The sequence below is a fragment of the Lygodium microphyllum genome, chromosome 7 (assembly GCF_053477565.2).
Source record: "Lygodium microphyllum isolate KBCC chromosome 7, Lygodium_microphyllum_v1.1.10, whole genome shotgun sequence".
Classification (NCBI taxonomy): Eukaryota; Viridiplantae; Streptophyta; class Polypodiopsida; order Schizaeales; family Lygodiaceae; genus Lygodium; species Lygodium microphyllum.
Window position 1 is genome coordinate 111,572,205 of NC_141141.1, and position 72,089 is coordinate 111,644,293.

The following is a 72,089-nucleotide window of genomic DNA, read 5'->3' on the forward strand; positions in this document are numbered from 1 at the left end:
CAAACTCCTAGTTTTTTAGTACTCTATTGGTTGTTTCCTGGTTGGATATTTTCTCTTAGACTATGGCTTCTTTAATCTACTTTGGAAACATGATAGTTCTGTAACTTCCAAATATATTTGTTTTTGACCCATACGTCAATTTTCCCTTTTCTAAATGTTAGTACAATTGTTTGTGTGCGTGCGTGCGTGCGTGCGTGCGTGCGTGTGTGTGTGTGTGTGTGTGTGTGTGTGTGTGTGTGTGTGTGTGTGTGTGTGTGTGTTGGAACTTGAGGGAAAGCTATCACAAAAAGTGGCCACAACCAATAAGAAGATTGAATAGGAAATTAAGGAAATAACAATCGCAGTCCAATAAGAAGGAAATCAAAACAAGAAAGAAGGTAGATCAGCAAGTACAAAATGAAATTGAAACAAGGAAGGAGTAAAATCAACAAGGTATAGAAGTAGCACTTTTCCAATAGTTAATGCAGCTTGATCCCAACCTTGGGACATCAACTTGTAAAACCGGGTTCACATTTCCCTTTTCTATTTTCATCTTCTACATGGTGCATCCATATTATTTATAAGTGTGCGCACATCTATAATTATGTGGGTTTATAATCAAGAGAGGCAAAGATGATTTGTTTTAGACCTAACAACACCAATTGGGGCAACATAATATTATTGCAAAATATGTGAAGCTTGGTTTAGCGAGTTACATCCACAAGCCTTTACTCTACTCTAGTTTGTATTGAATTTTCTTTACCAATTTTCTTCGCTTAGGGGTGAGAAAAAAGTTGACACACACTTTAAGGCCTCCCATTGCACATGTGGATTTCATTTGTCTATTACTATTTTAGTGATACAATAAGATTTTGAATGGACAAAGCTAACAAAAGATCATTACTTGACATGTTCAAGTATTGATTCAACTATATTCTAAATTTTTATTCAATTTTCTTTTATTAAGCATAATGCCTTCCATAGTGCATGTTTTAAAGAATCTAAAAGATGGTATTACAAGATCCATGCATTCACAAATACAAAACTAGCCAAGAAAGATCAAGGATAAAGGCATCGTTAGAGGATTCATGCATCCGCAAACATGGAAGTAGCTCAAAAAGCCCAAGATAAGGTGAAAAGGGAAAATTCAAGTCCTTATGTAGACTCAACATATATACTCTTCTTAACATCAATCCAAGGGTCTACTTGAGTATTTAAACGATTGAAAGAAGGGTCCCCAAGGCACAAATGTGAGTTCAAAGTCCAAGTAGTGTGAGTTATAATACTCATCATTGATTCTATACATGCACAAAATAACAAATGGCATTTCTTCTTATTTCTCAACCACCATCATCTTGAGCCACCACATCATGCACATCCTACACATGAAATAATATTTGTTGTGTTTCCTAAGCCATAAAAGCATAGAGAGGACATGGAACACAAACTACAAGATGGAGTAAATATGGAAGCCCTTCTTGCCCCTTACCTAATGTATGACATGTTACACCCCATCATACCAACTAGATAGAGCTAGTGATAGAATACCAACTGGACAAAGCTAATGATAGATTACTCATTACTCATCATGGTTGTAACCTTATATAGCATTCTAGGATATGTTCAACTAGACTTGGTTGCCTTCTTGTATAATGTGGAGTGAGATTGTTGTTGCATATTGATTTCTGATATGGCAATTCTAGCCTCTACTAAATGCTTCTCTAAGACACCTATTCATAAACAACCTAACTCTCACCATTCGCATCCCAAAGAAGGGAACAATATCAATATTCCACTTATCAATTCATGCTTTTACAAGTTAGAATACGCTTGGCTACTAGTTTACATGCACAAAAAAACAAGTAGCATTTCTTGTCTCAATCACCAGCTTTTGCTATTAAATCATGCACATCCTTCACATCAAAAGATTCTTTATTAAGCAATCGACAAAGCCATAAAAGCATGGAGGAGATGGAACAGACAACATGGAGTAAATGTGATAGCACTTCTTGCCTCTTTTGTAAGGTATGATATTACACCCCATCATACCAAGCGGCCAGAACTAGTGATATATTATTCATTACTCATCATGCTTGTTACCTTAAATAACATTAGAGGATATGTTCAACTAAAATTTATTGTGTTTTACATTATGTTGGGGGAAAATTGTTGTTGCATATTGATGTCACATACCAATTTTGGCCTCTCACAGATGCGCTCGCTCTCTCTCTCTCTCTCTCTCTCTCTCTCTCTCTCTCTCTCTCTCTCTCTCTCTCTCTCTCTCTCTCTCTCTGCATGGTGAATATTTACAAAGCAGCTCTAGTTCAAAATCCTATAAGACAGCCATGTTTAAGACATCTATTCATAAGCACCATCACTGTTGGCATCCCGAAGGTAGTATTATTACTATTCCACTCATCAATTCATGCTTATCTACCTTCGGTCCTTGCTCTACAAAGTTGTAAGACCATGAGCAAAACCCTCAGAAGGGTATTACCATCATCAAGACGTCAACTAAAATCGGTCTATGCACTTTGGATATAGAATCTATCCAATTTGTATTAAACATGTAGTTATTTGTAGTTAGTCGATACTAGCTGCATGTGAAAAGGTTTAGCTGTGTTCATGTTCTTAAATGATGGCATTTCTCCTACTAGAGTACTTGATTTGGTGCACATTGGCGGAACAAGCTTATTTGTTGAATATAGTCTGAAAGCTCGGCCTTTCAGCACCAATTCGGGCAGCCTATGACGTCAATTCAACATCCATGGTATTGTCATTAACTGGCCAGGTCTATTTAATGAGTCCCCAAAACTTGGCCTGTGCATTTTGATTTTATCTTTTATAAAAAAAACTTGAAAAGGCCCAGTCCCAAAAAAGCTGAATTTTCAGAAACTCTGTTAATCCCTGTTGGAGTTGTAACAATGTTACAAAGCATACTTCAATTTACGTAACAAATCTTAACCTGACCAGTTAAAATTTAACTGTCAGCTGGCCTAAACTATCCGCTCCAGTTCTCTGGCATAACCTAGAGTTTGATTGATCAATTGTAAGGAAGGTATTTCCTTGCACACTGTATCTTTCGCTTTTTGGAAGTACACACAGCCATTGCGGACCTCCCACTCCAGTTGATCCTGCATCACAAAAATATCAGACATCAAAAATCAACTTCAAGGAAAAATACTAGCTGTTTTCATGGGCTGAGCATATCAGTTTTGTTTTGACAATCTTACTATTCAACCACAACTGGCAAGCAAGGCCAAGTCTGCAAGTGCACATGCCTTGATTTCAAAAGAGCCATAGAAGTTAGGTATTAACTCTGGTAAATAAGCACTCTAGCACCAGAGAGAGGATTTTTCAGATGGTTCTGTTCCCATGACACTGATAATTCTAATTGGGCTAGGTTGCAACTTTGGATTATTAAGCCCTAATCGCGTGATTAGGAAATCTTCATGACATTTCACATAATTTTGAATTGACGAACAGCTTCAAGATTCACAAAGATTGTGAAAATAAATAATGTAGGATAAATTATTTGAGATTCTGACAGCACCTCTATAAAAGGCTGTGAGCGGACATGTGGATGATTCCGTGGCACCTTTCCTGGGGGAGATCACCAGTTTGGGACTAGCCACAAGGAGTGTGTGTTCCTTTTGGCAACGCACACCAGCCAGAATTGTCTAATGGGACTAGCTACAAGAAGTGATCCACTTTTGACAAGGAGCCTTTGTTAGCCAACTACACATTAAGTAGACTACCAAGACCCTGAAGCTGAGTGCCTTGCATTATCCACCAGAGATTCACTGGGACCTATTTATTTTAGGTAAGGAGCACCAATTCAACAGTGGTGTACAAGATGTTGAATGGGAGGATTGTCTCTCACTAACTTGCATGATTTAACTGGTAGATCTTGCATGCTGTTTTAAGTCATGATTGATCAATTGTGATGTGCAGATCATAAGTATTTATCATTAGACTCATTTTTCATACGATATCTGTAGGCCATCACATGGGCTCTACGGCAATGCCCTCATATCCATGACTCAGGATCCCTAGGCATGTAAACCGTCATTAAACATAGTGATTGCCCCTAGTGTCCTAGACACTAACTCACACTAGGGTCAAGGTTTATTATAATGGTTAAGCCATTTAGGGTTACGTCTTACTATAAAAAGACACTTTGTGCATCCCTAGTATATAAGGGTGGCATTATTCATTTTAGTCTCCTTAAGCATGGTATTCTCTTTCAATCATTAATACACTCATTTTGTGATTGAGTATTGTGCATCATTTAATTCTCACATTATCTTTCATTCTTTATCAATTAATCATGCAATTACTCCACACCACACCACATAAGCCAACATCTACTTTGATTTTGCAGAAAATTATACTATTTTCTAAAGACCGGGCATAAGTTGTACACCTATCCACTTAGATTTTAGATGCCTTTTCTAGGTTTGCTGCTATGATAGTTTTCCAATTCTTAGAACCTCACGATAACAATGCATTATTAGTTGCCAGTTTTGTTAGCAGTCACGTTTGTCATGCCTTGTCATGGGAGCCTCAATGACGAGGACCTTAATAGCTCTGACCCGTATGTCACTTGTTTCGACAGAGGAGGTAGCTCATTCTAGAGCACTCAGTTTATTGCCTTTCACTCCATTTTCTTCTCCATTTGGGATTTTGTGTGCATTTCTCGAGCAGTTTCTACATACATCAGTTTGCCTCACCTGTCAAGCATTGTCCACCCCTTTCAAGATTTTTCTCAAAATTGGTAGCATTTTTACCAGCATTAAATCCTACTCCGCCATATTTTGGCCCCAGATTTCAGGTCAGCCAGATTTGGGGGCATTGGGCTATTTATAGCCTTCCCCACTCAGTTGGCAAATTAATCATTCATTTCATCTTCCTCCTTATTGGTAGGTGCACACTCCGACTCCGTCATCTTCATCTGTTTCCGGTGCTACTGTGATCATCAGCCTGATTTGGTGCCCTCACTAATGCTATGGGCTGCATGCAAGCACTAATCTGTCCTGTATTCAGAACTCTTTCCTTGTTCAAAGCAGATTTCTTTCTTCTTTTCTTGCAATCTCTCTCTGTTACTTTGTCTCTGTGTTTGTGTTCCTTCTTCTGTTGCGCTCGTTCACATTGTATCAAAGCCTAAGAGAGAGACAAAGCTGATTTCTCACGGAGGGGAACACCCTAGACTGCCAAGCGGCCTTGCCACATCAGCAACGTTTTGCTGAAAAACAACCCTTTCTTCTTGGGACCCTCTACATTGACTTCCTTGTGATCCCATAGCCATTTCCTCTTGGTTTGGGGTTGTCTACAGCCAAAACACAAATTTCTTGTGGGTGTTATGCAAGATTTTGAAGATGTCTTACAACCAATTTTGTGGCTTTGATGATACAGATGAGGAGCCTTCTCAACACTCCTCTGAACGGTGGCCAAATTATCACATGGAATTTGGATCATGACGCACGAAGGTCACCTAGCCCGTTTGTTCGGGAACCCACACCTCCCCGTTCTCTCCATGTCTCACAAAAGACCCGTGCTGCTAGCCTACATACGCCAACATTGCACCCTCTATGCAAGGGCCTATACTCCCTTCTTTACCCAAAGAGGACCAGCTTGATGGTTCAAACTACTCGCTTTGGTCATGTAAGATGGAGTGTATCCTTGATACCTTCGATCTTTGGGAGTTTGTTACCCACCCTTTTCCCTGTCCGATGGAGGATCCCACTGTCGGATCATCAATGGATCGTGTGACCTTATGGGATCAGCTCAACTCTAGAACCTTTTCTCTTTAAGGGCTTACAAGATTCTATCCTAGTGCATGTGTGCGGGTTGCAGAAAGAAATGGAAGTGTGAACAAAGCTTGCTTCTTTGTACCATCACAAGACCTTTGCCCACCGGATTACTCTCAAGAAGAAATTATGGATGCTCGTTGTTGATTATTCTTCTTCCATGAAGGATCATATTAACAGGTTGGAGGATATGAGGGATGAGCTTGTGTCCCTTGGCACAATGATCTCTTCAAAGGATATGGCTATGATTCTTTTGACTCAATTGCAACCTTCTTACATTGAGGACATGTGAGAAGCTTCTATGGGAGCAGCTTGCCCCGCTTGATTTGGAGCATGACGAGCACCCCAAAGAGGTTGCCAGTGGATCCAACTCCACCAAAGCTTTTGTTGCTGCAAGTTCGAGAGAGGGGAAGAAAAAGAAAGAGAAGTCAAATGCTAAATGAGAGGAGCATTCTTAAATGCCTATATTGTGGGAAGGGGACTCATCCAAATGAGAAATGTTGAAAGAAGTACCCTCACCTTCGTCCGAAAGCAAGGGATGAAGCTAAGCATTCGAGCCTTCTACCTTTATCCATGAGTCTGTGTTCCTTCATATTGTTGAGTTGGAGGAGCCTTCTTCAATGGTTGCCTTGTATATTGAGAGGCGTTGGCAAGTTGATAGTGGAGCTTCTAGTCACACGACTCCACGAGGTGATTTGTTGCCGAATATATATCCTTCAGAGGATTCAATCATTGTTAGTAACACTATATCGATGCCTATTTGTGGTGTTGGCACTACACCTTTGTTTCCCGACCGCGCTTCACACTCCCTTTCACAGGCCCTTTATGTTCCGGACTTGGGCTTTCCACTCCTCTCAATTTATGGCCTTACTAGACTTGGTACCCAAGTTATCTTCACCAAACAAGCCATTTGTATTGAGGATTCTTCTACAAGGGCTACTGTGGCCACAAGTTGGCATTAGAGCGGGCTTCACGAGCTCCATTCCCCTTCTCTTATGCATGGTCCTTCAAGGCAGTTGTCTATTGCTACACTCGTTCCCGCTTGTGCACCATCTATTTCACATGTTGCTTCCCATCCCTCCCCCCCCCCTCCTCCAATGGTTTCCTTGTACTCCCCATCCCTTTTAGAGGGGGATGATCCTAATGATGTGGGTGTGGATTCTCTAGCTCTTAGTGTTTCAGAGGGGGTTTCCCAAGATCATGAGAAGCTTCTTCATTTGCAGTCTACATCAACATTGGCATTCCTCTTACCACCATAGGATCCATTTCTGCCTTGATCTTCCGTCACATCCAGGATCTAAAAGGGGATGTTCGCAATCATGTTTGTCATGCCTTGTCATCTCCTTCCTATGGGCCTCAGTCCGAGTCAAACAACGACTTTAGGAGCTCTGACCTGTCTATCACTTGTTTAGACGGAGGAGGTAGCTCATTCTAGAGCACTCAATTTATTGCCTTTCAGTGCATTTTCTCCTCCAGTCGGGATTTTGTGTGTATTTCCTGGGCAATTTCTGCATACATCAATCTGCCTCACTTATCGAGCATTGTCTATCCTTTCCGGAATTTTTTTGAGCATTTCTAGCTTTTTTACTAGCATAAAATGCTGGTCAACCATATTTTGGCCCCAAATTTCAGATTGGCCAGATTTGGGTATATTTGGCTATTATAGCCTTCCCCACTCAATTGGCAAATTATTTATTTATTTCATCTTCCTCTTCCTTGGCACGTGCACACTCCGACTCCGTCATCTTCATCCATCTCTAGTGTGCCGTCATCATCAACCTGATCTGGTGCCCTCACTCACATTGTGGGCTGTGTGCGGAAACATGATCCGTCTGCCTTCTATATTCAAAATTCTTTCCTTGTTCGATGCAGATTTCTTTCTTCTTTTCTTGCAGTCTCTCTCTATTCCTTGTCTCTATGTTTCTGTTCCTTCTTCCATTGCACACTCTCACAAGTTTAACCACTCTCAAACTTTGGAAATTTAGTTTTTGGTCTATTTCTCTCTTTTTCTTCATCCATTCATTGTTTTGGGAGTTCTGGGAAGCCATAGCCGACCAGCATCTTGCAAATTCTCAGCCACCTCTAGAGCTGTGTTCTCTCTTCCAGCCAGTGCCTCTTGAAAGCGAGAGTTTTCTTCCATCTTGGCAGTTCAACCATGAAGTTGTCCACAACTGAGAGCATCTCTATTGTGAAGAAAGAGAGCTACACTGATAAACAATCAAATTTGATCCGATCAAATGGAAGCCCTCAGCTTCCTTTACCACGCATCCATTTCTCAATCATTTCCCTCAACTATGAGGCAGCCAGCTGTAGTTTGAAGATGGGCTGAGATCGTTGGGACAGCCACCGGTGTGTTTTCCTCTCAAGGGATGCCATTGATCTTAGCCTTTGGAAGACTCCAACTAACAAGCCGCCTGTGGAAACATAGCCAATGCGCCAACAAATATCAAGAAGGTCTCAATCCAACTCTAGATTAACCAAAAACTCATTGAGCAACTTCAACCTACTAAGCCCTAAAAATTACAGCAACAATTTATGTTACACTTATCACGTTCCTCCATAGTTGTAGTGTGACCACTCCCTTATCCACAGGCACTTTTTACCTTCCAATTGGAGACGAGTTTTTCCCCATGTGAACACCCATCAATGGGTGTGGTACTTAGTACCTTAGGGATTGTACTTTCATGATTATTCTCACATAGTCGATGTGACATTCCAGCATTCTTCTCGCTTGTTGTTTACTTGTTCATTGTGACTCTATGTGTGTGTGCACATGCATGCATGCACGTGTTGTTGAATCCTAACCTAACAATGGTATCAAAGCCATACATCTTCCCAGTTGCCGTCACTCAGCTCGTAAGCTATCATCACCATTGCTGCCATTGAGCCGTTCTCAACCACTCTCCTACCTAACGGTTACTGCTCTAGCCTGTCTGGCAGCACACTTCACACCAATCACTCCCGTCAAATCTGTTGTCTAATGCCCGAGGCATCTGCACATTTGTCCTGACCTGTGGCCAACCTTGCACCTGCAGCCGACAGTTTGCTGCGACAGCCTGCATCAGCTTGTTGAGAGTCATCTCCTGCCACATCAGCAGTGCCACGTGGCAGTTTTTCCACGTGGCAGCAATCGGACTGTCTGACTGACCTGGTTATTTCAGGTATTTTTCAGGCATTCTTTTCAGCCTTCTTAAGGCTGAGTTTCCAGCAGACTTCCACACTTGTATTTGACAGATTTCAGCCTGCTAGTGACAGAGACAGCACTCGGGACTGACAGAGATCGAGGTCCTCAAGGCAGAGACATACGCAAGTATTCTCTCTGCACCCGTGTATAATTCTACATCCTTGTACAGCATTCTTCACTGCAGATTTTCTGTGTTTCACTCTCTCTCTCTCTCTCTCTCTCTCTCTCTCTTTGTCACGGTCATTCGCTTCCGCATTGCTTCACTCTGACATGGTATCAGAGCATTGACGGACTGACCTAGGGTGGACCTATCTGAAGAGGAGTTTTCAGCACGACACAAGGCTGTGTTTTCAGCGTTCAAGTGCGAGCAGGTGGGCTGTGCATCAGAACAAGGCTGAGTCAAGTGTGAGTGTGCGAGAAAAGAGAAGATTTGCTGAAGTTGCTGCTGTTTTTTTGCTGTTAGAGAAGGAAGAAGCCTATGTTTTTAGACTTCAAGTGCAGATTTTACCTTTTCATCGCCTCCGACGGCTAAAGAAGGTTTGAGACGTGGAGACAAGAGCCCTAGAAGGATGTGTTTTCACATCCAGAGGGGGTTTCTTTTGCGTTTGTGCAGGCATTACAAGTGAAGATGTCTACAGAGACTGAAGTGGAGTTCCACACGATCATGGACCGAAAGGTGCCCATCTTACCGGCTCTTCCATCAAGTCAAAAGCTCGATGGCGACAATTATTGCATCTAGCATGTGATGATGTTGGCCATATTGGAGTTCTACGATTTGGCAGAGCTTGTGATGGAGGAGATCAACCGGCCCTCGGTGAGAGATGAGTCCAAACTCTCTTCAAGTGCTTGTGCGGAGTTGACCAAGGCCCAATCTCATTGGGATAAGCTAAATGCCAAGATTCGTTCTTTTCTTTTTCTGTCTTGTACAACAGCCGTGATAGTCCATATAGAGCACTTGACGGTGGCTCAGGAGATATGGCTGGAGCTTGACCAAATGCACAACCTGATGATCCTTACGAAGAGGGTTTCTTTCGAGGTGCAGATGTGGACCCTATCCATGAATAAGTCTTCTTCGCTTCGGAAACACATCAACAAGCTTCAACAGCTTTAGATGCAGGTTCAAAATGCAAGAAAGCCCATTTCCTCCGAAGACATAGCGATCACTTTATTGTTCCTATTGCCGCCACGATTCAGTACTTTTTATTCCGCTCTTATTGCTTCAGGGCGGAAGTAGACTCTCCATTGGGAAGAGTTAGTTCCTATAGTCTTGGACCAAGAGGAACAGTTGAAGGGACAAAATGCGTCCAAATTAGAGGCATTGATTGGTCAAGCCTCTCAGAAAAAGGATAAGGACCAAAAGAAGGAGGACAACAAATCCAAGACGGATAAAGAGAAAGAATCAAAAATGCCATATTTGTGGTAAGACCGGTCATTGGAAGAAGAATTGCCCCTACAAGGACAAGAAGGACACCAAGAAGAAGGACACGAAGGATTCTGGAGTGGTGGCTGCACCCTCGTCAGCTACTTTTCTTCACTTAGCGGTCATTGAGGACTCTACACCGAAGACTTTTGATGCTACAATGACAGCTCCCCAAGCTCGAGAGTGAATCGTGGACAGTGGTGCCTCACGACACATGACTCCTTCGACAGTTGGTGTTGCCCATTTGCGACCCTTGCGTGGGCAAATTCTCATACGAGACAGCTCTTTTGTGTCTATTCTTGCACGGGTTGAGATGCACCTAATTCCAAATAGAAATTGTGGTACCCACACTTCCAAGGTGTTGCAAGTGCTAGGTTTAGGGTATCATTTGCTTTTAGTACATAAGATTTGATCTCTTGGTCTCTTGTTGGAGTTTGACAGTGATGTTGTTAGTGTTCTTGATCGTGGATCAAGGAAGGTTCTCTCTTCAGGGTATGAGGAGAATGGCATCTACAAATTGAAGTCTTCTTCCGCTCTTACCTCTCTTCTTCTTACCTCTCTAGCACAGTCCGAGCTATGGGATGCTCGGTTTGGCCACCTAAACTATGAGTATCTTCGGAAGGCGTCGCGAGGATCGCTTGTTCGAGGTTTGCTAGACAGTGGTGAGCCAACAGCCATGTGTCTCCTACATTCGTGGGAAGCAATATAGAGATGTGATTCCCAACAAAGCTTCGAGGCAGTCTACTTCACCTATGGAGCTTATATCTACGGATCTTTGTGGCCTGATAAGGAATGAGTCGTTGAAGGGGAGCTTGTACTTCATGTTGATCATAGATGACTATAGCAAGATGACATGGGCCTACTTCTTGACACTAAAGTCAGAGGCCTTCTCCCACTTCAAGGATTGGCTTCTCTTCGAGGAGAACCGATCGGGCCCAAGATTGAAGACATTGCGATCAGACAAGGATGGTGAATTTGTTTCTAATTAGTTTGCTCAGTTTTGTACAGATAAAGGCATTCACCAGGAGTTTGCTAATACCAACACTCCTCAAGAGAATGGAATTTTGGAGCGGAAGAACCGAAGAGTGATCGAGATGACACGCACCATGATGAAGCACCGACAAACACCTTAGTTTCTATGGGCCAAGGCAGTGGCTACGACAGTCCACATCCTGAATCAATCCCCCACTTTGGCCGTTCACAAGATGACACCTTTTGAGACTTGCTTTGGGACTAAGCCCGATATCTCTTATTTCAAGATCTTTGGGTGTGACGCCTATGTGCACATCCCGAAGACACAACCTGACGAATTTGAGGCGGCTTCTTGATGATAGGTCTTTGTTGGCTACAGCTCCCAATCCCAAGGTTATCGCTTGTATAATCCCGTAATACGAAATGTCTACATGAGCCGAGATGTGCAGTTTGTGGAAGTTCCAACCACAGAGGGGGGTGCGAAGCACCCCGTACTTGGAGATCCAAGGGAAAGTTGGCCTCCCAAGACAGTTCCTTTGGAACCAAAGCCTCTTGATGGAGATTCTTCTTCAGATTTTGAATATTCTCTTCCACCAACTACCCCAATGGAGAATCCACCGGTAGATGTACCCAAGTTTTCAATAGATGGGAAGTGCCAAGGAGAGATCCGGCCTTCTCCTCATTGGTCTTGTGATACTCTCTATGCTTCAAGGATCGAGGGGGTCCTTGAGGAGTGGCAACCGTAGGATGGACCTCAGAGGTCACGGAGGCACCAAGCACATTCTACGGAGCTTGTTTGCTCTAACTATTGTTTGATGTCACATGTTATGCATGATAGAGAGCCTACATCAGTGAATGAGGCTTTACAGTCTGATCCTTGGCAAAAGGCGATGGAAACCGAGTTGGAGGCTATTGAGCGGAATGGAACTTGGTTTCTTGTGCCTCGTCCCTCTCATAAAAAGGTGATTGGTGTCAAATGAATCTTCAAGACCAAGTACCATAGTGATGGCTCGTTGGACAAGCACAAGGCTCACCTTGTTGCTAAAGGTTTTGCACAGTGTCCAAGTGTTGACTTCCATGATACTTTTGCCCCTACAGCTTGCATGGCAACTATTCGTGTTGTTCTTGCCTTGGCTGGTCATAACAGATGGCCTGTTTTTCAATTGGATGTGAACTCGATCTTCTTCAATGGTGATTTGAAGCAGGAGATCTATGTAGAGCAACCTCCTGGTTTTGGTTCCTCAGATGGAAAGATTTACATATTAAAAGAAGGCCTTGTATAGCCTGAAGCAAGCTCCGCGTACTTGGAACGAGAAGATTGATTCATTTCTCCAAGCCAAGTTGGGATATTGGCGCTCTAGGGCCAATCCGCCACTTTATGTGCACACTTCCGAGGGTGGTCGTGTGTTGTTTGTTTTGTATGTTGATGACTTGATACCCAGAAGGTCGAGGAGACGAAGGCAGCCCTACACCAGAAGTTCGAGATGACAAATTTAGGAGACTTCCATTTCTTTTTGGGCGATGAGATTTATCAGTCTCAGAGGGGGATTTCCATCTCTCAGCAGAGATATGTACATGAGCTCTTGGTGACTTTTGAGATGAAGGATTGTTGGCCCATTTCTACTCCTATGGATCCAAACTGGAAGGCCACTTCACACGCAGATTCTCCTTTGGCAAATGCTACTCGCTACCATCAACTGATTGGATCATTGATTTGGCTCCTCAACACGGTTTGATCTATGTTTTGTTATAGGTCTCTTGGCTAGGTTTATGAGTGCACCTCAACAGGTGCATTGGCAAGCTGCTCAGAGAATACTTCGGTTTCTGAGGGGGGCCTTCAATCTTGGGCTTTTCTATCCAACAGATACAGGTGCTTTTGATCTTGTTCTTGCAAGTTAAAGTGATTCAGATTGGGCTGGCGATGTGGATAAAAGGCAATCTACTACAAGTTATTGTTTTACCCTGGGTGTTGGTACTATCTCTTGGAGTAGCAAGAGGCAGCCCACGGTAGCCCTATCTTCGACTGAGGCAGAGTATGGAGTTGCGTCTTCTACCACATGTGAGACTGTGTGGCTTCGACGGTTGTTGGAGGAGCTTGGCTTCCCCCAAACTCGTCCCACTATCTTGCGGTGCGACAATGAGAGTTGCATTGCCTTGGCACGGAATCTCATATTCCATGCTCAGATGAAGCACATAGAGATCCAGTATCACTTCATCAAGAAGAAGCTTCTGGATGCGACCATTGTTGTGGAGTATTGTAAGATTGAAGACAATCTTGCAGAACTGTTTACGAAGGCACTTCCCCAGGCTTTACTTCATCGACATTCCAAATCCCTCAGTCTGCTACCTTGCCCAAGATTTGAGAGGGGGTGTTGAGAGTCATCTCCTACAATGTCAACAGTGCCACGTGGCAGCAATCGGACTATCCGGCTCCAGTCGGCTACATTGCAGACAACCTCGTTATTTCGGGTATTTTTGAGGCATTCTTTTCAGCCTTTTAGGCTGAGTTTCCACCAAACTTCCACACTTGTATTTGACAGATTTCAGCCTCCTAGTGACGGAGACAACACTCAGGGCTGACAGAAATTAAGGTCCTCAAGGCAAAGACATACGCAGATATTCTCTCTGCACCCATGTATAATTCTGCATCCTTATACAACATTCATCACTGCAAACTTTCTGCGTTTCATTGTCTCTTCCTCTCTCTCTCTCTCTCTGTGTTCACTCTTTGTCACGGTCATTCGCTTTCGCATTGCTTCACTCTAACACAACTGCACCAGGCCAAATTGACGATAGCCTACATCATTTGCACTAGGTCAAAAAGAGAAAGAGGAAAACGTGAATGCTTCCCGCTTCGGCTCCTCGTCGCGGCGGACTGCCTGGTCTAACTAGCCGTGCTTGCCTGGCCGGTCTCCACCTGGCCGAACCCGCCTACCCCATCTCTGCTTGCCGCTTGGCCTGACTGGCCACCCACTTGGCCCATTTCCGCTTGCCATCTAGCCTGACTAGCCGCCCGCACCCATCCCGTTTCTACGCCAACAGTGCCGCCCGACTACCTGCCCGCCAGCGCCTGCCTGCCCGACTACCTACCCACTAGCACCTGCCTGCCTGCACTTGACTTGTTTGAGACCGCCCAACTATACACGCGCTTGTCCCATTACGCTCCACCCTCTGCGTCAACAAGCATTGACCTGCTATGGCAAATTCCCCCTCTGCCTCACGCACAAAAGACCTCCCCAGTCGACCTGCTCTAGTGCCTCCATCCTATGCTGCACATTCATACCACTAGCATTCGTTGCTCCCTCCGTCTACAACAACATTCCCCCTGTAACCAGCCTATCTTCCTCGGATAGGGTGGTAAATCCCTGATTACAACTTAATTACAGCAGCAAACAATAAATGCAAATCTGAAAATACAAATTTACCTACTGATCTTGGACAATGCACACCCAATTGGCCCCAAAATTGGCGCCCCTATCAGTATTTCTTTAGCTTTATTGAAGAAAAAGTTAACTTAAAATGGAATTTTCCCAATCCCTTTCGGTATTTCAACTCCCCTTGCTGTCCAACGTGACCAGCAAGTCTTCAATCTATTTTGCCCCTTAATTCGGGCACTCAATTGGCCTTCACCCACTTCATAAACGATGGCATGCCCCAAATTCAATGGCTGGCTAGTCCTCCACCTGAATTCAGCTGAGATTCACCTTCTTCCTTGTTGAATCCAAGTCATTAGGATTTATGCAAGAGAAATTTGCTATTTCTCGACCTCCAAGGGTCCAAATGTTGAGATCTTCTGAGCAAGGCTGTGAAATGGTTGGGAGATGAGAGGGAAAGCTGTAGAGAGAGAAAATTCAGAGTTTTGTTGCAAAGAATGACTGAAAATCAGTCAAGTGCAGCTTCTGCTCTGCCACAACAGCATGTAGATGCATAGAACTGAAGAAAATCGATCATTTACTGTTGTTGCCCTGCCTCAACAGCCTATAGATGCCGTCTCCTGTTGTTGATTGGTCTTCTTTTTCCCCTGGTTGCCTCAGAAGGTCCTCCAATGGCTACAAATCAGACCAACAGCCTCCCCTCCCTCTCTCTTGCAAGTTGAATTTATAGAAATGCCTCTCTCCAGCCTCTATAGACGTTTTTCAGTCTTGCATGGGCATTTTTGACAAGTGGCAGCCTTCCCAAATGGTTTTTCCAGCATTTTCCATAGTTAGATATTAATTTTCAGTCTTAAAATACTGAAAATTAATCTAATAATTATTTCGGTGCCCTGAAAATAATATAACTAGCCAGTAATTAAATTGGCTAGGTAACTTTCATTCCTGAGTGTCTTTGCGCTAGGGCTGGAGACAAGGTCTCACATCTGAGCATTATTTTTCAAGCCCCTCCACAGTGTTCACCAATGGATGTGATCGAATGGCCCCTCACACAGGCTGCCCGCTTCTACCAATGTACAGAGTCACGCCTCTCAGCCTGGCTGATAGACGCCCTAGTGGTACGGCCCGGAGCATCTATCATCCCCATGGTCCGTCCAAGAGCCACCATGGGGGAATGGAGTTCACCCTCCAAGCCTGCGGCTAAGCGCATTCACATGTCCCATAGCTCTTCCTCTTCATCAGCAACTTCCACACCGAACAGATGCTTGTTCAGCCAATCACAAGTTTCCCCATGAGTCTACACCTAGGATCTTGGAATGTGAACGACCTCCAATACAGTGGGACACGTGGTTCTAGGAAATTAATTGTTTGGCAGGAGCTGCAGCCTGCTCTTGCCGGACGGATCGACATCTTACTTCTTCAAGAGCACAAGCTCACCCTCTCCCAAGCCCATCGGGTAGGGAAGGTACTTCCAAGCAGCTCACACACCTACTAAAAGTACTCCATTAATGGCCACGGCAGGCGTGGAGACATATACACCTCTATTGGCCCGAGCCTCACCGCCAGTGTACGAGACCACGAGACGATTGTGTCAGGGAGGGTCCTATGGATTAGCCTAGATATAGGGAACTCGTGCCTTGGAGTCCTCAATGTTTATGCTCCTACTGAGGTTAGGGCACGCAGCAAGTTCTGGGTAGAGATCGCAACAGGACTTCCGGAGGTGGACTCTTGGATTGTTGAAGACTTCAACAACCTGGAGGCCTTAGAGGACTAGCAAGGCAGAGGCAAAGATTACCAGGGTATGGCAGGGGAGGAGCAGGAGGCATGGGAGGTCTTCCTCCTTGCATTAGGAGCACGTGATGCTTTGCAGAATCCAGCTTTCCATAGGAGGGAGAGGTCTTTGGACTTCTCTTGGGGATATAAGCGGTTGGGCGGAGACTTCTGGAGCAACTGGACAGGTTCTATGTGGGAGAGTGGGGGTGCTCTTGTGGAGGCCAAGTAGGACAGTTGGCTAGTACCACTTTGTCTGATCATTGCCCAGTTCTCCTCACTCTTGATGCTCCCGCTTCAGCCCATGGCACGAAATCCTGTCAGATCCTAGACTCGATCTACAAGAGGGAGGAGGTGAGGAGTCTAATTGAGCAACTCTCAACTAGGGAGTGGACGAAGGGGGACCAGATCGCAGAGAGGGGGTTGCAAAGCCCTTACCAAAGCCGAGCAGGATCTGCCAGGAGATAGCCCTACAGGCCAAGCAACAAAGTTGGGAGGAGGAGAGAGCACTCCGGCAAGACCTAGCAGCCACACAAATACTACTCTAGGAGGCACCAAGGGATCCCCTCTCCACACGCAGCAGGAGGTGCGCGCACGAGCAGCCCTCGCCGGCCTTGAGGACAAGCACTCTAAGTTCTCCTTCCATACCTCGGTAACTTTTTGGGCGCGGAAGGGGATACGATGTGCAAGGAAATTTTTCAGATGCATCAGTCTCGCACCTCAAGAGACCAAATTCGCAACCTCCGTGATCAGTACAGGAGGATTCACTACATAGATGAGGTGTTGGAGATTGCCACTGACTTCTACATACAGCTTTTTCAGCAAGAGGCAATCTCAACCAGAGTACAACGATGCAGACAGCAATTCTGGGATTGCATTCCACCCCTGGTCACTGAGGAGATGGAACGCTCCTTCCTAGACCCCTTCACAGAGAAGGAGCTAGCTGAGGCCTTCAATGCATAGGATGGGCCAAAAATGCGCGGGAGATTATCCTCTTTCTAAAGCCTTCTTCACTACCTATTGGGAGATGGTGAAGGACCCCCTTCTACTGAACTTTCAGGAGATTTTCGGCTCAGGACGGATGCCAGGGAGTTTATCGACAGGTCTTGTTAGTCTCCTCCCCAAAGGGGAAGATCGGTTGGAGCTATCCCAGTGGAAACCAATCCCCTTGTTATCAGTGGCCTGTAAGGCCCTAGCTAAGATGATCGAGAGTCGACTCCACCCCGTGCTTCCAAACATCATTCATGACACCCGGACAGGTTTAGTCCAGGATAGGAGCATCCTAGACAATGTCTTCACTTTTTTCGAGACGGCCGAGTGGGCTCAGCACAATGGTCAAGGATTGGCAGTACTCCTGGACTTCGAGAAGGCCTATGACAGGGTTGACTGGGACTTCTTAGAGGGCACCATGGCAAGGCTGGGTTTTTCCCAAGCATGGATCCATAGGGTTTCGGCACTTTACAGATCGGCCAATAGCAGGGTTCTCATTGGTGGCAAGAGGGGGGAGGAGTTTTGGCTAGAGAGATCTGTTCGGCAAGGCTGCCCTCTTGCCCCATATCTGTTCCTACTCTTTGCAGAGGTGATGTCCTATTTCCTCTGCTCACAAGTGAGCAGGCTACGTGGCCTGCGACTTCTGGTGAGGGAGGAGATTGAGCTGCTGGACTTAGTGTATGCAGATGATACTGCTCTTTATGTAGAGGATGATGAGTTGATGTTGGAGAGAGTGAGACTAGCTCTGGAGGTATTTTACATTGCAGCTAGAGCAAAAATCAACTGGTGAAAGTCGGTTTTCTTACAGATCTGGACTCCAACACGGAGTAGGGTGTCCACCTGAGGTTCAAATGGGTGAGCACGGGACGGACCGTCTGATATCTAGGGTTCCAAGTGGGGCTCCATATCACTCCTGCCCAGCAATTTCTTCCAGTTCTCAACTCTATTAGGCGGAAGTTGACCTACTAGAGCCTTTCTTTAGCGGGCCGAGCCCTGGTGATCAACCAAGTTCTCCTAGCGATGGCTTGGTACATCGCCTCTTGTTGGTGTTTCTCCTTGTCTTGCATGGTTCACCTTTGCCGCCTAGTGCAGAATTTTCTCTGGCCTGTCTAAGATAGTTCCAAGGACTCTGGGCCAAGGTGGCATGTGCAATCATCATCTGGCGTCGGTCTGAGGGAGGGCTTGGGATTATTGACCCAAAGTTCCAAAGCTTGGCCCTTTTGGGCAAGCTAGTGGTCCGTAGTGTCACACCAGGTGAGTAGACCTAGAAGGTCCTTTTGCAAGAGGGTCTCCAAGAGTGCAGACCGAGGCTTGGTGGGGGTTGGAGGCCATCCTTGAGATGGATCTTCAGAACTGCCCAGATTACGCCACCCAGATCTTCCTTCCTTTACAGTTTACTTCAAGTGTGGCAGGGCCTTCGCAAGGCCCTAGTTCAGAGGCCCCCAAGATGCCAAGAGAAGATAGACCACCAATCAGTGGTCTAGAACCCCCAAAATAAGAGATCGAAATGGGATACAGATAGGTGAGCGATCCCACATCCAGTGGGCTGGCCAAGAGACTGGCCCTCCTCGTACTATCAAGACGTGGAGGGAGGTGTACAAGATGGCGGATCAAGAGGTGTTGCAACGGTCATCAGGATGTCAGCGAGGAGCTAAGCTAAGGAGGAGGGAGATTGACTCAGCAATCCCTCAAAGAGTGGCTAGATCCCCCAATCTGAGAGCTAGTGGAGTCTAGGAAGGTGTGCGCTGCTAGATTCTCACCAACAGGTATCCCCTTACAGGTGGTAAGTAGAGTGGGTGGTGCCCCCTACAAGACTTTCTTTACCGTGCAGGATGGGAGGCATCTGGCTCTTGACAGAAGACAGCAAGATGAGGAGATTGTTGTCCTTTCCTGGAGGAGGATTCATGTGGTCGGACTCCAGGGGAAGACCTCGCGATTGGACCCTTATGTGCCTTGGGAGGAGTTTCAAGAGTGGCGCCTTTGGATATGGGAGAGCAGACCACTTGATGAGTTGGAGTGGGATCTTGGAGAGTGGCTATGGCCGGCCACTGCGGTCACTAAGAAGCCTCTGAGGTTCTTGGCACTCCTGGTCACTCACTGTGTTGGTACCCTAGTAGTGTTGTACATTTCATCTCCTGCTTCTCTTTACGGATTCCATTGCTTGTTCATTCTGACTTCTTGCATTCATCTCTCACTATTTATTCAGGCAGTATTTATGATTTGTATTTATAATTGTATTTTTATGCTTCCCTTACATCTGTGCATTCTCACACACACTAGTGTCCAATACCACCACTTCCTTGACAAGTCCACATGCAACCATGCTCTTTCGATCAAATTGCCAAGGACCTGCACTTGGGTCTAACCATGCTCCTTCAAGCTAATCGTCAATGGCCTCAATTAAGTCAACAAGCTTTACTACCAATCAAGTTTGTGTGACGAAAGGTTGTAGAGACCTCGCCAAGAGCACAGATGGATGAACCAAGTCTACCACCCATCAATCGAGAGTGTTGGCACTGAGGAAAGTCCATCACCGATTGAGGTAGTGGTTGATGCCTAGCAACATGGATCCATGCCAACGTATTGATCCCAATCAAATGGGGTACCACATAGTAATAGGCATGACAAAATTACATGACTTGGCATAAAATGATTACTTCATCTCAGCTGCCCAAACAAGGCACCACCCATACTACTTGTCAAGTAGACTTTGCCCAATGTAGCATCATGTTGGCCTCAGAGCAAGCCTGGGAATCATCACCTTCTAGTGTACCCTTTGAGTCACCACCCAAAGCTCTACCCATCACCAAGTGCCTCTTGGGCAAGACTAGGCCTCATCACCTTCACACAGACGCCCCTTTCCACACTGCATGTCATTACCAACATGGCAACTTGCTAGAACTTTCATGACAATTGAGTTGGCCAAAACATCCAACAGCTCTTCTTCCAATCCTATTTTGTGCAAAATCTTGCAGAAAAGAAAAGGGAAAACTCTTTCTTTCTAGTGTGCATGATTTCCTCCACCATGCCTTGTGACAATAGCCATGGAGCATGGGCTTCTCAAGCTACCTTCACACATACCACAAGTGGAAAACTGAAACGAATTTCACACGGCCTTTTAAACTACAACTAGCACAATCTGCACGAGTATTGATGATCAAAAAATTCACCATACTCACCACTTTCTTGTATGCACTCCCCATGCATGCTTGCTTCTCTTGCTAGTAGTGTTCCATACCACCCTATTTGGAAGTCAAATAAGCCCGTCAAGCATGGGCCAGCATGGTCCCATGACCTTCCAATCGTCCATGCAAACATGATTTGGCACAAGCCATAAGGCATAGAGAGAAACATAATGAGATGCACATCAGACTCATATCTTAGCATAGAGCCCAATGGGCTCACTGCCAAGCCTGGGACCAGAAGCATATCAAGCCAAGCTCCCATCACAAGGGCTGGTGTCCCAAACCATCAGCCTAGATGATCCCAATGTGTGGGTGGAGCTAACTATTGTGGAGTCCAAGGGTCCATCATGCATCAGATGTCACACAAACAAGCCCTGGGTCCTAGTTACAGGACCCATTGACTACCCTAGCAGGCTAGGGCGTGTTCACATGTAACACCCATATAACTTATTTTGAACAATCAAAAAGTCCCCAAATTCAAGGACAATATGGCACTTCCAAATATTTTGTGAGCTGACAAATTCTCTCTCTTGACTTGATTTGCACAATCTGTACAGCTATGTATGAATGCTTCAGCAACTTGAGAAGTACAATGCACATGCCAATGCAAAGAGTACTTCATAAATGAAAGAATGGATAAAAATCACTTATATAAGAGACTAATGTCCAACAAGCCTGGTAAAAATAACCATGGAGTGTTTGCATCAAATTAATTTTACAGAACCTGAATTTGAGAGTCAGAGGCACACTGCACACACAAAGACATGAGCTAAAGAGGTGAGAATAACTATCGATTTCAACCTGCCTGCAACACTTAAAGAGGAAGGCGAGTGGAAAAGCAGAAAAAGAAAGTTTCCAGACAGGAATAAAAACTTTAGGACAGTAAAGAACCAAGAATCTGTACACAGATATTGAATTACAAAAGACAAACCTCTGCAACATAGGCCAGGAGTTCTTGATCAGAGGAGAACATCAACATCTTCTTTGCATCAGCAAGAGAGAGAAAGTCGTATGCCTTTTCACTGCACCCAGCTATCTCATCCCTATCGAGAATAAAAGTAAAATTAGGTATACATTGCATACATGCAGACCGGAAATGGCAGAAATAGCTTCTGTAAAAGTGAAGTACATACCGCACAGTTTTTGCTAGAAGATCCATGAAATAGGCGTATGTCTCATGAGGGACAGCCTGCCGGGCACTTAACACTCTATTATATGCACCTTCCATAAAAGACTGCTCCAATTCAACAGCATATTTTATGCAAGGATTATCTAACGCTTCAGAAGAAAGAAGCTCCAGCTCTGTGTGAAACTCTGCAATCCTGTTTTGAACTAGTAATCTTAACAGATTGAGCCCAAGAATAGGGTATTCTTCTGATGATGCTGGAATCAAATGTCTGCTTAGCACAGCCAGGAGAGGCAAATAGTCAGCAGAGATGATTAAAATATCAAACATAAAAGCACCAGTTACACATAAGAAGAAAAGAGCTTCAAAAAACTGCAGCTTTGACAAGGCAATATGCTAAGGTAAAAGTCGTAACCAAGTTTAAGCTACTAGAAGTGACATTGGATGGATAGTGAAACATAAGTATGATGCATCAGGTAAGCCTCAAGGTTGACTTGGATGGTGTTTTAATCCAAAATTACCTAAAAACATTTACTCAGTGACTTACAGACTCTGCCCATGAAAAGTCTAGATATAATCCATGCCTTTTCTGGTGAATGGAAATTTCAGAAAGTGAAACTCCACAGACTAAACAAACAAGGAGAACAATTTCTGTGCTAAGTTCACTTTAAAACAACTATATATGCTAAGAACATGGCGGAACATCACAGGCAGTATATAGCTGTGCAGAGCTACACTCATGCTGGATACTCCTTACATCAAAGCAAATCCTTCTAAGTTCTGAAGGTCCAACAGAAATATAAAACAACTTGCCATCTAAATAGTATGAAACTACATTCTGTTGTCCTGTTTGAAGCCATATCAGTCATCACATCATCAATAGTAGGAGCAGAACTTTCCATTTTTTAATGACATAAGACATTGTTTACATTGCCTTTCATAACTAGGTTCACTTTTAAAGAATTTAGCAAGGTAAGTATCAAGAAACACCACAGAAACAGAAGAACGGATACGTTGAATGGTTTAACATATTGTGTAACCCTTATCCACTCATTGTTGTGTTAGGAACCTGTTGGCATACATGTTTTTCTCTTCAGTGTTCATCTTCTGTCTGTGAGCCTCAGCCAGAGCCTAGTGAGGACTTTTGGAGCTCTAACACTATCTTTGTCCATTAGTCTTTCTTGTTCGACAATAGCCCCCATCACATGCACTTCAGTAGGGTTTCTTTGTTAGCAGTCTAGTCAACTCATGAGTGAGTTTGGGCATGTGTAGTAGTGGACTGGACATTACTGTTCATTTTAGGCATTGTTTATTGTTATTAATAAGGTGATTTGGGCCATTATTTGCTCACCGACTGCATTTATTGAGGTCCCAAATGCTGGCTGCCCTGATCTTTATGGCATATCTTTGTGCTTCTATTCAAGCTCGCTCCTCCACAATCATTCATTCATCACTTACAGATTCTGTTGAGAAACCACTTCATTTAGGGTTTCACACTGACAGCCCCAAAAAGGGCTGGTGTCCGCATGTTGGCCACTTTTTCAGTGTGCACCCACACAGTGGTGCGCCACCCTAGACAGATTATGCCTATAAATAGGTAGTCACTTCATTCATTCTTCTCTCTCTTTAGTCATTCTTCTTCACCTTCTTCAGTCACCGCCACCACTTCCCTCACCACTTCAAGAGGACATTGTGGTCCGTGGCTTGTGGTTGCCTTCACCCTTCCTCTTTTGCTTTAGGGCCATGTTCCATCATCAAGCCTTATGTTTGGAGAATCTTCCACTTGGTGTCACCATCCGCTGCTTGGCGTCAGCACCCTTCTCCCTCAAGCTCCACCTTCACCTGCGTTTTTCAGTCTGGAGGTCTTCCCCTTGCCTAGCATCAACATCTCCAACTTGGCATTAGCATCCTAACCTTTGGCAACAGTCTACACCACCTAACTTTAGTGACTTCATCATTCGTCTATTAGAAGGGCTGCTAGGACTTGCATTTTTGCAGCCTAGCTCCTCCTCCATCACCTGGCATCACTCCATCTATCATAGGGGCTATTGGAACCTGCATTTTTGCAGCCTAGCTCCTCCGCCATCACCTAGAGTCACTCATCTATCACAAAGGCTTCTGGGACCTACATTTTTATAGCCCTGCTCATCCTCCATCATCTGGCGTCAGCGTCTAGGCTGCTCTCCATGCATTTGACAACTCCGACACTTTGGGATTTGCCTTTTGCTGCCAAGGTCACTCCCCGACATCGAAGGACTGCGGTTTGCTCCCTCAACAATTGGTGATCATCTTCCACATCTCTGACAACATCAAAGCAATGTAGTTCACTCCCTCCACAACTATCCTTCACCTTCCACTGATTACTTCGATAGCCCAATGCCCAAAGGACTGCGTTTCGCTCCCTTCACTGTGCAAATTCCCACAGGTACTGCCGCCTAATTCAGACAAGACATTGCAATTATCTTCTGAGCTTCAGCTCTGCTATATCAACTTTTCTTCGCATAGCATAATTCAGTGCACCATCACCATGTTCTTCTTGTGTCTATGAGTTTCTCTTCTCTCTCACTATTTGTCGTACACACTGTGTTACTCCTCGCAAACCCTACTGTGTCTCTACATTCTCTTATTTTAACATGGTATGAAAGCATACCTATTATTTTGACATGGTAACAAAGCACAAGAGCTCAGAGACCTAAAAACCCTCTTCATCCGTTCTTTCAAGAGACAATGATTATTCGACACCTTCCATTACTTCGGCTCTGTAGTCCACTCCACTGAGAGACAATGACCGTTGCCCACCCTTAGCTCAGCATGAGCCTCACCTTTCCCCACCCTTGACTACTCAAGTTCGAAAGGCAACCTGTGAGAGTTCTTTGACATCTTCACTACCCCAGATAACTTATTTGGCACAACCGACGGCACTTTCTTTGTCATCAATGATTTGGAGTCTGTGATCCATGAGTTTTTGGATTCCCTATCTCTTGCAAAGGGCGATTCAAAAGGGAATGTACTCTCTTAGCCCTCAAAGGAGCTTCTACTTGTTCGGCTTCAAAGGGGACCCCTGCACATCCTCCCTCAAGGGGGGCACCTCCTCATCACAAAGTTTGTCACCCACCATTTTCTCTTTTGGGATGGTTGTCTTCGAGCAATCATTTCACCTACTAATACCCAAGATCTTCATGTACCACTTAGATTGGGGCCTTAGAGGTTTAGCAACGACTTGGTGACAAGACCTTCGAATTCCTTCCAACATGGAGTTACAGAGCTAGTGGCTTCTCTCCTAAGGTGGAGTCGGGTTCTACAGTCTCCTTACTACATGTTACCTTTCAAGTGGACATGTTGGAACTTCTGAATCCTCTACATCTTCTTTGTATCTCTCTTCCCTCCTCTTTCTTCATCCCTTTTTGGGCCGGAGGGGGGTTGTTGAGAAACCACTTCTTCAATTTACACACTTCATTAAGATTTCACACTAACAACCCCACAAAGGACTGGTATTTGCATTTTGGCCACTTTTTCAGTGGGCGCCCACACAATGATGCGCCACCCTAGACAGCTTATGCCTATAAATAGGCAATCGCTTCATTTATTCTTCTCTCTCTTTAGTCATTATTCACCACCTTCTTCGGTCACCACCACCACTTCCCTTCTCTCACCAAACCCTTCCATTGCCCTCACACCCCTTCAGGAGGACATTACGAGTCGTGGCTTGTGGCTGCCTTCACCCTTTCTCTGCTACTTCAAGCGCCCTGTTTCATCATCAAGCCTTACATTTGGAGCATCTTCCACCTTGTGTCACCATCCTCTGCTTAGCATCAACACCCTTCTCCTTTAGGCTTCACTTTCACCTGCGTTTTTCAGTCTCAAGGTCTTCTCCTTGCTTGGAGTTAACATCTCTAGCTTGGCATCAGCATCCTAGCCTTTGGCAATAGTCTACACCACCTAGCGTCAACGATTTCATCATTCATCTATTAAAAGGGCTGTTGGGACCTAGGTCTTTGCAGCCTAGCTCCTCTTCCATCACCTAGCATCACTCGTCTGTCACAGGGGCTGATGGGGCTTGCATTTTTGCAACCTGGCTCCTCTGCCATCACCTGGCGTCATTCTCTGTCACAAAGGCCGTTGGGACCTACATTTTTGCAGCCCGGCTCATCCTCCATCATCTGGTATCATCATTATCCACTTGGCATCAACATCTGGGCTGCTCTCCCTATGTTTGACAACTCTAACACTCTGGGATTTGTGTTTCGCTACCCAAGTCACTCCCCGACATCAGAGGACTGCGGTTCGCTCCCTCAACAGCTGGTGATCATCTTCCACATCTCGAACAATACCAGAGGAATGCGATTCACTCCCTCGGCAGCTGGCCTTCACCTTCTAGTGATTACTTCGACAGCCCACTGCCCAAGGGATTGCGTTTCGCTCCCTTCACTGTGCAGACTCCCACGAGTGCTACCACCTAATCCAAACAGGACAATGCATTTATCTTCTGAGCTTTGGCTCCGTTGTATTAACTTTTCTTCTCATAGCATGATTTAGTGCATCATCACCGTGTTCCTTCTTCTGTTTCAAAGTTTCTCTTCTCTCTCACTGTTTGCCATACAAACTTTGGGTTATTCCCACTAAGCCCTACTGTCGCTTATTTCAACATGGTATCAGAGCACACCTGTTATTTTGACAGATTCCAGTGCAAGTCTTGTTGGAGAGAGAGAGCCGGTGCCTATGCCCAAGCAACCAACGACTCACTATTGTACATGATTATCTTATGTTTGGTATATGGATTCCATTTCCCGAGCATATCTCTAAGTACTCCCTTTGCAATGTTCTTTTGTTTTCTTCTATTTTCTCTTTTCTCGTATTGTGGAGTCTATTACAATAGTCTTCTATGCTTCCAGCACTACATCCACTTCTGAGACGATATCAAATGCTTGTATTTAGGCCTTGGATGCTATTTTGTCTAGAAGCTATGCTTACATGGGATTCTAATGATGCCCATGCATATTGTGTTCTTCTCCAAAGTATCTCTAAAAAGGTTCTACCAGCAATCACCTCCTGTAGGACAGCTTCAAATGTTGTACAAAGCTCTCTCGGCTATGTGTGCAATTACCTCTATGGACAACTCCAATAGATGAAGTTCGAGCCTAAGAATACTATCCAATCATTCTTACTTCAAGTTACACATATACAAGAGCAGCGTTGTCACATGCAATCCGCTCTTCTAGAAGCTCATCTTGTGGGGATTGTGCTCTATAAGCTCCCCCCAAGGTTTGATGGAATAGCCAATGCTTTGCAAACCTAAACATCATCAACACCAATAAGCTTTACGCATATGTCCTCAATGTTGCCTAAGCATGAGGCGTCTTTGCAGTTACAGGGGTGGCCTCCATCTCAGTATGGTGGCTCCAATGAGGCATTTGCAACTTCTAAGAGGGGTGACAAGAAAAAAAAAGGCAAAGGCCCAATATTATCACTATGGTAAGAAAGGACATATACACAAGGGTTGTAAAGAGTTAGCAGCTTCGAGAAACAAGGAGAAGAAGAAGAAGCAGGATATGAACTCCTCTGCTAAGTCATCCTCCTCTGACTTCAACTCGCATTCTCTGACCAAGGCGCAGCAGGGGTCATCTTCTTCAGATCGAGGAAAGGAGCTAGTCATCACTCCTTCTACTACTTTCTAGTACAAGTAATGCAGTCATCCCTCACGACTCTCCAATGCCAAAGGGAGTATGAGAGGGAGTAAGATTGGCTCCTAGTTTGAGCTCACATGAGGGGATACTTTGGCAATCTAGCCTAAGGCCAGGAATCCATGGTCACATATGTTCATAGGAATTTTTTATAGGATGGTCACATATGCTATTGCAAGGCATTGTTTAACACACACAAAGAGCTGCTGCGATTCTTCTCTATTTTCAAGTTCTAATATGATCAACATTGATATCAGGTTCTCTCCAAGGCACCTTGGTGGTGGCTTGATTGCCCATTGCTTGGGTATCTATGGTCCTATTCTTGTGGTCTTTGTTGTTTGGCCTATGATGAGTCATTATCATTATAACATTGTATTGTATCAAATCGCCCATGATCTGAGAGAGGATGTTAACAATCTAGTCAACTCACGAGCGAATTTGGACATGTGCAGTAGTGGAGTGGGCATTACTATTTATTTTAGGCATTTTTAATTGTCATTATCATGCAGATTTGGGCCATTATTTGATGGCCGATTGCATTTATTGTGGTCCTAAATGTTGGCCGACCTAATCATCTTTATGGCATATTTTTGTGCTATATATTGAAGTTCCCTCCTCCACAATCATTCATTCATCATTTGCAGATTCCAATCCAAGTCTGCTAGAGAGAGGGAGCCAGTGCCAATGCCCATGCAACCAATGACTCATTGTTATATGCAACCATCTCATGTTTGGTATATGGATTCCATTTCCTGAGCATACCTCTGAGTTCTCCCTTTGCAATATTCTTTTGTTTTCATCTCTTATCTCCTCTCCCTTGCGTTGTGCAGTCTATTACAGCAGTCTTTTATGCTTCCATCACTGCACCCACTTCTAACATTCTTCGCCTTGTCCATGACAATCTCTGCCCTATTCAACAAGTTGTGCAGCCCTCTCAGTCTTCTCCTACAGCAGGCAACATATCTTTACTTCTAATGATTGCCTTTTCCTATGCTGGGTGGCACTTTCCTCTACTGGATGAATAGCCTTCTGGTCATCTTCATGGGCAGGTAAAAACCTTTGCAGGCAGGCCACTCAACCACATTTGAGACACTTTATGGCGGGATGGCAGCTTTTGATCAGGGTGGCAGTTTACATGTGCAGTCAGCCACTTGTCAGCCAGTTCCTCCTGCTCCTCCCTGATTATAGGGCAGTCATCAGTCTCCTCATTGTATGCAGATCAGACCTGCTGCTCCTACTGTCACAGTCACTCAGCCAGCCATCATTTGTCTTCCCTCTCATCTCCTCTGTCAAATTTCTTCTCCTGCCTTCAAATTGCAGTGCCCTCACTGACGTTACAAGGCGCACACACAGGTGCTTCTGTATCAGCCCACTTTCCTGTTGGTTGCAGTCAACTTTTAATCTTGCTTTCTTTATCATCTTCTGCACTTTCTTTTCTGTATGTTCCTTTCATGGCTTCCAAACCGCGAACACATACTGTTGCATTCTCCCCCATCTGCTGCATGTTGCCTTAATCTCCATAGGAAACCCTAAGTGAAACCCTAACCCTAGTGTCCACAACTGCATTTAATGATAATTTAAATGCCTAGCGAGCCTTGATCATGGATCAAAGGGAATCAACGCATAGCCCATGAGATAGCCTACAAAGTCCCCTCTACAAAATGGGCAGACTGATCTAGGAACGATGACAAAATCCTAGAAAATAAAAGAAAATATAAGGCCATAGTTGCACAGGTTCATCCAAGTGAATATAGCAACCTATGACAATACAAAATAGACAAATCACGGAACAAATGGAATCAAGTTCAAGGCTTGCCAAATCGAGTAAGAGCCTTCGTGAAAAGATTTGGTAAGTTGTCTTCAGTGGGTACATAAGACAACTCTATATCTCGAACTCACATCCGCTCACAAACATAATGGCAATAAACTTCTATATGGTTTGTGTGGGCATGGAGCACCGGGTTCCACGCAATGGCCAAAGCACTCTGGTTGTCAATTTAGAAAAGTGTCAACCGTTTGGTGCACATGAAGATCTACAAATAACTTGCAAAGCCAAACATGCTCCATTGTGGCTGTGAATGATGCTCTATACTCAGCTTCACAACTGGAAGCAAGAAATCTAGTTTATTTCTTGTTGAACCAAGAAACAAGAGATGTATCCAAGAAGAAGTAGTTGCCACTGTGAGAGACACAAGAATCTAAACATCCAACCCAATCACTATCAAAATATCCATGCAAAGAGAGCGAAGAATCAGCCTTGTAGAAAAGGCCAAGATTCTAGGTGCCTTTAAGATACCGAAATACACACTTCACTGCTTGCCAATGAAGTATTGAAGGGCTGTGCATAAGTCTACTCAACTGGGAGACAACAAACTAAAGATCGAGCCTCCTCTGACATAGATAAATCAAGCGTCCAACAGCCTGCTACTATAAAGTTGTGTCAAAGGATCTACTACCATTATCAGAAGTGAATCTGAAACCAAGCTCCAAGGGAGTAGATAAGGGCTTACAATCCTCAAACTAAAAGCATTGAAGAAATTATCCAATATACTTGGACTGTTTCATGATGATACCCCCCTCAATGGTGGCAAATTGGCTACCCAAATAATAGTGAAAGAGACCAAGATCTATCATGGCAAAGGTCCGCTGTAAATCAGCCCTAAAAGATGCAATTTGACCAACATCGGTCCTTGTGACAAGCATGTTAATAACATAAAGCACAAGAATAATAAGATCAGATCATTGATGTCGAATGTAAAGAGTAGCCTCAATAGGGCTATTCTAAAATCCAAGATGCAATAGATGAGAATGTATGTGAGTATACCAAGCCCATGGAACTTGCTTTAAACCATACAAAGCCTTCTTGAGACAACAACCTTTGTGTTCAAAGCCTTTGACTGCAAATCCTGGAGACTGAGAAACATATATATCTTCAATGAGATATCCATGGAGAAATGCCATCTTGATATCCAACTCATACACCTCCCAATGAAAGTGACCAGCAAGGGCAGTAATACTCCTAACTGTAGTAATGTGAGAGGTAGGGGCAAAGGTCTCCTCAAAGTCGATTCCTTGTTGTTGGGCATTGCCCATAGCAACAAGGTAGGCTTTGTACCTATCAACTTTCTTTAAACTTTATGAACCCATTTGATACCTATTGCACACTTGTCATGAGGCAAGTCACATGGCTCCCAAGTGTCATTCTGATGGATAGAATCAATCTTTGCCTTCATTGCTTCTACCCAACGATCATCTAAAAAGGAATCTTTAGAGCATAAAGGTTATTGTAGCCACCAATGCACATACAAGAGATTAGCTTGTTTCTCCCGAGTAGAGACTCGTGTGTGGGTAACCGAAGAAAGAGACTGCAGCATGTAACCAGCCTTCCTTCCATGGATGGGTGGTAAATCCCTGATTACAACTTAATTACAGCAATAAACAATTAATGCAAATCTGAAAACACAAATTTACCTACTGATCTTGGACAATGCATACCCGATTGGCCCCAAAATTGACGCCCCTTTCGGAATTTCTTTAGCTTTATTGAAAAAAAAGTTGATTTACAATGGGATTCACCCAATCCCCTTTGCAATCCAAACTCCCTTGCTGTCCAAAGTGACCAGCAAGTCTTCAATCTGATTTGCACCTTGATTTGGGCACTTAATTGGCCTTCACCTACTTCATGGACGATAGAAATGCCCCAAATTCAATGGCTCGCTAGTCCTTCACCAGACTTTAGCTGAAATTCAGTAAAATTCAAGTCTTGGAGCTTTCAACTTTTGGCACGCTTCCCGAGGCTGCTGCTAAACCCTAATTTCTACTGTAAATTAGGGTTTATAACAAAGAAATCTACAATTTCTCAACGTCCAAGAGTCCAAATGCTGAGATCTTCGAAGCAAGACTGTGAAATGCCTGGGAGATGAGAGAGAAAGCTGTAGAGAGAGAAAATTTAGAGTTTTGTCACAAAGAATGACTGAAAATCAATCAAAAGCAGCTGTTGCCCTGCCACAACAGCTTATAGATGCAAAGAACTGAAGAAAATCAGTCATTTACTGCTGCTACCCTATCTCAACAGCCAATAGATGCTATCACCTGCTGTTGATTGGTCCTCTCCTGCCCCTGGCTACCTCAGAAGGTCCTCCAATGGCTGCAAATCAGACCAGCAACATCTCCTCCCTCTCTCTTGTAAGCTGAATACACTAAAAATGCCTCTCTCCACCTAAAGACGTTTTTCAATCTTGCATGGGCATTTTTGACAAGTGACAGCCTTTCCAAATGGTTTTTCCAACATTATCCATAATTAATTATTATTTTTCAGTCTTTAAATACTAAAAATTAATTTAATAATTATTACGGTGCCCTAAAAAATAATCTCACTGGCCAATAATTAAATTAGCTAGGCAACTTCCATTCTCGAGTGTCTCTGCACCATCTTTGACCATCAGATTGGCGTTAGGTACTATTAAACGCCACTTCTCTAGTGTCACTGGCCAAATGAATGACCTAGGCCAACGATTGACACCAGATACCACCAAGTACTTGTGAAACATAGCTTATAGCAACTTTTGCCTTTGACATCCCATGATTTCCTCGAGTCTCGGGCTCGTGATTTTACTCTAACCCTAGTTACACCTCACATGTGCAACATTTACTTAACCATGTGATTAAAAATTAATCCACATGTTAAGTGAGGTTTCAAAAATACATGTCCTTATGACAAAGCATATCACTAAAAATTTGTATTTTTCAGCCTAAGGGGTCTTCTCTCAATGGAGTACCTTCATATCCTCACTTTAGTGATGATACCATGTGAAAGCGCACAACAAAAGAGGATCACGAACACCGAGAGAAAAGGAGAGAATGAGAGAAAGTAGAAAGAGAAGAATGATCTACACTGAACAAAAAAGGTTGAATACAATGACTAATTAGTCCTCGAATGCAGCCCAAGACATCAGTGAGGGCATCGAATCAATCTGAATAATGATGATAGCACCTTGGATGATGACATTGATAGTGATGAAAATGGTGACAGGAAGAAGACTGCAACAACCTAACAGAGAACATGTGAGACAAAAAGTGAATGCCTACCCTAGCCAAACCTATCAACTATATATAGCTGAAATGCAGCCAAACTAGTCGATTAGCTACCAAAATAGCCAAAAAACCTGGCAGACTGCATTTAATGCAGCCAGCAACAATAAAGTAATGCATAAATGTTGTCGTAGCCACCGTGGGGAAAAATCGCAGCATGCTAGGCACAGAGTCAGAGCTTCAAATATCCCTATCAGACTTTGACTAGGGCTAACAACCAAGAGATGACAAACTGACAAAATAAGGCATGCTACAACTATCTCAAGAGCAATCCTTTGGACAAATCATCAGGATCATGGGCTTTATTGGTTCCATAACCCTTCTTTTCCACAAGGACCTCTATGGCATCTCCCCTTGGCCTCACCTATTACCATCAGCTATTTTCCATCCCACATGTCCCTTCCCATCACCTACCATCTTCTCTAATGGTTCCGTTGAACCCCCTATCCCTTTTAGAGGGAGATACCAATATCAATTGTAAAATTGTAGATTCCTTGCCTCTTCAATTAGTTTTGGAGGGAAATTCTCAAGACTATGGGGAGATTTTTTATGGTTTACCATCTTCACAAGGTCTCTATTTCATGCAATACTTGCTTTTCCACTTCTTCGAGCCACCCTTCCTTACTACCAGCATGCCCATACCATACCCTTTGGTCATTGATATCCATCTCTAGTAAGAAAGCTTTTCGAAACCTTCAATATTTCCTTGCTATCATCATTTGATCTTCGTATGACTTGCCTCATCCATTCCCAATTGGATACCTTCTATATGTGAAACCAACCTTCCTCCTCAGATAGGGTGTTAAATAGCATTTAAGCACTAATTACAACCTTGCTCCTTGAAAGATAAATTCAACCCCAGATCTCATATAGGTTGGTTGGTCTCTTGAATCTCCCTAAAATTCCTCGATCTCAACTGTTGAAATTCAAGTCCTAGGCCCTAAATTCTAAACATGCATCCTGAGGTGGCTGTCAAACCCTGATTTCTATTGTAAATTAGAGTTTACACTAGAGATTAACTGAAATCTCTTCCTCTAATGTCTCAAAATGCTGAAAAATGCTGAGATAACTTGAGAGATGGATGGGAGATGAGAGAATATTGTATAGAGAGAAATTTGAAAGTTTCATCGCAAGAAACGCTAAAATGCTACTACTGCCCTGCTCAAACAGCCATGGAAGTTGTCACCTACAGCTTCGGACCACCAAAAAGATTGTTGTCCTCTCTTATATGCTGTCATCTATACCAAAAGGACCTTGGGAATTGTCACCTACTCCTGTAGAGCTGCAAACTATTGTCCCATGCTCTAGGACTGATTCCTAGTGGCTGCAAATCATATCGGCAACCTCTCCTTGCTCTATAACAGCCTCCTTCTCGCTTGCAATGGCTAGAATAGACTTCCAATACTCCCTAAAAACATTTTTTCTACTTGCATGGGCAAGTTTTGCCAAGTGGTAGCCTTCTAATCTCTTTTTCAGCATTATCGAACTTATTAAATAGTTTTTAAAATATTAATTCTGAAAATTAATTTAATAATTATTCTAGTGCTCAAAAATTAATTTCACCAACCAATAATTATATTGGCTAGGCCAATTTGTCTTCCAAGTATACCTGAGCAATTATTAGCCCTTAGACCGGCATTAATTAATTGATTAATACCTAGTCTCTAAAGCCACCATCGACATTAGTGGCCAATAAATTGGTCTAAGCTAAATTTGTCGCCGAGTACCACCTAGTACTACCTATCAAGCATAACTTATTACAACTTTTGCCTTTGGTACCAACTGATATCTCAAGGTCATAGGTCCCATACTATGAAATAATTGACTTGCACCTCACATGTGCAAGTCATATTAGCACATTTGATTAACTTTTAAACAAATGCTAAACAAAGCTATAAAATTCCATGTCCTCATGATAGTATGACCCATTCAAGGCCTCTCCACTTTGGTTGACATATTTTGGCCACCCATTTCTTTGCATTCGTATCTGGAGAGGGAACCGTGCTTCTTGGCCTTTAGCCACACCCAAGGTTTGAGGGGAGGTGTTAGCAAACTTTTCTCTCTGCATTTTTCCATGTTCATCGCTTGGTTGTTGGAGCTCTACCACCTTCTTTGTCTCCTTTTGTATGTCTCCCATTTGCTACACTTATGTGTTGACCTCTTGTTTTTCTTCATCTTCTTAAATGTACATATCCTGTTTGTCCATCACTACTCTCACAAGACAATAGCCTCTACCAAAAGAACATCAAATAGAGATTATTATTTCTTTGCCTTGTCTAGGGCAGTGTCTGCCCTTTTCAGCTAGTCGTGTGGCCTTCTTCGTCCTCTCCTATAGCACGAGACATCTTTTTAAAGCTAATCATTGACTTTCCAACGCTCAGGAATCAATGCTCGGTAGACTGTTTTCTGTCTCTTTGTGGGCCAACTGACAATTTGCATTGCAAGGATGCCAGTCGATCAGATCTGGGTCATTCTATGGCAAGACTGCAGCTTTTGATCAGGGTTGCACTCTGTTTACGATCCCACACTTTTAGCTACTATTGGGCAGTTGTCACTCTCCTCACTGTGTGCAAATTAAACCTCCTCCTACTGTCGCAATCAATGAGCCAGATATTATTCGTCTTCTCCCTCCTCTATTCTGTTAGATTTATTCTCCCGTCTTTTAAGTTGGGGCCCTCACTAACATATCAAGGCACACATGCAAGGGCTATTGTACCAGCGTTCTTACCTGTGGTTTCAAACAGATTTGAGTTTTATTTCCTTCATTTTCTTCTCTCCATGTTCCTTTCATTGTTTCCATACTGCACAGTCACAAAACTACAGCTTCTAAGGCATCTCCACTTGTTTGCTCACTAAACCTTTGTGTTTTACCACTTCCCAAAAGTCCAGGTTTCCTAGAGCATAGATTGGTATTGTATTTATAAAGGCACCCCCTCTCAATGAAACATAGGAAACAAAAAGAGCACAAAGAAACCCAAACACCACTGAATTAAGTGCTCCAAAAAATGGAGCATGAAAGGAGAACGTGCAAGCATCCCCCTCTCAATAGGTACGATAGAGTGTATATTGGTGCATATTCATACTGAAGAAAACTCGGTGCTAATCCTAGGACTTGCAATCTAGAACTTGAGCATAGTAACTAAAACTCGTACATCTATCACCTCCAATGAATCCTCCAAAAGAGGAAGTACTAGTCCATCATACTCACTTGGATGTCAACTTCAGCTATGACTGGAACTTTGTCAAGTTGGCTCTAACCAAAAAGCTCTGAAACTTCACCAGACAATAAGATAAGAAACTTGACCTTCAACTTTTCTTTCCTTATATGGCAATATCTGTTATGGAACCAGACTCCTCAACTTCTCGTTGTACATTATCAGGCATATCATGAATATTATAGCATATGCTATTAGGTCCAATCATTCAAAGTGATGGTGAAGAAATAGACCCACATACACACCACCTCATTGAAGTCCTTACACACAAACTATGGACACAAAATGGAGTGACCTTATTGCAAATGGCTAGAGTGACTCATGTAAGGGGTGTATACATGATCTTGTCCATGCTAATGTAATGAGATGTACTTTGCATCTCTACATGTTGCTTCAAGCATATGCAAGAGTGACAATGTTCTCACAACACAACGGTACATAGCAATGAGAGTGTGCAACAAGAGAAATGTTGTTGCATTTGTGGCAAGTGATAGACCAACAAAAAGAGGTACTAGAGCTATAATTAAGGCATGCTATTGTTGCTTATCACATCACAAACTACTTGCATAATCTCTTCAACATCATCAATAAGTCATCTTGGGTAGAGCCCCATCACAATAAGGAATGAAATAGCTAGCTTTGTGCTTAGCCATCAGTTTATTCGTAATGAATGTTCAAAGAAGTTCAAAAAGATTCTCCTCAAGTACTTAGATATCCAGTTTGCACAAAAAATCTTGGTGATCAGTTTACTCAAGGGAGTGCAGCAGTGCACTATATGCATGCGCTAGCTAGGATACAAGGTTTTGGACTAGAGGGCAGCAGATTGATGTCATGGTCCATCCTAATGTGCACTTATTACATATAGATTATCATGCATCCATGTATCAGAAAGGTGTGTGAGGCCATGGATAGGGTGACAGAGAGACTCAAGTAGTTAGCATCAGATGACAATCAAGACCCACTAACAGTTGAATTTCAGTTTTTCCAGTTCAGCGCTCTGTTCAAAGATCAGTTCCTTAACTGACTCTGCCAGATTTAACACCACTTGATTTGCAAACTTCATTATCATGGCCACCTTTGAGAATGAGCATTGTCGGTGCAATCCAAAAGTTTTGATAAGCACGGAAACAAAGGTCATGTCAAGACCTGGTAAGTCCAACTAGTACAGCAGTCAGAAACAGAACAGAAACCTAGTGATGGGCCTATCAGTCAAATAGGAGGCCATATTTTATGCCGTCACGCTGGCTGTAATTAAGCATTAAGAGCCAGAATGTGTTGAGAAAACGGAGCACCTTGTCTTCTAAGAGTACGGCCAATGTAAAACTTGAAAACTTATGCTAACCCATAAGCTCTCAATTACATCCACAGTGACAGTAAGTGAAACCAAAATTATGGCCTCTATACTCGACAAGTTTAAAATTTCTAAATCCAGTATCCTGCATTAGTTCAACTCAGTGAAGTTAAGCAACAAGAGATGAATCTAATTGAAAACAAATACCTTCTAACAAAAACTACCCCAAAAGTATGCATGGCTCGGGCTTTAGGACACACCTAGTATCACTGTAGTATGGCTTTAGCTGCAAAAAGTGTCTTTCAAAGGCTTCTTGATCTTCAGTCATTATACTCAAAACAACTGCATGCTCAAATATGCTTCCTGTGAGAGCAATGAGAGTATTTTAACCAATCTTGATATTTGTCAGGAAAAAATATCAAAAGACTAAACACAAATTTACTATGTACTTGCAAGGAGGAGCTCTTGCACCACCGTTGGTGTTTGAGTCAAGAGAGGAGGAAGGGCTTGATATTCTGTAAGCGTAACCTGGAAGATAAGATACTCACTTGTTAGAAAACAGCTACAGAAGCAAAACTGCTATAAAATTGCAAGCACTTCCAAAGTTGACTCCTCTAGAGATTAAATAATGCTTAATCTTTAGACAAGTTACTTGAACATTTTGCTGACATCACCCTACTTCTTAATAATAATTAAGCTGCACATACATCACACAACCCTTTTGTGTAAAACCACTATCATGTTGAACGAATCAGTGATGTGCCACCCCCACCATCTCTATTCCCATCACCTAATATCATGTTATTACAAAGATCAACTCTCATTCTCTAGTCCAATTTGTTCTTTCTTTCCCACCAGGGCAATGCGTCCCTGTACATGGCTGCGCATATGTCACACAACTTTTTTGTGTAAAATTATTATCATGTCAAACCAATCAGTATCGTGCCACCACTATCATCTCCTAATATCCTGTCATTACAAAGACCAAGATCCAATACTCATTCTCTAGTCCAACTTGTTCTTTTTTTTCTCTAGGGGGAGTGGGGGGCATATGTGGGAGACTCCCAATTCCTGTCCCTCAAAATCCCTCATCCATAGAACTAGCTACATTCTGCAATACTCTACATTATTATGTTGGAAACTTCAAATGGTGCGAAAACCCACGCATGAAGTACAGAGCTAAAAAGTTAACAATGGAAGAATGGAACATATGATGAGATACAAGCACACTTCACCCCGTGGAAAGAAGACATTGAGTTATGTCTTCAAGAGAGAAACATAGTGATTGAGGAGCTCAAAAACAAGGTAACCACCTACCAAACCAACTTGACTTCTTCGAAAAGAGGAAGGGGAGATCACGAAGAATATGCCCCAAAAGATGCAAAGTGAAACTAATGAGTTGAAAATCCACATGGAAAGGAAACTCAATACATGGGCAGAATACATGGGCAGCAATAGCAAAGAAAGCTCAAGATGATGTAGCACAAAATTCCAAGTGGATCAAAGGAAGGCTCCACCGAACAAAGAGACCTTTGTGATGTTGCACTAGCAAGCTCATCCCGCATGTTCTCCATCTTATTGATTTGATCTTGCAGAGAAGGGGAATCATCAATAGAAAGCATCTGGAGTTTCTTCTTTGGGGTGATGTGATGGGCAAAGGTCTTCTGATAACAAGAAGAGAGCTTTGTCGACACCTCCACTACAATTTGAAGTCTGCGCAAATACACAAGGACGGAATCCTAAAGACTCGTGAAGAGAAACGCCCTTTAGAATTGAGTCGATCCCAAAGGACTACTTGGTCCATCATAGAACCCATATGGGGATCCTCCACTTATGAGGGATTGGGGTAGTAACAAATGCCCACAAGTCAAAGGTGTCAAGGATACACTGTAGTTCATACCGTCAAGTTGACCTTCTTTTGGCAAAGGAGTAAGCACCAACACCTACCCAGATGGTGCATCAAGTGCCATAACAGCTATGCAAGGACCTGCAATACGAGCCCTCTAAAGAACATTAGAGAAACAGAGGAAGAAGGGTGCCATTATCTTCTCAAACCATAAAAGTGTCAATCTCTCACTAATCATGTCTCTAAATATCGATCTTCACATCGCTCTTTGCGATGGTTTGACTAATGGGACCACCTATCAAACGTGTTAGCACATTAGTTAGTTCATGTTAGTCCATGTTATACTTGTGGGCTAGGCATTTTTTATTTGTGGGTTGCCAATGTTTCTTGGGCTAGTTTTGTGGCCACTTGGCATTTTGTGGCTGGTTGATTGGAGTTTTATGGCTTCAAATGTTGGCCGAGAACTTGTCTTCCACTTATGGGTTGGGCATTTTTTAATTGTGGGCCCTGGTTTTTCTTGGGCTAGTTTTGGGGCCGCCTCGCATTTTATGGCTGGCCGACGGCATTTTTATGGCCTTCATATGTTGGTCGACTTGATCCAAACAAATGCCTATTTAATATTGAGGCTATGGCTCCCTCCTCAGTCACTTCAAACATTGTCGACATACTCTATCACTTACAAGTCTTGTTGGAGAGTGGGAGCCAGTTCCAATGCCCATTCAGCTCTAGTGATTCATTGTTGTATTTGACTATCTCATTTCTTGGTATATGGATCCCATTTCCCCAAGCATTCTCCTCAATTCTTCCTTTGCAACATTCTTCTCTTTCTTTAGGCATTTCATGATGTGGCCTGTTTATGTGGGTGCCTGATTATTTTATTCATTTTTATATGGCCGATTGCATTATGGCTGGCCGACCTAGCACCGGAAGATGAGGAGTGTCCTAGATGTTGGAGTGTGCTGAAGATCTGCAAAGGAACGAATGAATGAATGACCAATCAACTGTGGGGTGGCTATAAATAGCCAAGACCTCAGCTGCCTCCGTCAAAACACAACATGACAAATAGGTAGATAGAATGTTAAAGCTCCTAATGTCCTCATCTAACTTAAACTGAGGCTCACAAGCAAGAAATGGCTATGCAAGACACAAAGGACTGCTAACAATGCCTACATTACTTTATGGAGTGTAGGTATGGGGACCTAATCTTGATCACCACACCAATCAAGTCGTACATGTCATGAATGAAGATTGATGGAGAGGCCCTTTGTATCCATGATCTCCAAGATGATCAAATGTAAGGCCTTTCTCCCACATGAGATCATGAGAGCTAAGCTAGCGGCTACATTGACTGTAATGGAGGCCCTCACTAGATTAGTTTCATTCATGCACAACTTGTGGCATCTACCCAAACATAGATATGCATGATTAGCTCTCGAGTCCTCTCAACAACTTGCCCAAGAGGGAGATAGTTCGTGTTGGTATGCATAAATGTTGACCTGATTTGAGCTACATGGCTTAGCATGGATACTAGATAGACTACCTCCCTCTCAATACTCTCTTGATGCACCATCTCTCACTCTTGAGCCATTCAGAGATTAGCCAGATTATCAATATAGACCTCACTCAGCTAGATATCAAGAACACATGGCTTGCAACAAAGCACAAGTTGGGGACAAAGATGGCTTTCTATCAAGAGCATCTTCTGCATACCACATATGATGGCTTTAGTGTCCATCCGAGATATATGGATACCCACCTTTCTCATGGGATCAAATGAGCTATTGGCCAGCTATGCACATCATCACATTAGTTAGAGATTGAGATTGGCAAATATAAATCCACATTCCATATCTCCACAGGAACACATATGCCAAATACGTTAGCTGGAGCCAAAGACAAATCAACGCTACACTTGCCACTGCTCAACCTATTATGCTTCGTATACATGTCTCCCTTCATTAATCTAATAACGAGGGATATCTTTCACAAATTGAATTTGCTTTTAACATCACTTCGTAGTTAGCTATTATATCTAACTTGCTCATGCCAATGTACAGTCTTGGCCAAAACAACAAATTGTCACTAAACAACTTGCAAGAAACATTGACTATTGCAAACATAGCATAAACCAAGATCATGCATTGTTATATGCTAATCAATATTGTACTCCTTGAGAGCTCTAAGAAGGCATGTAGATATATTTGGAGGTACTGAAAAACTCTAATACAATGACCATTGGTAAGTGTTATAAGCTATCCTCACAAAATTGTGGACCATGTTTTGTCAAAGTAACAAGTATGCTCCAATACCATGTCAAAATATGACTACTATGAAAGCAAACCAAAGAGATGGTGGGTTTGCGGGGAGAAACACAAAGTGTACAACAAACACTAGGAGAGAAGAGAAACTCAGAAAACATAGAAGAAGACGATAATGAATGATGAAGCATTGAATCAAGTGAATCAAGCCAATACAACAGAGTCGAAGCTCTGAAGATAACTGCATTGTTGTGTCTGAATCAAGCAACAACACCTATAGGGAATCTGCACAGTGATGGGAGTAAAATGCAATCCTCCTACAATAGGATATCGAAGGTAATGTTGGATGGTGAAGAAAAAGACAGCCAGCTATAGAGGTAGTGAAACGCAATCCTCATGAGCTGTCAGAGATGAAGGATATGTTGAAATTTCTCTGAGATGATGGCTACTATCAAGGCAACTGCCAAGCAGCCAACTGGAGAAGAAAACGCAAGAATATCTAATGAAGATCTCTCCATATAAGTGACTGCATACAGGCGACTGGTGGCAGCCCTTCAAGAGTGATGAAAATATAAAAATGTAAGTATCTAATGTGGGGCTGATAAAGAGGGTGTAAACTATTATAGTGGTGCCATATTTATAGGCACAAACTATCTCAAGTGTCGCCCACTAAAGTTCCTCGGGTGGTGCCAAACTCTCTCAAGAAGCACCCAAAAAGCCTTTTTAGGGCTGTAAATGGAAACCAAAACAAGTTTCTCAACTATCCTACCGAGCAGATTTACCTCCGAATATCCTAGTTCACCCCTATTCCATGTAGGCTGTTTGAAAGAGCACTTGGGACAAGGCAAACAACCTATACTAGTCATAAAAGTCTATAAATTTCCAACAAAACAAGAGTCACATTTGCAACCCCGAATAAATCAAGGCTACGATGTAATATCAACCAATAGGCCAAAACATCCAACCAAGATGACCATAAACAGCAATAAATTGGCCCTTCTCTTTGTCAAACTTCCACACAAATTGTATAGTTACTCGATGAAGTAGTCAATGACTGCGATTCTAAGTTCATAGGCCTCTTTCTGACACTCCTCCCAAAAATGAAAACCACTTATCCATATCATACTCAAAGCATCTAATCCGAGTCTTTTACAAACCGGATTTCTACCACAAAATTTCGCCAAAACCCCTATCAAGAGCCTTACCCATAGCTTAAGCCCTATATCTTATCACTTTGGGTTTTCTCTTCAAGCACTAGGTATGCTACATTGCTTCTCGGTTATGATAACTCTAGCAAGTGGGAAAACAAGTTCTTAGAAGAGATGTCAATGTAAAGGGTAAAAGAGATGGGTTATCTTAGTGATGATGGAAATGGATTATACCTAGGGGTTGAGTCAATGCATAGATTTTTTTCAAAGGACTAATCTCCAACTACACTTGGGTTCCACCTGCATCACCAAGATTTGAGATCTATCACCATCATTAGAGGACACCTCACCCTTGTACACAAGTCAATATCCACATCATGGTGTCATCTGGATCTTACACAAAAGCTTACAAACATAGACCCCTCTGTCACATGCTTATATATATATATATATATATATATATATATATATATATATATATATATATATATATATATAAGAATTAAAGTCAAAGCAGCTTTTGGAAGCCGTTTTTAATAATTTTAATAAATCCCAGCAGAAATCGAATTTCAAGAAAATTCCCACGATGCCCGACCGATTTCAACCTGGTCTACAAAGTTGCAGAATAAACCTTTTTTAGATTCTTCACCGATTTGAAGTTACAAAGACGCAGACTGCTGGCTGTAGGCAATCTTATTTTCTCTTTCACCCTTATCACATCAACTTCTCATTTTATCCTTCTTGTAAATATATAATAATAATGTGCTTCGGACACCCACCTCTTGTAATCTAGCTCCCTTTCTCTAACTTGTTTACCACCACCCTTGGCTTCTTACATGATAACCAAGGTTGGGACTTGTCCCATCTACTATTCTCCATATTATCAAAGATGTCATACATCATCTAGGATTATGCAATCAAAAAGATTAGCTTAATCTAATCCCTCATGAAGGCCATATAAGGTGCCCATGGAGATGTAAAGACACACAATCACAAGCACATGAGAGCACTCTAAATCACCAAGCCCGAAAGGAAGCCACTAAAAGCACATTATGCAACACCCTCATCCTAGTCCATCTCTTTGAGATTAGCTATGAGTGAGTTTTTTTTTATATAGCATTCCATGAATACATAATGGCAAGCTTTCTCTCTCTTTCTCTTCTCTCTCTCTCTCTCTCTCTCTCTCTCTCTCTCTCTCTCTCTCTCTCTCTCTCTCTCTCTCTCTCACACTCTGTCAGAGTGCAGCGGTGCGGAAGCGTAGGACTGAGAGTGAGAGAACGCAGAGAGAGAAGGGAGAGAAAGAGACAGTGTACACTGAAGATCTGCTGTATAAAGAATGCTGAATACAAAGATATACACGGGCGCAGTGCGCTGGACTGCGTGTCTCCACCTCGACGATGCGACCTGCTGTCCACCTCGAAGTCTGCTGCAGTCTGCACTGTCTGCTGTCTGAAATCTGCGAACAGAGACAGAGATCTACACGGCACCGGTCTGTAATCTGCGACAGAGAATGAATGCCAGACTGCTGAAAACGTCAGCAATAAATAGGCGAAAATCTGCCTAGGATGGGGCACCAAAATAGGGCGCAGCCTGATAAAAATCAGCTGCAGGCAGTCGGACTGCCACGTGGGAGTCCGACTGCACAGTCCGACTGTGCAGCTGGACTGTGCAGCTGCTGCCTGCTGCTGCCTGCCTGAAAACAGGCTATGATCTCTGACACCCCCTCTCAGAGCCTGGACAGGGCAGAAGCCTGAGGGATCTGGAATGTTGCCGAAGCAGAGCCTGAGAAAGCGCCTTCGTAAACAAATCCGCAAGATTATCCTCCGTCTTGCAATACTCCACAGTGATGGTCTCATCCAAAAGCTTTTCTCGGATGAAGTGGTACTGGATCTCAATGTGCTTCGTCCGGGCATGAAAAACAGGATTCCTCGCCAAGGCAATGCAACTCTCATTGTCACATCGCAGCAATGTAGGACGAGTCTGGGGGCACCCAAGCTCCTCCAACAGTCTCCGAAGCCACACAACCTCGCATGTGGTGGAAGACGCGGCCCGATACTCCGCCTCAGTAGACGAAAGGGCTACCGTGGGCTGCTTCTTGCTACTCCAAGAAATAACACCTGCAGCCAAAGTAAAGCAGTAACCTGTTGTAGACCGCCTGTGGTCCACGTCACCGGCCCAATCCGAGTCGCTCCAACCTGCAAGTACAAGATCTGACCCATCTGTCCCTGCGGGATAATGAATCCCCAAATCAGACGTCCCCCTCAGATACCGAAGTATCCTCTGAGCAGCCTGCCAATGCACCATCTTAGGTTCACTCATGAACCCTGCCAAGAGCCCAACAGCAAAACATAGATCAACCCGGGTGTTGAGAAGCCAAATCAAAGACCCTATCAACTGTCGATAGCGGGAAGCATCCGCCAAAGGAGAAGCTGAGTGGGAAGTGGCCTTCCAGTTCGGATCCATAGGAGTAGAGAGGGCCCGACAATCTTCCATCTCAAAAGACACCAAGAGCTCCTGAACATATCTCTGTTGGGAGAGAAAGATCCCCCTCTGAGACTGAAAAATCTCATGTCCTAAAAAGAAATGGAGTAGCCCCAAATCTGTCATCTCGAACGTCCGATGTAAAGCTGACTTTGTCTCCTGGACCTGCTGTGCATCATCACCTGTGACAATCAAATCATCAACATATAATACAAACAGCACACAACCATTCTCGGAAGTGTGAACATACAGCTGCGGATCGGCCTTGGACCGCCGATATCCCAACTGAGTCTGAAGGAACGAATCAATCTTCTCGTTCCAAGCTCGCGGGGCCTGCTTGAGACCATACAGGGCCTTCTTCAACCTGTAGACTTTCCCATCTGAAGAACCAAAGCCAGGAGGCTGCTCAACGTAGATCTCCTCCTTCAAATCACCATTCAGGAAGGCCGACTTCACATCCAGCTGATAAACAGGCCATCTCCTATGGCCAGCCAAAGCAAGAACAGCTCTAATGGTTGCCATACGAGCTGTAGGGGCAAAGGTGTCATGACAGTCAATCCCTGGGCGCTGGGCAAAACCCTTAGCAACAAGGCGAGCCTTGTGCTTATCCAAAGTACCATCACTGAGATATTTGGTCTTGAAGACCCACTTGACTCCAATCACCTTCTTCTTCGGGGGGCGTGGCACAAGTGACCAAGTGCCATTCCTCTCAATAGCCTCCAACTCAGCTTCCATAGCTTTCTTCCATGGGGCGGACTGTAAAGCCTCCTTCACGGAGGTGGGCTCTCGATCCTGCATAACTCGGGACATCAAACAATAATTGGAGCACACAAGCTCCGAAGAATGCGCCTGGTGCCTCCGTGACCGCCGCGGACCATCCTGCGGTCCCCACTCCTCAGGAACCCCCTCGATCCCTGAATCACGGAGTGTGTCACGGGCCCAGCGAGGAGGAGGCCGAACCTCCCCTCGTTGTTCTCCATCAGTAGAAGACTCTGGAATGTCCACCAGTGGTAACTCCTCAGAAGGATCCGGTGGAACAGTAGACTCTGTGTCAGAAACAGAATCATAATCAAACGGCACAGGCTCCAGTGGAACTGTAGAAGGAGCCAAACTCTCCCCTGGATCTCCAAGAACGGGATGCTCCTCACCCGTTGAAGAAGCCGGAACCTCCACAAACCGCACATCACGGCTAGTATATACATCCCGCTTGACGAGATCATAGAGTCGGTAGCCTTGGGACTGGGAGCTGTAGCCAACAAATACCTGTTTGCGGGAAGCCGCTTCGAATTTGTCACGGTGAGCTTTGGGAATGTGAACATAGGCATCACACCCAAAGACCCGAAAGTAAGAAACATCTGGCTTCGATCCAAAATACGCCTCAAATGGAGTCATCCCTTCCACGGCCGAAGTAGGAGATCGGTTAAGGATGTGGACTGCAGTAGCCACAGCCTCGGCCCACAGAACCTGAGGGGTCTGTCGGTGCTCCATCATGGTGCGCGCCATCTCGATCACACTGCGGTTCTTCCGTTCGAGAATACCATTTTCTTGTGGAGTATTCGTATTGGCAAACTCCTGGTGAATTCCTCTATCTGCACAAAACCGAGCAAATTCATTAGAGACAAATTCACCTCCCTTGTCGGATCGCAAGGTCTTCAACTTCCAGCCTGATCGGTTCTCCTCAAAGAGAAGCCAATCCTTGAAGTGCGAGAAAGCTTCTGATTTTAGTGCCAAAAAATAGGCCCATGTCATCCTGCTATAGTCATCCACGATCAGCATGAAGTACGAGCTCCCACGCAGGGACTCATTCCTCATAGGGCCACATAGATCCGTAGATACTAACTCCATCGGTGAAGTAGACCGCCGCGAAGCGGTGTGGGGAATGGCATCTCTATGCTGCTTCCCCCGTATGCAGGAGACACATGGCTGCTGGCTCACCACTATATCCGGCAACCCTCGAACAAGCTGTCCCCGTGACGCCTTCCGAAGATAGTCATAGTTCAGGTGACCAAACCTAGCATGCCATAATTCAGACTGTGACTGTGAGGTAAGAAGAAGAGTAGAGAGGGCAGTGGAAGACTTCAGTTTGTAAATGCCGTTCTCCTCATATCCAGATGATAGAACCTTCCTCGATTCACGATCAAGGACTCGCACTGTAGAACTGTCAAATTCCACCAGAAGACCAAGGGAACAAATCTTATGGACTGAAAGGAGATGGTACCCCAATCCTGGTACATGCAAAACTTCTGAAGTATGGGTGCCACCTCGTCCATCCGGAATAAGCTGCATCTTACCCCGACCTGCAATAGAAACTGAAGAGCTGTCTCCAATGAGAACCTGCCCACGCGAAGGTCGCAGCTGGGCAACACCATCTGATGAAGGAGTCATGTGCCGTGAGGCACCACTATCAATAATCCACTCTCGAGATTGGGAAGCCGCCATCGCAGCATCAGAAGCATTCGGTGAAGCGTCCTCAATGACAACTAGATGTAGAAATGCAGCTGATGAGGGTGCAGCCACCGCTCCAGAATCCTTGGTTTCCTTCTTCTTGGTGTCCTTTGAGTCTTTGTCAGGGCAATCCTTCTTCCAATGGCCAGTCTTTCCACAAATATGGCATGTGGAGTCTTTGTCCTTGTCCTTCTCCTTGTCCTTCTTGGACTTGTTATCCCCCTTCTTCTTCTTTTGGTCCTTCCCCTTCTTCTGAGAGGCTTGACCTGTCAACGCCTCCGTCTTGGAAGCATTCTGTCCCTTTAACTGTTCCTCTTGGTCCAAGACCATAGGAACCAACTCCTCCCACCGAAGAGTAGACTCTCGCCCTGAAGCAATAAGGGCAGAGTAAAATGTACCGAATCGTGGCGGCAACTGGGACAAGAGTGTAATCGCCATGTCTTCGGAGGAGATCGGCTTCCCCGCATTCTGAACCTGCATCTGTAGCTGCCTTAGCTTGTTAATGTGTTCCCTTAGCGAAGAAGACTTATTGACGGACAAGGTCCGCATCTGTACCTCCAAAGAAACCCTCTTCATCAGGGTCATCCGATTGTACATTTGATCAAGCTCCAGCCATATCTCACGAGCCACCGTCAAGTGCTCGATGTGAGCGATCACAGCTGTAGTGCATGATAGAAAGAGAAAGGATCGAATCCGGGCATTCAGTTTGTCCCAATGAGACTGGGCCCTGGCCAACTCCGAACGAGCATCGGAAGAGAGTTTGGACTCATCTCTTACCGAGGGCCGGTCAATATCTTCCTGTACCAACTCCGCCAAATCATAGGACTCCAGAATGGCCAACATCATAACGCGCCAAATGCGGTAGTTGTCGCCGTCGAGCTTCTGATCTGTAGGAAGAGCCGGTAGGACAGGCACCTTCCGGTCCATAATCGCCTGGAACTCCAAGTCCATCTCTGTAGACATCTTCACCTGCAATGCCTTCTCAAACGCAAAAGCAGCCCCCTCTGACTGAGTAGACTCAGCCTGCTAAGGCTCTTCAGCGTCCCGAAGCTTCTTCACCCGCCGGAGGCGATGAAAAAGCAAAACCTGCACTTTTAGGTTGAAAACTCAAACTTTCTCCGCGACAAACAGCAGTAAACAACAGCAAATCCACCACCTGTACTCCTTTCCTGTGCGCCCACACTCGTTTCAGCCTTGTTCCAAGGCGCAGCCCTCCTGTCTGCCCTTAAACGCAAAAAATGCAAATTTGTGTCGCGATGGAAACTCCACTTCAGGTTGATTCTGCGCTCAGTCAGCCCTCAAACACTGCTCTGATACCATGTCAGAGTGCAGCGGTGCGGAAGCGTAGGACTGAGAGTGAGAGAACGCAGAGAGAGAAGGGAGAGAAAGAGACAGTGTACACTGAAGATCTGCTGTATAAAGAATGCTGAATACAAAGATATACACGGGCGCAGTGCGCTGGACTGCGTGTCTCCACCTCGACGATGCGACCTGCTGTCCACCTCGAAGTCTGCTGCAGTCTGCACTGTCTGCTATCTGAAATCTGCGAACAGAGACAGAGATCTGCACGGCACCGGTCTGTAATCTGCGACAGAGAATGAATGCCAGACTGCTGAAAACGTCAGCAATAAATAGGCGAAAATCTGCCTAGGATGGGGCGCCAAAATAGGGCGCAGCCTGATAAAAATCAGCTGCAGGCAGTCGGACTGCCACGTGGCAGTCCGACTGCACAGTCCGACTGTGCAGCTGGACTGTGCAGCTGCTGCCTGCTGCTGCCTGCCTGAAAACAGGCTATGATCTCTGACACACTCATACTTATATTCTAATATGACGTCTAGATCATATGGTGTCCAGATCATATATACTCTCTTTTAATTCTCCCTCTACATTCATACTTAAATTTATTACGACTTGCCATATGCTCTATTGGTAAAAAAATCTTTATTTTCTCATGTTATATATATGTTCATGGAAGAAATTAGAAGCCATCACCTCTCTTAACCTTCCATCATCTTTATTTCCCTTAAGATGGACTACAAATTCTCTCTTGTGAAGTTGTGTTCTTTCCATTCACTTAGAAAAACAATGTCCTAGTCTATCCTCCCTTTGGCTAGGTGGTGCCCTTCTTTAGCTTTCTTAGTGAGGATTGGAGGCTAGGTAGATAAGAGACAACCCACTCATCTTTTCAGCTCTCAGCATCCTAAGGCTGATGGCCAAACCTCCAAAAATGGAGACCGCTTATCTATATCATCCTTGGAGCATCCTAAGGCTAATGGACAAACCACATTAAATTAATCAATGCCTCAAAGATAAGCTTTGTACACATATCTCTATTCATTGGTCTAATTAGGAGCAATACATTTTGTGAAGTAAGTTTGCTTATAGCATCGCTCAACACTTTGCTATCGTATATAACCAGTTCATGTCAATGTACGGTCATAAGCCAAAACCATAGATTATCACTAAACAAAATACAATCTTGCACAATATGCAAGAAATGTTGATGACTACAAAATATACCATAAAAACATCCCAAGATCTATTAGGGGTGCACATTTTCTCTTAGACTATTTATTAGGCTTGTTATTGGGTGCCTTTATAGACAATTAGGTGGCTCATCTCTCTTAGGCCTCATCTTAGAATCTATAGATACTCCACTCTTGTATCCAATCACATCTACTTGGAGAAAGGAGTTTAAAGGTACCATTGGTCACCACACATGCCATTCACCTATGTGGTTTGTAAGGTCTATCTCATGTATTGTGTTATGAATTATGGATTCGATTCCCCATGCATTCAATATTTGAGTTCTTGTGTTCTCTCTTTTGCCATTCATTCTTTTTAGTATTCAACAATTGTAATTCTTCCATTTTTGTTACTCTTCTTGAATGGTACCAAATGTCCAATTAACATGGTATCAAACAACCATGTTGCTGGTTTCAATGCTTTATGCTACTATTCATTCTATGATAGATAATCTCCAAGCTAGCTTACTAGTCAATAACTTGTCTATAGTTGCATTATGTTGCTAATGTCATGGGTTAGTGGTCGACTTACTTTACATGCTACGTTTTTTAGTGGCCAAGCTACAACTTTTGTGTTTCATGGTTCTTGCCTTTGTGAAGGCTTCTAACCCTACATGTTGAAATGTTGACTCACATAGCACACATTCACCTTGCGCTACAACTATCTTCATGGAGCCTTCCACACAATCACCTACCTGTCCATTCAGCCACCATCCTTGTATTTTTTGTTGGATTGTCATTGCCCATTGTCACCATGCTGCACCTACCATCATTGACTTCCTACTTGGTGTTTTCTATTGGCAATGTTATTTTCCTTCACGTGGTACATTGACATTTATCATCATTTATTGTTATCGCCTTGTCCATTCACCCACAGAGCAATTGTGTTTTTAAGGCTATTATATCTTTTAGAAGAGGTTCATGTCTCATTTTGATTTTTCGTGCACTACACTCTCTACATTGTTGTTCCCATTTCTATGTACTTTATTAAACTATGGTTTTTGAACTATTGAACCTTTTGATTGTTTGGACCGATAAACCATGAGTACCTGAGGTATCTCCTATTCTCTATATTCTCCATCATCGCCTTGCTATCACCGATTTTCATTTTGACTTTTGCATCTGAGTGGCTTGAGATTTCTTCACCATAGGCTAACCTTGATCTTTTGAGGCTTTTCTTTAAGCTCGGAGGATGGTTGGTCTTACATTCATACAATACAGGAGACACAAAGGGAGGCATTCAACATGCATCGACATCGTCTACCAAATCCAATCCTAGAGTTGGCTTGAACTTCAACAAGCAATGTTTTTTCCTAGTTGCTCCCACATGAGTTGTTTTTGGGGGGATTTTGGATTTTGTGTGTATGTGTGTTTTTTTTTTTTTGGGGGGGGGGGGGGGGAGGGGGGCGCGTATGGTGTTGAAAAGGAAAACACTTAGGTAGTCTAGCTAAAGGCAAGGAACCCATGGCCATGCTGTGTTTTGCACAAGGGTTTTAGAATGATTGACATCAACTTGGTATGTCTTCTTTAGATGTCTTCTAGACTAGGAGTCACAACCCAAAGCTAGAGTCTTGAAGTATTTTAGATGGTGCATTTAAGTACTTTAAGCATCTTCTTTGAGAATCACCTATCATTGTTGTATATCCTATACTAGTATAGGTTTCTGATTGATCATGGCCATGCTATGGGACATCGTGATGGTTCCTAAGGACTTGAGGTTCCCATCATCGTATAATTTATTGTATTAACCACTGACCATCTGTGATCTAAGAGAGAGTGTTAGTGTTGTACATTTCTTGGATGTTAGGCTATTTATTAAGCATGTTATTGGGCACCTTTATGGATAGTTGGGTAGCTCATTTAGGGCTGGCTCACTTGTATCGAATCTCATCCGAGAGTATAAATACTCCACATTTGTTAAATCAGATTATATCCACTTTGAGAAATGAAGTGTTGACGTATTGTTGCTCACAACACATCACTCACCTATGTGGTTTGTATGGTACATCTTATGTATTGTGTTAGGCATTCCATTGCCCATTCTTTCATTGTTTGAGGTAGTGCTTTTGTTCATTGTTCCCATAGCCAGGAGTTTCGGAAATGGCAAGGTAGGAAACGGCTTTCAAATGAGTTTCCTACAATATTAATTTGTAGAAAACATCTAAAAAACATTTCTTACCTCTATAGTAAAAAATATGGGTTATAATAGCCATATACATGAAACACTCAAAGAAATAATCCTATCTATCCAATATCTATGTGACCAATGATCAAATTGTACACTGTAAGCATGCAAACAATGCCAAATCTTCAAGAAAATAGGTGTTATTTACCATTTCTAAACCACATTTCAGTTTATAACTATTAACATCATGATTCATTATCAATGATTGTCAGCATAATATTTAAAAGGAAACATTAAATATCACTCTAAAGCAAGAATACAAGTAACAAACATTAATAGAATCATAGAAGTAGCAAGCATAGTTGCCTCCATACGACGTACGGTACTATTCATAGTGTACGATCCGCACGATACCGTATGGTACATATCCGTATGATTTCATACATTATTTTGGACCCTTTTTGGCCACCTCGCCTGCATGTTGTCCTACGTCTTGCACTCCTTGCGGCCCTGCCTTTACTCCTGCGCATTCCGCCTGCCTGCGTGGTACTTTTTGGAGGGGTGAGAAGCCTTGGATACCTCATCCCACCCCCTTCTCCAGCCATGCACTTCCCCCCCCCCAACCCCTCAAGCCCTCTTTGGATTCCTTCTAACTGGCAGCCCTCTTTTTGACCGTTGACCCCTCTTTGAAGTTTGATTGTTTGAACTTTGACCCTTCTCTCATCTACAAAAGGTGCTTCTCTCCATGCTTCCACACCAATTCAGCAAGCACGTACCATTCTCATCTTCCTCTCTTGGATCTTGAATGGACTTGTGATTTGTCATTCTCGAATCTCATCTCCCAACCCCTCTTTCCCGCACCTTATTTGCCATTCTCAAAATCTCATCTCCCATCCCCTCTATCACGCACCCTATCAAAGCATTTACCATCATCCTCTCCCATCCCCTCTCTCTCACTCTTGCTCTTTCAACTTTACCCCAACCCTCGCACCTCGAGTCTCCCTCCCTTTCAACTTGCAAGACTCAAGTTTCAAGAGTTCGGACTCAAGCATCTATCTCTCTCTCTCTCTCTCTCTCTCTCTCTCTCTCTCTCTCTCTCTCTCGGGTCTCTTTATCCATCATCAGCACCATGACTCGTGAGAAGTATGAGGCCTTCAATTTGCACACGATCCATGTGGAGAGGGACACAAAGAAGTCCAACTCCCACCATTGGACATGCAAGTATTGTGGAAAGCACTATACAAGTGATGCAACTTGGCTTCTCCAACATCTTTCCAATATGGGGGGGCAAGTTGCTCCATGTAAGGAGATCCCTCAAAACATCGCGGAGGAGATTCTCACCAAGATGAGAGGGGGGATCTACAAGAGGAGGAGGAAGTGGCTTATCGGTACCAAATCCTATGCCTACTAACGAGGAAGCATCAAACGTGGGCGTATCTTCAACTGATGCGAGAGAGGCCTCTACCATTGGTGGTGGGGGCTCCACATCCGCATTCGGCTCCACTAAAAGACAAAGAGTGGAGGCTCATGCGGTGCTAGAGACACAATCCTCTTTCTCTCAAGCTCCCGGTCATATGTGTGGATCGGTTGCCTTTCTTAGAGAAAGGCAACGACTTGCGGATATTGAAATTGTACGCACAGTGATTGAGTGCAATCTTGCATTCAATGTCCTAAAGCAAGAGCAATGAAAGAAAATGGTAAAAGCCATTGCCAATGTGGGTCTATCTGAAGGATAGACCGGTGTTACATACAACGACACGAGGATAAAAAAGATTGATAAAGAGAAGGAGAGGATTGATAGATCCATTGATCCTATTTGGGCTGCATGGATAAAATATAGTTGCTCCATTCTCACCGACAAACGGAGTAATCGTAAGAAACAGGGCATCATCAACATACTTGTCTCATGTCCACTCGGCACTTACTTTTTGTGGGCCGTAGATACTAGCAAGAGGGGGAGGAAAACGATGGGTGCATTCATCTACCGCCACATTCGACAAGTTATCATTGAGGTATACATTGCCTTTTAAATTTATTTCACTTTCTTTCATTATGATAATTGATTTATGCATAACTATCTATCTCCCTAGTCGAATTTCTCTCTAGAATCTATCTCGATTCTCTCTTTCCCTGTGGGCCCCACGGCCCCCAATCCCCATGATCCACCTCTCTTCATTCTTAAATCTTGAAGAAACTTGAAACTTGAAAGGCCAACTCTCTTTCTCTCTCTAACCTCCAAGTATTGTTAGTATACTTACTTGTAATTTGTAAATTGTGGTTGTAGGTGGGCCCCTCAAATGTGGTGCAAGTTGTTACCAACAATGCATCGAATTATCAATGCATGGGCCATTTGCTTGAGACCGAGTTTCCCATGATTGTGTGGACTCCATGTGCAAGTCATTGTTTGGACTTGCTCATGGAGAACATTGGGAAGCTCAAGTGGGTGAAGAGGGTGGTCCGCAAAGCTACATCAATTGTCACATTCTTCACGATAAAGGTAAAGGTGCTTGCGATGTATCGTGAGCATAGCACACTGGAGTCAACTCGCTTTGCTTACGTGTGATTATTGCTAGAGCACCTTTATGAGGTGCGGTCCACCGCCTTGCGCCAAACAATGGTGTCCACTCTATGGAATGAGTGGGATGAGCATAAGACAGAGGAGGCCAAAGCCATGCAGCACTTGTGCCTTAATGAGCAATTTTGGCAAAAAGTCTGTGTCATTGTCATTGTCATGACTCCCTTTTATAGAATATTATGTATGAGTGATTACAAGGGGTCTACCATGGGCCTTCTTGTTCACTTCTTTAGAGTGGCATTGGTGGAGGCATGTGCTTGTACAGTGATCACAGAGACACAACGAGCACATGTTTTAGAGATAGCAAAGAGGAGATGGGCATGGATACATAAGCCCATCCATGGTTTTGCCGCATTGGTACATCTGGCCTACAAGTCGCTGGCAGTCATGGATAATAGGTTCCGTTCGGACCAGCTTGCTTATTTAACTTGTGTGGTCCCTGTGGATGACCACAATGCGGTCCTGGAGGAGCTAGGATGCTATGCAAATCAAAGAGGGCATGTGGCTTTTGCTTCTCCCACTTGTTGGAGGAGAGAGTCACTTGTGAAGCCTTTATTTTGGTGGCAAAAATTTGAATATGCATTGGAGACCCTTCAACCCTTAGCCATGAAGGTCCTTGCCCAGGATTGCTCTTCGAGTGCATGTGAGAGAAACTGGAGTGTCTATTCTCTCATTCACACAAAGATTCGCAATCAGCTTAGCACACGACATTTAGAGCAGCTAGTCTATTGCTGCACTAGCTCACGCATGATGAGGACTATGATGAGCATGGGTAGTCCGAAGCAAGTAAAGTTTAAACACTTAACCATAACATTTAAAATTTGTTGTTTTAAACTTTGAACATTGAAGTTTATACTTTACAATTTAAACTTTAGCATTTACAATCGTACGTGCATCACTGCATTGTGTATGTGAATGTTGATACATTCACTTTGACGGGCAACACTCTTCCGAGTATACATCAGGAGATGAGCGAGGAGGAGATGATTTTGCAGAGCTCTATAGAGAGCTTATAGCAGCAGATACTCGTGACACTTGCAGTTAGTATACTCGTGGGTGAGGAGTTCGAGTAGATGGTAGCAAGGGCATGGTCATTCAACACCCTCCATCATCAAAGAGGGGTGGTTCGAGTGGCTTGCAAACATATGTAAGGCAGGGCTCTAGTAGCTCACATCATGTGCCTCATAATGACATCCCCCCCTTGCCTACACAGTCGCCAACTGGGGAGCCATCATTTTAGAATGATGGTAACCTCATCAATGAGGATGAGTATGAGTGTGTCTCATCATCCGATGCCGAGAAGTCATCTTCAGACTCTCTTGATGAGTAGTCAGATGGTTCTAATGATGATCATGATGATGATAGTAATATCTTGTCATAGATTCATAGGTCTCTCTCTTTTTTGTATCAAATATACTAGATTGTAGTTGTATCACATGTTTTACGCAACCCGTGCAACCGCGATGGTCACCCTCATGTATTCATCTTATTTTGTAATGAAATGGCTATTTTCACTTTAAACATGTATTCTATGATCTATCATTTAATGACTTATGGTTTTTGTTATTTAAAAAATCATCTTAATTTTTTTTCCATACTAATATTGTATCATATCTTATAAAATCATAAGGTACCATTTAGTATCATATTTTATCGTATCGTACTATATCGTACCTGATAACTATGGTAACAAGGTGTCAAATAAGTCCCAAGCCTCATGAACCTTCTCAAATATCCAATACATAAATGGATCATGGAAACTACTAAAAGTCAATCCTAAGTACTAGAGAATGTATCATGAGTCATGACTCGTGTTGTATGTCCTCCTCACTATCCTCAATCTCTTCTTCCTCCTCATCACTCTCGTTGCTAGGGTTGGAGTTCTCAAGTAGATCCTCATCAATGGCTACAGCAGTACTTGTATTAGCTACATTACAAGTATAAGCTATTGTATCTTGTAGTTGGAACAAGCATCATAAGCTCCTCATAAGGCCTTAGAGTGCAAATTGCCACAAGGATTGACTGGAAGGGCTCTAGACTATCACGATTCATGAGTCCTAAGGTTTCAAGTAGAAGGCATGATTGCAAGGGGAAAAATGCCACTTTTAGGTGCTTTCACAAGGAACAATATGCTTTCATTATAGGACACACTTTTTTGAGCCAAATTGTCACTTTCCAACCACTCACCTTTTGTTTGATGTATAGCCTCAAAAAGGTAAGAAACATTTCTTACCCATTTTGTACGTTTCCTAACTTAGGAAATGCATTTCCATGCAATTGTTGTGTATTGTTCATTCTTCTCAATGTCCAACAATTATAATTCCTCTACTTTCATTGCTTATTCTTACAAGATCGTGCTACATTTTATGCTAATCAATACCATATTCCTTGAGAGCTCTAAGAAGGCATATGGATACACTTTAAGGTATCAAAAGATCCCAATATTGTGAACATAGACAAGTGTTACAAGTTATCCTTGCAATGTTATGGACCATTCCAAATTTACAAAGAAAATAAGCAATGCCCTATCGATTAGATTTACCATTCAACATCACAAGAAAGAGAAATATGAAAGGACTTTTAATAATTTAGTTAAAATAAAGTCTAATTCTTATATTCTTGGCTTTGGGCATGGTGACCAAGCACCAGAAGGGGACAATTGATACACTTCACATGCAATGGATAAGTGTATGGGCTATGTGGCACAAGGGCAAGCAAAGGATCAAGGTTAAATGTAAAACTTTGATTAAATCCAAAGTTTGGGCCGTAGACTTAAGTTATGTTGAAAGTTTCACCTAGCAAGCAACTATTAGACACAAAGTAGTCCCCCTTCTTATCTTGCCATTTACAACTCTATCTCTCTCCTTAGTAGCCACACCCATTTTTGATTGCTCTACAGTCATCTTGCTACAATTTTTCTAAGCTTCCAACCATGGAGAATGCATTTACAACATGTGTAGGAATCAAGGCAGCAGCCAATCTTCTCCTCTCAACACAAGTAATCAAAAGGCAACTCCATTATCAACAGGTATAGCTGATATTTTAACCTAAATCTCTTCAAGATAGGTTCTAACCACACTACAAGCCGAGATCTTCTCTAGGATCTCACTCATTGTACACTCTTTGGATAGTTCTATTGTGGAGAAAGCAACTTTCTTACAATTCTGTAGTGAAATATCCCTCTTTGGGAGAGTAAAAATATTCATGAGTGTTGTGCGAGATAAATTCTAAGAAATGCTCCACAAATTTGAGCATAATCCCTTCATTGTCATTTCTAGGGTTTGACAAGCAAGAGCCTTTAGGTTAGCATTTGAAGAATACAAAGTTGGTAAAAGACCCACAATAGTCCTATCACAAGGAACTGTTGTCAATTCAACCTATTGTAACTAATTCTAAGCATTCTTTAATAATCTAGAAAAATACCAAAAGGGATGCCAAGCTTTGGAGCCAACATGTCACATGTGATGTAGGGACACTCTAGCTTCAATAATGTGTGGGTTTAAGTTGCTCAATGTACTAGTTTACTAAATTAGGTGTTTGCTAGATCATGGTTTACAACTCTTTGGGTATCTAAAGCGAATTTCACAAGATATCCTAATTCTCTCCTATTGCATATAAGCCATTTGAAAGGATGCTCGGGACAATGTAAACAACCTATCATTGTCGCAAGGGTCTTGCAAAATGACGGCACATCCCATCACATTCCACTTAAAGTCCAATCAATTATTGATTACAATGACTGTATGTCCCATAGTATTGTTTATCCCAATTATTTAAAGGCAAAGATATCATCACACTTGTTAAGAATCATTTTCCTAACTTCATCCATGGGGATATGGCAAAGAACCACAATCATGCATAAGGCAGTAAGCACTACATCCTTGGGCATGGCATCCAAGGATGAGAGCCATAGTCTTGGCAATTGCCAAGAGTCACATGATGGCTGAGTGTGTACATACACTAAGGCTAGGGCAATTAGAGAATGCATAGAAGAGACTTAGGGGCTTGTCAAAACTTGTGTGATCACCGCACTTGGAGTCTTGGACTCTAGGTTTATTGGCCATCCCATCCACACACTCGAATGGTATAGGATGGTGGTATGGGAAATCAAACCTTGCAATGAAAGCATGGCCTACCCTTGCCAATAAGAAACATTGGGATTAATTTTGGAAAATTGCCTCTTCAAGATCTTCTAGTTCCTTTTGAAACTATTTGATCATAAGATAACATTTTCATTGACGCAATAATGTTTTCTCATAAATTTCATCCATACCGACTCCACAACAATAGTACCAATTTTCTCTCTCTGGATTGTGCCGTGACACCCATCCATGTGTAGTCGCATCCCAATGCATTGTCATGTCTCTATGAGGCTTAAAAAGCATTGGGCGACCTAATTTCAAACAGTAAAATATCATACATATTCACACTTGTGATTCAGTCACAATTAATGTATAGTCGTCACAACGTTGGCAAGTTAACAAAATTTGTGTGAGGCTGGATAACCTTCTAATATGCATAAGGAATGAAGTGATAGGTGCATCAACCTACATCTTGAGGGTGGATTAACTTTCTAATATGCATGAGGAGTGAAATGGTATGAACATCAACCTAAATCTTTGCATCAGACTCCAAGCCCAAGACCTCAATCCGATGCTCAAAGCAGCAAGCGTTTCCATTGTGCATTCCGTGTGAAGGGCAAAGCTTAACAATCAAGTCGGCCCCATCAAGATCTCTGACCAAAAGAATGCCGCAAGAAATAGAGGAGATCAAAGCCGTGTTACGTCTTCTCTACCCTGGACGAAGTGTTCAAGTTCCGGCATTCCCTTCGCCGATAGCAAATATGCCATCGGTGTATTAGCTAAAGAGAGTTTAGATGAACCTACGGGCTGCTCGCCCTGAAAGACGCACAAACACGAGCGCACGCGCACGCATTGTCAATAAATCAAAGAAAATCGAACTGTCGCGGTTAAACCAGTTCCATAATTCAGATCTCTCTCTCTCTCTCTCTCTCTCTCTCTCTCTCTCTCTCTCACCTTGAGCTGCGATAGCAGCGTGCAGCTGGATTGGAAGTCCCGTTTAGAGAACGCGGCTTTGAAATTGTCGAACAAGGCTTGTGTCTGCGCAAGCTTGGACTCCATGGCGATGGCGATTGCTTGTATGGAGCGTGCTACCAAACCTAACCTTCGCAACTGGACTAACCTTTGAGAAGACGCAAAACCGCGAATAGAGACCGCACCCCGCCCGTGACTTTGTGAAGGTTTTTACTCTTTACCCAAAAAAAAAAAAGGAAGAACATAACCAAGATCATTAATGTTTTTAAAAATTAGTTTTAGACGCGAACAGATTCGATATTTTATATTATATGGTGAAAAATAAGCATTACAAAAAAAGAATAACTCCAGCTCAGGCTTGGGCAGAGGAAGGCCCTTCTAGGTTGAGGCGGGTGGACATATCTCTGGCCTCAAGCCGACCCACCATACATAGGACTTTTCAAAATGACTTGGTTTTCCGAAAGATAGACACCCAAGAAAAATTGGGTATATTAATGCCTCTAAGCCTATTAGATCTTAACTCCCACAAAGTCTGGAGAGTGGTGATGCGTATCTTCTGCAGCCCTAGCAATTTGATGTGATTCTGTGAATCTGTCAGACCCAGGACACAGAATTTTCGAGCTTCAGTTGTGTTTAACTATAGCCCAACCAGCACAATGTTCCATGCAGTTCTAGCAAGACACCCATCCCAAAAGACATGCCTAAATGTCTCCTTTTCCCCGCAAAAGCATTGAACATCTACAATACCTCAATTGCTGATTTTTTCAATAATGATGAAGGCTCCTATTAGCACTCGCCAAGCAAATACTCTATCACAGAGGGGTAGGCCTAGCGACCACAGAGACCTGAGATTTTGTTTCAAAAGGTCTTGTGTGAGTTCCAAATCCCATAGCTTGTGAATTCCTTCCACATCCAGCAACTAATCTTCCCTTAGGATTGAGCATCTTTTGGAGTTTAGAACTTTGCTTATACATTTATCCTTAACCCGGAGTTGCCAATGACTGTTGTTATCTCCACTAGCTTGAGCAATAGAAATGCTGTAAGATGAAGCCTAATGAATTCCCAAGAGATCTTGAACGCTTTAGAGAAGCCATACCTGTTGCTAGCCTCTTCGAAGGTTACTCACTAACTTGCCTGGTTCAGCCAATGAACAACTCTATAAGGCCCCTTCTTGACTAAATATATGTCTCTACTTCCCAGCAAGGCTACAAATGGTGGATGAAAAGCCCATGACCAGAATACATTCTCATTCTTGGATATACTGTCTAGTTTCGAGTCCCATGAGGCCTTACTGAGAATACTTCACCAATCTTCTATCAATTCTACAGTCAACCCATGAGCCTTGATGTGCATGATAGCTTGGGAAGAGATTAAGTCCATGCTATTGAAACCCCATGCCAAGCCAAAGGTTATATTTTGTTTCCAGCATATCTCTGCAAGCATGCAAGCCCATAGCACCTTCTGCTTCGAGAGCTTTTTCAATAGCTTGGCTCACAACTTCACGGATTCCTTTCTAATGTCCAATAGATTCAATTCTCCCAATTATTTGTTTTTCATGAGGAGATCCAGTGAAAGGGGGGCTAGGTATCTTGAAGCTCATTGCTTCCCCCATAAGAATTTCCATATGAGTGAGTGCCACTGCCTGATCATGGCTTTGTTCCAAACTAGTAATGGCAGATAAAACCTAAGGGAGGGGAATATGTCCAAGATTTTCATCTTCACATGTAAAGGCCATGAGGTTAGGCTGCAACTATCAATCTTTTTTCTGATTTTCTCAAGTACCCAATTAATTTTTTAAGATTATGTGATATCAATGCCAACTGGGAAGCCCAAATATCTGAAAACAAAGCCCCTCTTGGTGACATTTCCACGCCACCCCAATTCACCAAATCAGCTTTTGTTACACTAACTAGGGAAGATTTGTTTAAATTAATTCAAAAGCCTTAGGCTTTCTCATATACCTACGGGATGTTCAGGGTTGCTTGGATGTTGTCTTTCTTAGCTTCCAACACGAGCAATAAATCATCAGCAAAACCTTGCCCTGCCAACTGTCGATTTTTGTATTGCATGCCCATTATCTTGCCATTTGTGGTAGATTTGTCCAGCAAGCAGAAGAGAGGATGGGTGGCTATGACAAATAAGAGAGGACGAAGGCTTCTAGCACAGTACCATTGACTGAGAGCATTGCTTCTGCATCTTTCCCTAGAAACAAGGGAAGGTTAGCAATTTTGTGACAAAACCCCATATGCATCATTACCTTCTTGATATAGTCCCAATGAACTTTATCAAAGGCCTTCTCCACATCCATCTATAAGAAGACAACTTCCTAGCGTGACAACTTGGCCCACTCCACTGCCATGGTCAAGTTGAGGACATTATGCAGTAGAGACTTTCCTTTGGGAAAACCATATTGATTCTGATTTATACATCTTTGCCAGACCGAGGATAGCCTAGAGGCCAGCCTAGAGGCCAGCCTAGAGGCCAGCCTAGAGGCCAATGCCTTGGTCATCAACTTGTAAACAGTACCCATGAGAGAAATGGGCCTCCAATGTTTAAGTTCCAAACATTGAGTCTGCTTGGGCGAGAGTGTAATGACACTTCTTTTCCATGTTGTTGGCAAGCAATTCTCCCTCCATAAGTGATTGATCAGAGGTGTGACAAGACCTTTCAACGAGGGCCAGAAATGCTTAAAGAATTCAGCAGTTAGGCCATCAAACCCCAGAGCCTTCCTTTTCCCCATACTGCTAAGAGCTTTGAAAAGTTCTTCTTCAATGAACTCTAGTGTTAAAGCATCATTGTCCTCCTTTTAAACGACCCTGTCCACATACTTCAACAAGGTATTTGCAGCCTCTTGATCACACCATCCATCTTGACCATATAGGAAGTACTGCCTACAATTGTTGAAAATCAACATTTGGTTAGTTAGCCAGCCCCCATTGGGTTCTTTTAGCACTACTAGACTTTCTTTGAGCCTCTTCCGCTTCAACCCCTTACTAAAGTTTGGACAGACACAATTGGGGTCCAACACCAGCCTCTTATTGAAGAGGATTCCAAAATTTTCCACTTCCGTGATGTAAGCCACTTTCCTCACTTCCATTGCTCTTTATACAAGCATGTTTTCAGCTATATCTAAAAGTCTACCTTTTGCTGTTGATGCTACTGAGCAAAGTACCTTCGCAGCCCAATTCAACTCCAATCTTTCCTGTCTACACAGCCAAACCTCTTGTAGCTTGATGCAATGCTGGATAACATTAACAAATTTGTTCGAAGCTCCTTCCATATTCTAAAGCATCTCTTCTTTCAGAGCTGTGATAGCACCTTCTACAAGGTAGTTGAATGCCTTTTGCTTGAAATGACGCTCAGTTGCAACAAGGAGCTTATGCTGAATTTCTATCCTGATTAATTCCACTAAACATAGTTGCAGGATGACTAGTGAGTGATCAAATAATAGGTTGTTGAAGTCAACATGTGAGACCACAAGAGGAAGCCATTCTCCATTTTGCAAAGAATACCATCTATCTAGATGGGCCACATAGCATACATGGCTAAGGGAGTGGAAGGTAAGATGCGAAGACGAAATTGCAAGATACTTGCAGACATCAATAAGACCAAATTACAATGCACACCATTCCCAAGCATGAAGCTCAACACCGCGAACCAAGGTTGACTCAGTTGTTGCATCAGTGTTGGAGGTGACCATGCTAAAATCCCCCCCTAAGAGAAATTTACCCAAATCTAGAGCGCCAATCTCAACCATAATGTAGCTCTATTTTTGACATCATTATAACCATTAATGTTTACCATGTCTAAGCTTTCCCCATCCCAATCCAATGAGACTTGCAAAATCCCCCCACAATCCAAGTTATATTTCAAAACAGGGTTCCAATGACTCTTGATGATTGTCAGGCATCCAAATTCATTGCCAGCTTGACCATCGAGGAAGCATGTATAATCCTTATAGGTGAAAATTGAGCCACTCCTACCGTGTAATTTATGTTCCTTTACAAGCACTGCATCAATTTGATTAGCATAAATCCAATTCCAAAAATAGAGATATTTTAACATCTCCATTTATTCCTTTAACATTGAATGTAGCAAGCTTAAGTGGAGCCCCTATCATCCTGGTGATTGCTATTGTTTGGTAGATTGTCATCCTTGGGCATATCCCTGATCTGCCCCTTCATCTCTGATGTGATCCTTAAGCCATGAGTGCCATTGAAAGTTGGGAGCTTCTGAGGAGTCTTCAACATTGATTTGGGCAAAGAACCATTTGCTCTGCCGTGCTCCATATCTTCTGGCTCCTTCATATGTAGAGAGCATGCGCAGTTTGGCATCAAGACCTGGGTATTCTTGTTCAACCTATTCCACAGGAATCCTATTAATATTAGCAAAAGCATTAGCTTTCCCATGACTGGCTTTGGGCATAGAAGCTTTATTCCAAAAGTTTTTTACCAGTAGTTGTTTGGGAGGAGTATTATTTGCCATTGTGCCTTGGCTTTTGCTTTTATTCTTAGCATTTTTAACCTGCTACCATCCATCCCCGACTGTCTCGTCATTGTTAGCAATGGCAATTTTGACTGGGGCTTTGCCTGCAACTTTTGCCCAGGTTGCTTGCGAATATTGGGCTTGTGTGACTTCATCTTCCCCTTTGTTGCATGTTTTGTTAGCAAGACAATCAAGGGAAAAGTGCCCCCAATTACCACAGTTAAAGCAAGTGCTGGCAAACTTGCTCCAAATGAGCTTGAGCTGCAAACTACCCACATATGGAATATCCACCTCCAGCAGGTCCGGCTTCTCTTCCCGGATATCCCAGAGTAAGCATAAGTGATTCCTAAAAGGACTCACGACAAGCAAGACGTAGAGGGGATAACCCAGCCCCTTTGCAATGTCAGGTAGTAGATTCCAGAGATATGCCGGAAGGTCTGGAATCTCGACCTAGACTGGACATTATCACTTGATGCTGTCTCAACCAACTTCCACTGGTTGCCAAGGTCAAATATGCACAATATACAATCCCTAAAAATATATTCCTTGCTCTAAGACTCACTTTGTCGCTTCTACTGTTGAGAACACCACCTCAAAAAAACCTTTGCATCTGTAATAGATTTGCTCGACAACATTATCAATCTACAGAATAGTGTTAAACCAGGTGGCAACATCAAGAGCCTTGGGTGGCCTCCTGGTGAAGAAGGCCAAAATGGCTCTGTCATGGAAGCGTAGGACATGGGCACGACTTTCTTAGAATCAAGCACCACTTTCTTTGCTTTACCTTCGAGTTTATCTTCCATGTGCAGTCACAAAGACTCTGCCAATAGGTCAGCGACTTGTTAAGGATCAGCCTCTAGGCGACGACTGCAATCTGCAGAGGAATCCTCAAGCTTCTCATGCAATGATGATTTTTTAATCGGCTGCTCTACTAACTGGCTATGCATATCCTCTCCCTCAATCTCGACCCTCTTGCATTTCAATGTTGTGGTTGCAGATTCTGTGCAAAGCATGTCAAGATCATTACCCTCAACACCTTCTTCCATGGCATCATTCTTGTCAGGCTTATGGTTCCACAGTATGGCCTATGCTAAGCTCCATGTTACTCGCTGAAATTTCCAATTTGTTGTCTTCAACCAGTTCTCATATTTTAAAATTTAGTTTTACATGCTCATGTGATTAAATATTTGATTGCTTGTAATGTAAATATTTCTTCTTTTAACATTTTTGGGTCCTTCTTTTGTGGGTTTTGCTTGAATTTTCAAATAATACAATTGAAATTTTAAGAGAATGGTAATGATTACTTTAAAGCCTTACCATTGAATGCTCTTATAACTACAAATCTTAATTTGTCTTCTTGCTAGCCTCATTTTCCATTCAATGTGTTATAAATTTGAATTTTCTCATTTACTTGTCCACTTTGCTTGGACTATCTAGTTGTTTTACAAATATTTTCTAAAATAGCAAGCACTGCTCTTACATGCCAAGCTTACCACCATCAAATGCTCTTACATGTAGAGGTGTTAATTTATCTTCTTATTCTCATTTTCCTAAATCGGATGATAGGCAAGAAGAGGAAGACATTGATATTGATTAGTTCACTACCATTAGCATTCTTTAATGATCATGTGGACAAAAACCTAATGGTAAGGCTCTACACATTCACCTCAATATTAATAGTACATTTAGAAACACACTATCTCAACCTAAGCATTATTGCCCTAATCTTTGTGTGAGGTGTCATTGCATTTTGATGTTATGTATTATAATGCTTAATGTCATACTTAGAGTCGATGCTATTGCGCATATTTAAGCTAAGGGCAAATGTGTTTTTGATGTGATCTTTGAGTCTAAAGTTTTTCAAATTGATTTTGGATTGCATCACATTTTCTAAGTGTCAAGCTTGGTCAACTTGCTTTCTTAAGAGGCCTCTATTAGCCATGTTGTTTATGTTTGTTTTGTGTGGGCAGAGTTTCAGGACTTGCCCACCATATTGTGGCCTTCTTTTCTAGCATTTATTTTGTGCTTTGTATAATTCTCTAATGTGGCTCCATAAGGCAATGATTTCAAAGAGAGGACACGTGTACGTGAAACATATTGCAAGACAAACACTCATATGTACAACTTACTTGTGATGGAAAAGGGAGTGCTTTTTCAAATGTTGCAACTTGGGCTAAGGCTCCCTTCTATCTTGAATTATCAATGTATAATTTGCATTTAGGTAGGGTTTCAACTAGTTGTGCTAAATAATGGGAATGAAATATGGCAATACCTAGTGTTTACGATCTTAACCTTTTATCAAAAGGACATCACTTTGGACTAAATTGTTAGAAAATTTCATATTAATGATGCTTTGTTTAACTTAGCAACTTCGATTTGGTTGAATATCCAAATGATATGTCAATAAGTACTAGTGCTCTAACAATTGTGGAACTTGATTAAGTTTAGTCTCTACAATTTTTTGTTGGCCCTAAAAGAACCTCTTGTACATTCACTTATAATAATTGAGTACTAATTATTGGGTATGCCCTAAATGACACAGAGGTTGTTCTCTCGTCTAAGCTTGACCCTATGCAATATGGGTCCATTAAGGGAAGTTTTATACATTATTCCATTATGAAGTTGATTTGAGTTGTTGAGATAGTAGTTAATCCCACCAAGAACAATATCCTTATTCAAATGGTTTTGTATAAAGCATTTGATGAGCTCCAATTGCACTTATGAAGTGATGATTGATATTGGTTTTGTGGTCTTAAGCTTTCTTGGGAGGCTCGAGTCTCTTGCATGGCAATGACGTGCTACTATATGGAATTCTAATCATAGGGTTTTCTTGTGTAAGTCCCATTGTTTTTGCAACAATTACATACCATGCCTCTACTATTCTCACAAAAAGTAGCTAAAGACAATGATATCTTAGACCTTGACATTCGCGATAAGCAATTTTTGGAGGTAAGTCATTTGCTAATGACACTTTTCTTTTGTTCCATGCATCAAATGATAATTGAAAGTCAACGATGAAAGTTTGTAGAAGTCAACCCTAAAAGTTTATAGTTGCTTTATCTAGCTTTTAAAACAAATGTGAATTGGAAACGTGATACTCTAGTGGCATACTCTTAACAACCAATAATACATATGCAATCACTTTCTTATAATTAAATATACACTTTGTTAATAAGATTATTTATATGACATGTCAATCGCTCTAGCCAAAACGAAATCCACAAATAATCTAGGATTCATCCTTTCAATCTCAAATCAAGTATGGCTTAAGGGACCACACACTTTGTCATAGGCAACTAACAAGACATTAGGCTAGCTAATTGTTCTCCCTAGATTGAGCATCTAACCCTTCTTCTCATGCTCTCAAAGCTAGGTTATTCTATTGCTCAAAATGCTACTCACTAGTAGCTTGGTTCACTCCTAGTCTCCATACTTTGATAAAGTTGTCCAAAGGAACCAAAGGTTGCACTCCTAGTAGCTTGGATTAAGTTTTTTGTCCAAAAGAGCAATGTTGATACGCTCAATTCTTGGATTTAACTTCACGTCATGACTTGGACCTCTAGTGTGACAACACTTGAACATCAAAGTCATTCCATGAGATCTCCTTAGTTGATATGTGTAATTTTCTTTGATGGCATAGTGAGAGAGCAAACTCCTTGATTGGTTATTACAACTTTGGCCAGGGAACAAAGTAAGAAGAGTCTCAACTCAAGATTGAGGTCTTTGAGACAAAGTGATACTGTAAGAGGTGTTAGATCCTCAAGAGGTCTCCTTGGCCATATATGTGCTCATCTCTGCAAAAAAGAGGGTTCAAAAGACTTCACACACCCTCTTTCTCTTGCACTAAGCCATTCAATGTGAGTTTTGGGCAAGTGATGCATGTGGCACACTTGGGGGGGGGGGGGGGGGGGGGGGGGGGGGGGGGTTTTGGCTAAAAGCACACACCTTGCTTTTTCGAGCTTTTTCTCTGATGACACGGCCTTGGTTTCCTAATTGATGAGACAAATCTAGCATTCATAATTCTTCACAAAAGCATGGCCCAAAGCTTGAATTGAAAGATGTCTATCATTATTTTATCAAGCATGGTGATAATTTTCTTTAATTGTAAAAACATTTTTATTAAAAGATTCAATAACCTTAAGAATAATAGAAGCTCAAATGCATTAGCTTCGAAATCGAGGCCAACTTCAATCGAGATTTGCAACACTTCATTTTATAGGACTGATATTGAAAGTGATTCAATTCATGGTTTAAATTTAAATTACCTAGGGGTGGAAAAACATTGGTAAGATGGGGAATATATCCAATTTAAATTTAGGAAAATTACACCTCTCCCCATAAAAGAAATTGAGATATCCTTGCCTCGACAAGAATTGGGGGTTATTCTTTTACAAGGGAAGCTTCATCAATTCAAGTGGCATCCTCTTTTGGCCAATTCTTTCATCACACCAAAAGTTTAGTGATGCTATAGATTTAAAATTGCATGTTCTTAGACTCTAAGATCCTACTAGGTTGCATTTGAAGGATTCCATGTTTAGACATTCCAATGGATTGACCATCTAGAAGGTGGTCAAGGTTAGATACATGGCTTCACCAAGCTTACATGAAGTACATAATGAACCTTTATATGGGGGAAATTCTAGCTTATGAACATGGGTGCTGAAACATTTGGCAATCTTGTTACACCCACAACATCAAGGACTCACCTTTTTGTGCATCTTGAGTAGTATGAAACTCTTCTTAAGTCACAAATGAAGAAAACCCATGTTACCTTCCTTGAAAACTCTTTCCATTCTTTGGATATCAACATGGTGCCTATCGCAATCTTGGGCAACCTTTATAACTTAAGCACGGCCCTAGTCTATCCTACTAGCTCTTCCAAAATTTCATTAGAGGCTTCCACCTTGTTGGTGGGTTAGAGAAGTTTAGAGGAGATAGGCACTCCTATCTGCTATCATGGTAAAGGCCAATGGCCAATAGCGGGGCAAGCACCCCTTGTATATATACACATTGTATAGTCATACAAGTGAAGATAATGAAGAATAATGGTATCATTCATCTTTATACCAACATAACTCTCTTGTGTTCTTCTCTTTCTCAAACCTCTTGCACTCAATAGCTTATAATCTTTTTCCAAAATTTCTTCTCTCTCAAGTGGCATTCAATGTCCATGGGAGATCATGCTTGGAGTGAGGAGTAAAGCTTTGTCATGAAGGTCAAGGACTCTAGCTTCTTCTTTGACATTGATGCTTATTGCATGCACATTGATAGAGTTACTAATATCATAATAGCTAGGATCTAGATTTGAGTCAAGCAGGTGCTTGAGTCATTAAGGCTTGATTCAAGGTTGTAATAGCTCATTTTGGCATTGATTTGGGTAGCCATTTGTGGCTATAAGTGATGCATAATAGCTTGACTTTGGATATTTAGAAAGAGGTTTTGGGTGCTCAAAGAGATTGAGCAACATTGAAGCCTTTTAAAAGAATAGAAATCAACACTCTTCCATTTTCTTCCTCTCAAATGTAGGTAAAGCAAAGGAGAAAGTAAATACATTTCAAGCATTCAATGTGGAGCCAGTCTATCTAGTTTAAGTCGACACAAAGCATGTTCCAAAAGTCATGGATAACTATGGCAGCTTGATAGCACTTCCGTATTTTGGCCATAACTTTTGTATACGATATTGGATTGAGGTGTTCTATAGCTCAAAATGAGGAGCACGACGAGATGCTGTTTTATTCTCTACTTTAAACAGAATATAATAGTGCTAGTTTGGATAACACTTTTGGAGAACAACTTGCACTAGGAGACTCTTGGACTACTCATGTTAGGATTGCACATAGACTTCCATGGATTTGTTAACTTGAGGATTAACCACTTTATTTTATGCTTACTTTGTAAATATTATATGGGTTGAAATAAAATTGTGAATACATTTTCACATACTTGGTCTTAAGTGGTTGTTTTATGCTTAAAAGATAGCCAGAATACTTGAGAAAGGTTGCAAAATTTTCATGACTTTGGGAATGCTAAAATATCCTTTTTGCATTAGTTTTATGTTGGTTTGATATTTAGATAGTCATTACTTGGCTTTGTGGGACACTCCATTTGTAGTCTATTGGTATATTTTGATCTTACAACTAGGTATTCTTTGTTGTTGTTTTTGTTGTGCAGACATACTTTTGTCATTATGGCTTCTTCATTGAGTTCATAGAATGCATTGTTCAATATTGAAAAGTTTGATGGTACAAACTTTTTATATTGAAAAGAACAAATATGTAATGTATTTGTCCAAAAGAAGCAAGTAGGCTTGTGATTGTACATCAACTTTGTAAAGCATAAGGACCATCACTTCACTATGTATTGTCTTGTTAGCCCATAATGCATACAATAATATCCATGGCCACTCCTTTATCCTACCTCACATGACTTTGCTAATGCCTTAATGATAGGTGAATGTTCCCTCTCACTCTTTCCTTTACCTTCAGCATTTTAAGATGAAGTAAATGCCAATTTTATCCCCAACCTTGAGAAGAACTCATGAGCCTCATCTGCATCAAATTCTCATCTGTAAGCAATAATCTTTCTAACACATCCATATTGGGAAAAAACCTCTTCCAAGTATGGTGCAATGGCCCGAGTAAGAAAGTTGGTGAGAAGGAGCCCGAGCATGGAGAAAGGCATTGATTGGGAGTTAGGGAGGAGTGGCCTTGAGAGGAGATGAGAAGATGGTGGATAATAATATGGTAGGGTGCCTTGAGGAAAAACTTAAGTGGTTTGAGGTGGTAAGAGATGATGCCCTAAGTCACAAGTGTGGCTAGCGAGAAAAGGCTTTGAGTAAGGCAAAGGTGGCCTTTAGCATGTGGGTTCTTGGAGCAAGGAGGGTGCTTCCTCACCTTGGGTTGGAGACAATGAAGAAATGGAGTTGACAATGATAAAGATTCTAATCAAATGTATTCAGATTAAACTGGAGGACATGGATGCAGATGTATGGGATGAATTGGATGAGTTCGCATGCTCTATTGTTATGTTGACACTTTCAAAGTCCATGTATTTAAATGTAAAAGACATGGTATGTGCATGTGGTATATGGAAAAAGCTTGGCCACTTGTATGAGAAAGAAATAGCTACCTTCGACGTTTATTAGCTTAAAAAATCATTAATATTTGCATGGAGGAAGGGGACTTCAATGTCTTCATGAGTTGAGAGCACCATTTTTAGCCATCTAACATCTCAAAAGATTATCTTTCATGATTTAGTGAAGGCCATGTTTTTGTTAGTCACCGTACTTGAGAGTTGGGATACTTTCAAGATTGTCGTGGTTATAAGGTGATCTTGGTGATCATATGTGGAAGATTCACAAGGGATCTCTTGTTGTGGCCAAAGGGTTGAAATTTAGTACTTTGTATCCTCTACATATTTCTGGTGTTAAAGATTATATTGTAGTTGTCACCAAACAACCATCTATCTCTTTATGCCATTACTATTTGGGTTTTAATACCACTAGAATGAAAGTTTTGTGCCATTTGAACTATCTTTCTTATCTAAATTCTTTTGATCTTAGCTTTTTCAAGCATTGTCTCTTTGGAGAAGTAGGAGAAGTAGAAGATTAGAATGTCTTGATTTGGTCCATAGTGATTTGCATGGACCAATGTCCATGGTTTCATTGGGTGGAGCATTGTACTTTGTCACCTTTAGAGAAAATGCTACAAGAAAGGTTTGGGCTTATCCTCTTCACAAGAAGAGTGATTGGCATTTGCAAAAAATTCATATACCTAGGTCTCTTGCATGCTTTTGACAGTGAAGTATTTATACATATACCTAGGGACAAGCAGAGTAAAGCTTGATCCTAGGTCTAAGAAATGTGTTTTTCTTAGCTATAAAGAGTCGATAGAAATGGGGTATTGCATGTGCAATCCCAAATCAAAGAAGGTGGCACATATCCATGATGTCATCTTCAATGAGGATATGATGCATAAGCAACCTATCAAAATGGTTGAGATTCGTAGAGTGGTATTTTAGGGGGATGGGTAGCCAACACATAAGCATATTGTATGACCTATTT

General features: G+C 42.6%; 1 protein-coding gene across 1 annotated transcript; it reads right to left on the bottom strand.

Annotated features, from left to right (window-relative positions):
- Positions 1-2,727: 2,727 nt before the first annotated feature.
- On the bottom strand, positions 2,728-59,732 carry RPN12A (regulatory particle non-ATPase 12A). The gene is made up of 6 exons (XM_087682365.1): positions 59,525-59,732; positions 37,535-37,613; positions 37,346-37,448; positions 21,815-22,078; positions 21,613-21,724; positions 2,728-3,113 (listed from the first exon to the last, which is right to left on the bottom strand). The coding sequence occupies exons 1-6, from the start codon at positions 59,627-59,629 to the stop codon at positions 2,976-2,978; spliced, it is 801 nt and encodes a 266-aa protein (XP_087538491.1). The 5' UTR covers positions 59,630-59,732; the 3' UTR covers positions 2,728-2,975.
- Between the last annotated feature and the right edge of the window lie 12,357 nt (positions 59,733-72,089).

Bases quoted from the DNA above. Each gene is read 5' to 3' on its own strand.
- RPN12A (XM_087682365.1), bottom strand. From the start codon at position 59,629: ATGGAGTCCAAGCTTGCGCAGACACAAGCCTTGTTCGACAATTTCAAA. The intron at 37,449-37,534 runs GTACATAGTAAA...TTGCTCTCACAG, and splicing joins GCAAGAGCTCCTCCTTGCAA to GAAGCATATTTGAGCATGCA. The intron at 21,725-21,814 runs GTATGTACTTCA...TATTCTCGATAG, and splicing joins CTTCTAGCAAAAACTGTGCG to GGATGAGATAGCTGGGTGCA.